This window comes from Corythoichthys intestinalis, chromosome 6 (genome assembly GCF_030265065.1).
Source record: "Corythoichthys intestinalis isolate RoL2023-P3 chromosome 6, ASM3026506v1, whole genome shotgun sequence".
Taxonomy (NCBI): Eukaryota; Metazoa; Chordata; class Actinopteri; order Syngnathiformes; family Syngnathidae; genus Corythoichthys; species Corythoichthys intestinalis.
In genome coordinates this window covers 60,253,461-60,325,549 of record NC_080400.1, presented here as the reverse complement: position 1 = coordinate 60,325,549, position 72,089 = coordinate 60,253,461, and the positions used below count along the sequence as shown (strand labels likewise).

At 39.4% G+C, this 72,089-nt stretch overlaps 1 protein-coding gene across 1 annotated transcript; it reads right to left on the bottom strand.

Annotated features, from left to right (window-relative positions):
• Positions 1-23,298: 23,298 nt before the first annotated feature.
• LOC130917457 (gastrula zinc finger protein XlCGF57.1-like) lies at positions 23,299-58,644 on the bottom strand. The gene is made up of 3 exons (XM_057838879.1): positions 58,249-58,644; positions 49,540-49,926; positions 23,299-29,452 (listed from the first exon to the last, which is right to left on the bottom strand). The coding sequence occupies exons 1-3, from the start codon at positions 58,253-58,255 to the stop codon at positions 28,191-28,193; spliced, it is 1,656 nt and encodes a 551-aa protein (XP_057694862.1). The 5' UTR covers positions 58,256-58,644; the 3' UTR covers positions 23,299-28,190.
• Positions 58,645-72,089: the final 13,445 nt, after the last annotated feature.

Below are 72,089 nucleotides of genomic sequence, written 5' to 3'. Positions count from 1 at the left end.
CTAGTAGTTACATTTGGAAATTTGGTTCTAGGACATTTGGTTTGAGCGCAATCCTCAAACTTAGTTAAAAAAAGTCATTTAAGCCTTTTCACAGTGAGATCTACGCGATATGGCCGAGAAATGTAATTTTGATGTTAACTCCCAAACCGCTAGGCAGAAGTCAACCAAACTTCACCCAATAGTGTATTGTATCACAATCTAGTAGTTACATTTGGAAATTTGGTTCTAGGACATTTGGTTTGAGCGCAATCATCAAACTTAGTTAAAAAAAGTCATTTAAGCCTTTTCACAGTGAGATCTACGCGATATGGCCGAGAAATGTCATTTTGATGTTAACTCCCAAACCGCTGCGCAGAAGTCAACCAAACTTCACCCAATAGTGTATTGTATCACAATCTAGTAGTTACATTTGGAAATTTGGTTCTAGGACATTTGGTTTGAGCGCAATCCTCAAACTTAGTTAAAAAAAAGTCATTTAAGCCTTTTCAGAGTGAGATCTACGCGATATGGCCGAGAAATGTAATTTTGATGTTAACTCCCAAACCACTGCGCAGAAGTCAACCAAACTTCACCCAATAGTGTATTGTATCATAATCTAGTAGTTACATGTGGAAATTTGGTTCTAGGACATTTGATTTGAGCGCAATCATCAAACTTAGTTTAAAAAAAGTCTTTTAAGCCTTTTCACAGTGAGATCTATGCGATATGGCCGAGAAATGTAATTTTGAGGTTAACTCCCAAACCGCTGCGCAGAAGTCAACCAAACTTCACCCAATAGTGTATTGTATCACAATCTAGTAGTTACATTTGGAAATTTGGTTCTAGGACATTTGGTTTGAGCGCAATCCTCAAACTTAGTTAAAAAAAAGTCATTTAAGCCTTTTCAGAGTGAGATCTACGCGATATGGGCGAGAAATGTAATTTTGATGTTAACTCCCAAACCGCTGCGCAGAAGTCAACCAAACATCACCCAATAGTGTATTGTATCACAATCTAGTAGTTACATTTGGAAATTTGGTTCTAGGACATTTGGTTTGAGCGCAATCCTCAAACTTAGTTAAAAAAAGTCATTTAAGCCTTTCCAAAGTGAGATCTAAGCGATATGGCCGAGAAATGTAATTTTTATGTTAACTCCCAAACCGCTGCGCAGAAGTCAACCAAACTTCACCCAATAGTGTATTGTATCACAATCTAGTAGTTACATGTGGAAATTTGGTTCTAGGACATTTGATTTGAGCGCAATCCTCAAACTTAGTTTAAAAAAAGTCATTTAAGCCTTTTCACAGTGAGATCTACGCGATATGGCCGACAAATGTAATTTTGATGTTAACTCCCAAACCGCTGCGCAGAAGTCAACCAAACTTCACCCAATAGTGTATTGTATCACAATCTAGTAGTTACATTTGGAAATTTGGTTCTAGGACATTTGGTTTGAGCGCAATCATCAAACTTAATTAAAAAAGTCATTTAAGCCTTTTCACAGTTAGATCTATGCGATATGGCCGAGAAATGTAATTTTGAGGTTAACTCCCAAACCGCTGCGCAGAAGTCAACCAAACTTCACCCAATAGTGTATTGTATCACAATCTAGTAGTTACATTTGGAAATTTGGTTCTAGGACATTTGGTTTGAGCGCAATCCTCAAATTTAGTTAAAAAAAGTCATTTAAGCCTTTTCACAGTGAGATCTACGCGATATGGCCGAGAAATGTCATTTTGATGTTAACTCCCAAACCGCTGCGCAGAAGTCAACCAAACTTCACCCAATAGCGTATTGTATCACAATCTAGTAGTTACATTTGGAAATTTGGTTCTAGGACATTTGGTTTGAGGGCAATCATCAAACTTAGTTAAAAAAAGTCATTTAAGCCTTTTCACAGTGAGATCTACGCGATATGGCCGAGAAATGTAATTTTGATGTTAACTCCCAAACCGCTGCGCAGAAGTGAACCAAACTTCACCCAATAGTGTATTGTATCACAATCTAGTAGTTACATTTGGAAATTTGGTTCTAGGACATTTGGTTTGAGCGCAATCCTCAAACTTAGTTAAAAAAAGTCATTTAAGCCTTTTCACAGTGAGATCTACGCGATATGGCCGAGAAATGTAATTTTGATGTTAACTCCCAAACCGCTGCGCAGAAGTCAACCAAACTTCACCCAATGGTGTATTGTATCACAATCTAGTAGTTACATTTGGAAATTTGGTTCTAGGACATTTGGTTTGAGCGCAATCATCAAACTTAATTAAAAAAGTCATTTAAGCCTTTTCACAGTGAGATCTATGCGATATGGCCGAGAAATGTAATTTTGAGGTTAACTCCCAAACCGCTGCGCAGAAGTCAACCAAACTTCACCCAATAGTGTATTGTATCACAATCTAGTAGTTACATTTGGAAATTTGGTTCTAGGACATTTGGTTTGAGCGCAATCCTCAAACTTAGTTAAAAAAAAGTCATTTAAGCCTTTTCAGAGTGAGATCTACGCGATATGGCCGAGAAATGTAATTTTGATGTTAACTCCCAAACCGCTGCGCAGAAGTCAACCAAACTTCACCCAATAGTGTATTGTATCACAATCTAATAGTTACATTTGGAAATTTGGTTCTAGGACATTTGGTTTGAACGCAATCCTCAAAGTTAAAAAAAGTCATTTAAGCCTTTTCACAGTGAGATCTACGCGATATGGCCGAGAAATGTAATTTTGATGTTAACTCCCAAACCGCTGCGCAGAAGTCAACCAAACTTCACCCAATAGTGTATTGTATCACAATCTAGTAGTTACATTTGGAAATTTGGTTCTAGGACATTTGGTTTGAGCGCAATCCTCAAACTTAGTTAAAAAAAAGTCATTTAAGCCTTTTCAGAGTGAGATCTACGCGATATGGCCGAGAAATGTAATTTTGATGTTAACTCCCAAACCGCTGCGCAGAAGTCAACCAAACTTCGCCCAATAGTGTATTGTATCACAATCTAATAGTTACATTTGGAAATTTGGTTCTAGGACATTTGGTTTGAACGCAATCCTCAAAGTTAAAAAAAGTCATTTAAGCCTTTTCACAGTGAGATCTACGCGATATGGCCGAGAAATGTAATTTTGATGTTAACTCCCAAACCGCTGCGCAGAAGTCAACCAAACTTCACCCAATAGTGTATTGTATCACAATCTAGTAGTTACATTTGGAAATTTGGTTCTAGGACATTTGGTTTGAGCGCAATCCTCAAACTTAGTTAAAAAAAGTCATTTAAGCCTTTTCACAGTGAGATCTACGCGATATGGCCGAGAAATGTAATTTTGATGTTAACTCCCAAACCGCTAGGCAGAAGTCAACCAAACTTCACCCAATAGTGTATTGTATCACAATCTAGTAGTTACATTTGGAAATTTGGTTCTAGGACATTTGGTTTGAGCGCAATCATCAAACTTAGTTAAAAAAAGTCATTTAAGCCTTTTCACAGTGAGATCTACGCGATATGGCCGAGAAATGTCATTTTGATGTTAACTCCCAAACCGCTGCGCAGAAGTCAACCAAACTTCACCCAATAGTGTATTGTATCACAATCTAGTAGTTACATTTGGAAATTTGGTTCTAGGACATTTGGTTTGAGCGCAATCCTCAAACTTAGTTAAAAAAAAGTCATTTAAGCCTTTTCAGAGTGAGATCTACGCGATATGGCCGAGAAATGTAATTTTGATGTTAACTCCCAAACCACTGCGCAGAAGTCAACCAAACTTCACCCAATAGTGTATTGTATCATAATCTAGTAGTTACATGTGGAAATTTGGTTCTAGGACATTTGATTTGAGCGCAATCATCAAACTTAGTTTAAAAAAAGTCTTTTAAGCCTTTTCACAGTGAGATCTATGCGATATGGCCGAGAAATGTAATTTTGAGGTTAACTCCCAAACCGCTGCGCAGAAGTCAACCAAACTTCACCCAATAGTGTATTGTATCACAATCTAGTAGTTACATTTGGAAATTTGGTTCTAGGACATTTGGTTTGAGCGCAATCCTCAAACTTAGTTAAAAAAAAGTCATTTAAGCCTTTTCAGAGTGAGATCTACGCGATATGGGCGAGAAATGTAATTTTGATGTTAACTCCCAAACCGCTGCGCAGAAGTCAACCAAACTTCACCCAATAGTGTATTGTATCACAATCTAGTAGTTACATTTGGAAATTTGGTTCTAGGACATTTGGTTTGAGCGCAATCCTCAAACTTAGTTAAAAAAAGTCATTTAAGCCTTTCCAAAGTGAGATCTAAGCGATATGGCCGAGAAATGTAATTTTTATGTTAACTCCCAAACCGCTGCGCAGAAGTCAACCAAACTTCACCCAATAGTGTATTGTATCACAATCTAGTAGTTACATGTGGAAATTTGGTTCTAGGACATTTGATTTGAGCGCAATCCTCAAACTTAGTTTAAAAAAAGTCATTTAAGCCTTTCACAGTGAGATCTACGCGATATGGCCGACAAATGTAATTTTGATGTTAACTCCCAAACCGCTGCGCAGAAGTCAACCAAACTTCACCCAATAGTGTATTGTATCACAATCTAGTAGTTACATTTGGAAATTTGGTTCTAGGACATTTGGTTTGAGCGCAATCATCAAACTTAATTAAAAAAGTCATTTAAGCCTTTTCACAGTTAGATCTATGCGATATGGCCGAGAAATGTAATTTTGAGGTTAACTCCCAAACCGCTGCGCAGAAGTCAACCAAACTTCACCCAATAGTGTATTGTATCACAATCTAGTAGTTACATTTGGAAATTTGGTTCTAGGACATTTGGTTTGAGCGCAATCCTCAAATTTAGTTAAAAAAAGTCATTTAAGCCTTTTCACAGTGAGATCTACGCGATATGGCCGAGAAATGTCATTTTGATGTTAACTCCCAAACCGCTGCGCAGAAGTCAACCAAACTTCACCCAATAGTGTATTGTATCACAATCTAGTAGTTACATTTGGAAATTTGGTTCTAGGACATTTGGTTTGAGGGCAATCATCAAACTTAGTTAAAAAAAGTCATTTAAGCCTTTTCACAGTGAGATCTACGCGATATGGCCGAGAAATGTAATTTTGATGTTAACTCCCAAACCGCTGCGCAGAAGTGAACCAAACTTCACCCAATAGTGTATTGTATCACAATCTAGTAGTTACATTTGGAAATTTGGTTCTAGGACATTTGGTTTGAGCGCAATCCTCAAACTTAGTTAAAAAAAGTCATTTAAGCCTTTTCACAGTGAGATCGACGCGATATGGCCGAGAAATGTAATTTTGATGTTAACTCCCAAACCGCTGCGCAGAAGTCAACCAAACTTCACCCAATGGTGTATTGTATCACAATCTAGTAGTTACATTTGGAAATTTGGTTCTAGGACATTTGGTTTGAGCGCAATCATCAAACTTAATTAAAAAAGTCATTTAAGCCTTTTCACAGTGAGATCTATGCGATATGGCCGAGAAATGTAATTTTGAGGTTAACTCCCAAACAGCTGCGCAGAAGTCAACCAAACTTCACCCAATAGTGTACTGTATCACAATCTAGTAGTTACATTTGGAAATTTGGTTCTAGGACATTTGGTTTGAGCGCAATCCTCAAACTTAGTTAAAAAAAAGTCATTTAAGCCTTTTCAGAGTGAGATCTACGCGATATGGCCGAGAAATGTAATTTTGATGTTAACTCCCAAACCGCTGCGCAGAAGTCAACCAAACTTCACCCAATAGTGTATTGTATCACAATCTAATAGTTACATTTGGAAATTTGGTTCTAGGACATTTGGTTTGAACGCAATCCTCAAAGTTAAAAAAAGTCATTTAAGCCTTTTCACAGTGAGATCTTCGCGATATGGCCGAGAAATGTAATTTTGATGTTAACTCCCAAACCGCTGCGCAGAAGTCAACCAAACTTCACCCAATAGTGTATTGTATCAATATCTAGTAGTTACATTTGGAAATTTGGTTCTAGGACATTTGGTTTGAGCGCAATCATCAAACTTAGTTAAAAAAAGTCATTTAAGCCTTTTCACAGTGAGATCTACGCGATATGGCCGAGAAATGTAATTTTGATGTTAACTCCCAAACCGCTGCGCAGAAGTCAACCAAACTTCACCCAATAGTGTATTGTATCACAATCTAGTAGTTACATTTGGAAATTTGGTTCTAGGACATTTGGTTTGAGCGCAATCCTCAAACTTAGTTAAAAAAAAAAAAAGTCATTTAAGCCTTTTCACAGTGAGATCTACGCGATATGGCCGAGAAATGTAATTTTGATGTTAACTCCCAAACCGCTGCGCAGAAGTCAACCAAACTTCACCCAATGGTGTATTGTATCACAATCTAGTAGTTACATTTGGAAATTTGGTTCTAGGACATTTGGTTTGAGCGCAATCATCAAACTTAATTTAAAAAGTCATTTAAGCCTTTTCACAGTGAGATCTATGCGATATGGCCGAGAAATGTAATTTTGAGGTTAACTCCCAAACCGCTGCGCAGAAGTCAACCAAACTTCACCCAATAGTGTATTGTATCACAATCTAGTAGTTACATTTGGAAATTTGGTTCTAGGACATTTGGTTTGGGCGCAATCCTCAAACTTAGTTAAAAAAAGTCATTTAAGCCTTTTCACAGTGAGATCTACGCGATATGGCCGAGAAATGTAATTTTGATGTTAACTCCCAAACCGCTAGGCAGAAGTCAACCAAACTTCACCCAATAGTGTATTGTATCACAATCTAGTAGTTACATTTGGAAATTTGGTTCTAGGACATTTGGTTTGAGCGCAATCATCAAACTTAGTTAAAAAAAGTCATTTAAGCCTTTTCACAGTGAGATCTACGCGATATGGCCGAGAAATGTAATTTTGATGTTAACTCCCAAACCGCTGCGCAGAAGTCAACCAAACTTCACCCAATAGTGTATTGTATCACAATCTAGTAGTTACATTTGGAAATTTGGTTCTAGGACATTTGGTTTGAGCGCAATCCTCAAACTTAGTTAAAAAAAAGTCATTTAAGCCTTTTCAGAGTGAGATCTACGCGATATGGCCGAGAAATGTAATTTTGATGTTAACTCCCAAACCACTGCGCAGAAGTCAACCAAACTTCACCCAATAGTGTATTGTATCATAATCTAGTAGTTACATGTGGAAATTTGGTTCTAGGACATTTGATTTGAGCGCAATCCTCAAACTTAGTTAAAAAAAAGTCATTTAAGCCTTTTCTCAGTGAGATCTAGGCGATATCCCCGAGAAATGTAATTTTGATGTTAACTCCCAAACCGCTAGGCAGAAGTCAACCAAACTTCACCCAATAGTGTATTGTATCACAATCTAGTAGTTACATTTGGAAATTTAGTTCTAGGACATTTGGTTTGAGCGCAATCATCAAACTTAGTTAAAAAAAAGTCATTTAAGCCTTTTCACAGTGAGATCTACGCGATATGGCCGAGAAATGTAATTTTGATGTTAACCCTTGAGAGTCGAAGGACGGGCCGGCGCGTCCTCAGCGCACGTCGTCTTTGAAGCACCCTCGCGTTTTAATTACGTCACCCACGTGCCGTTGGTTGGTCTCATTTTAAAGTGCGGAAGTTGCGGTTTACTCTCGTTGTTATTTGAAGTCAATCGACCAACTAAAACGTGAGATATTGTCATTTAAGTTTTATAGTTTTATTGTCCTCTCAAAAAAACATTAAAACGCTGCATGGATCATTTGTTTATGTCTATATTTCCATCATTTCTTGTCCTTTTTCAAAACGGAAGCTCCATTAAAAAAACACAAATCAAACGAACCCTTTCGAAGTCACAGTGGAAGCACAAAATGCGTTTTTTTTTTTTATAAATATAACTGCCGTGCGAGGTTCCACCGAACGAGAGGCAGGAGTGTTCTGACGCAGCGAGGGGGCGAGCGGCGGCCGTTTGAATCAAGCAAGCGGGCGAGCGACTTTGTGTGACTTTGAGGATGAACGGAAAACTAAATTTAGCGCAAGCAATTGTGCATTTTGATCAACTTGAGGAAGAGGGTGGTCCAAATTCGTCATCATCGTCTTCTTCGGAAGAGTCCTCGAGTGAAGATAGTGACGGATTTGAACACGTGGGTGACGCCATCGACGAGCAGAGGTAAGCCAACTCACTCTTTTTTTTTTTTTTTTTTTTTTTTTTTTTTAATGCTGTAAAAGTTTCTTTTGATATTGCAAGACAAAGTTAATTTTGATGCAATATAAGTGCGTGTTTGTGTATGTAATAATAAAATGTGCATATCAGATCAAAGTATAATTTGTGGTCTTCTTTCTATATGAAGATTAGGGATGTAGCACATATTCAGCTACGGTATTCTTTCTATTGTCATACATATAGATTTCCATTATTATTTATTGCTGTATATATTTTTATTTTATACTTTATTATTTTCATAAATACTGACTTTTGTTTCATGTACATTTATAGTGACAATGAAAGTAAAGTGAAATGAAAATGGAAGGGTGGAAAGAGGACCGACACCCCATGGAAGTGTGGGCTGTGATGTAGCCCTGTGTCTAATTCCAGGACGAAACTGCTTTTCGGAGTGGCATGCCTGAAAAAAATTTAACTTGTTTATTGTAAATATTTTTGAAAATACTTTTTTCCCCAATGTTATATATATTTTTTTTTTTCCCACAATCAGTCTTCTCAATTTGTGTATATAAATGTGTGTTCAAGAAGCTTGATTGTGTGTACAGTTTTCATCAGGTGATGGGCCGCAATACCTAAACTCATAAAGAGATGGCCTCTAAACACTTTTTGTGTTAGATGGTATATTTTTTCACTGTTCTTCACTGTTTGGTCTGCTGTATATAACCTGTTTTGACTAGAGCATGTATAAATGCAAAAAACGCCTATGGCTATACCTGTTGTTTATGTTGAATTGTCAAATAAAAGACTATTTATTCTAAATTTTTTTGGTTGAATGTTCATCCTAACATGTTGAATAAATATTACACAGTTTCAAAACGGTTCGTTACGCATGTTTGGTTGTCAATTGGACATCAATATTAAAAATTTTGACAAAACGATTTTGGAATTTTTGGTCTTTTTGGGCCCAAAATTATGATTTATAATTGGTCAGTGAAGGAAACAACAGTTTGGACATGAAGTTCAAGGTGTCACAAAAAAAGGGACCAAACCAGGCCATCGTAAACAATTCTGTCTTTGAAATATAAAGGCAACTTCAAAGGCATGCAAAATCAGACAAAATAGGCCCAGACCTTAAAGGGTTAACTCCCAAACCGCTACGCAGAAGTCAACCAAACTTCACCCAATAGTGTATTGTATCACAATCTAGTAGTTACATTTGGAAATTTGGTTCTAGGACATTTGTTTTGAGCGCAATCCTCAAACTTAGTTAAAAAAAGTCATTTAAGCCTTTTCACAGTGAGATCTAGGCGATATGCCCGAGAAATGTAATTTTGATGTTAACTCCCAAACCGCTGCGCAGAAGTCAACCAAACTTCACCCAATAGTGTATTGTATCACAATCTAGTAGTTACATTTGGAAATTTGGTTCTAGGACATTTGGTTTGAGCGCAATCATCAAACTTAGTTAAAAAAAGTCATTTAAGCCTTTTCACAGTGAGATCTACGCGATATGGCCGAGAAATGTAATTTTGATATTAACACCCAAACCGCTGCGCAGAAGTCAACCAAACTTCACCCAATAGTGTATTGTATCACAATCTAGTAGTTACATTTGGAAATTTGGTTCTAGGACATTTGGTTTGAGCGCAATCATCAAACTTAGTTAAAAAAAAGTCTTTTAAGCCTTTTCACAGTGAGATCTACGCGATATGGCCGAGAAATGTAATTTTGATGTTAACTCCCAAACCGCTGCGCAGAAGTCAACCAAACTTCACCCAATAGTGTATTGTATAACAATCTAGTAGTTACATTTGGAAATTTGGTTCTAGGACATTTGGTTTGAGGCGCAATCCTCAAACTTAGTTAAAAAAAAGTCATTTAAGCCTTTTCACAGTGAGATCTACGCGATATGGGCGAGAAATGTAATTTTGATGTTAACTCCCAAACCGCTGCGCAGAAGTCAACCAAACTTCACCCAATAGTGTATTGTATCACAATCTAGTAGTTACATTTGGAAATTTGGTTCTAGGACATTTGGTTTGAGCGCAATCCTCAAACTTAGTTAAAAAAAGTCATTTAAGCCTTTCCAAAGTGAGATCTAAGCGATATGGCCGAGAAATGTAATTTTTATGTTAACTCCCAAACCACTGCGCAGAAGTCAACCAAACTTCACCCAATAGTGTATTGTATCACAATCTAGTAGTTACATGTGGAAATTTGGTTCTAGGACATTTGATTTGAGCGCAATCCTCAAACTTAGTTTAAAAAAGTCATTTAAGCCTTTTCACAGTGAGATCTAGGAGATATGGCCGAGATATGTAATTTTGATGTTAATTCCCAAACCGCTAGGCAGAAGTCAACCAAACTTCACCGAATAGTGTATTGTATCACAATCTAGTAGTTACATTTGGAAATTTGGTTCTAGGACATTTGGTTTGAGCGCAATCATCAAACTTAGTTAAAAAAAGTCATTTAAGCCTTTTCACAGTGAGATCTACGCGATATGGCCGAGAAATGTAATTTTGATGTTAACTCCCAAACCGCTGCGCAGAAGTCAACCAAACTTCACCCAATAGTGTATTGTATCACAATCTAGTAGTTACATTTGGAAATTTGGTTCTAGGACATTTGGTTTGAACGCAATCCTCAAAGTTAAAAAAAGTCATTTAAGCCTTTTCACAGTGAGATCTACGCGATATGGCCGAGAAATGTAATTTTGATGTTAACTCCCAAACCGCTGCGCAGAAGTCAACCAAACTTCACCCAATAGTGTATTGTATCACAATCTAGTAGTTACATTTGGAAATTTGGTTCTAGGACATTTGGTTTGAGCGCAATCCTCAAACTTAGTTAAAAAAAGTCATTTAAGCCTTTTCACAGTGAGATCTACGCGATATGGCCGAGAAATGTAATTTTGATGTTAACTCCCAAACCGCTGCGCAGAAGTCAACCAAACTTCACCCAATAGTGTATTGTATCACAATCTAGTAGTTACATTTGGAAATTTGGTTCTAGGACATTTGGTTTGAGCGCAATCATCAAACTTAGTTTAAAAAAGTCATTTAAGCCTTTTCACAGTGAGATCTACGCGATATGGCCGAGAAATGTAATTTTGAGGTTAACTCCCAAACCTGCGCAGAAGTCAATCAAACTTCACCCAATAGTGTATTGTATCACAATCTAGTAGTTACATTTGGAAATTTGGTTCTAGGACATTTGGTTTGAGCGCAATCCTCAAACTTAGTTAAAAAAAGTCATTTCAGCCTTTTCACAGTGAGATCGACGCGATATGGCCGAGAAATGTAATTTTGATGTTAACTCCCAAAACGCTGCGCAGAAGTCAACCAAACTTCACCCAATAGTGTATTGTATCACAATCTAGTAGTTACATTTGGAAATTTGGTTCTAGGACATTTGGTTTGAGCGCAATCCTCAAACTTAGTTAAAAAAAGTCATTTAAGCCTTTTCACAGTGAGATCTACGCGATATGGCCGAGAAATGTAATTTTGATGTTAACTCCCAAACCACTGCGCAGAAGTCAACCAAACTTCACCCAATAGTGTATTGTATCACAATCTAGTAGTTACATTTGGAAATTTGGTTCTAGGACATTTGATTTGAGCGCAATCCTCAAACTTAGTTAAAAAAAAAGTCATTTAAGCCTTTTCACAGTGAGATCTACGCGATATGGCCGAGAAATGTAATTTTGATGTTAACTCCCTAACCGCTGTGCAGAAGTCAACCAAACTTCACCCAATAGTGTATTGTATCGCAATCTAGTAGTTACATTTGGAAATTTGGTTCTAGGACATTTGGTTTGAGCGCAATCCTCAAACTTAGTTAAAAAAAGTCATTTAAGCCTTTTCACAGTGAGATCTACGCGATATGGCCGAGAAATGTAATTTTGATGTTAACTCCCAAACCGCTGCGCAGAAGTCAACCAAACTTCACCCAATAGTGTATTGTATCACAATCTAGTAGTTACATTTGGAAATTTGGTTCTAGGACATTTGGTTTGAGCGCATTCATCAAACTTAGTTAAAAAAAAGTCATTTAAGCCTTTTCACAGTGAGATCTACGCGATAATGCCGAGAAATGTAATTTTGATGTTAACTCCCAAACCGCTGCGCAGAAGTCAACCAAACTTCACCCAATAGTGTATTGTATCACAATCTAGTAGTTACATTTGGAAATTTGGTTCTAGGACATTTGGTTTGAACGCAATCCTCAAAGTTAAAAAAAGTCATTTAAGCCTTTTCACAGTGAGATCTACGCGATATGGCCGAGAAATGTAATTTTGATGTTAACTCCCAAACCGCTGCGCAGAAGTCAACCAAACTTCACCCAATAGTGTATTGTATCACAATCTAGTAGTTACATTTGGAAATTTGGTTCTAGGACATTTGGTTTGAGCGCAATCATCAAACTTAGTTAAAAAAAGTCATTTAAGCCTTTTCACAGTGAGATCTACGCGATATGGCCGAGAAATGTAATTTTGATGTTAACTCCCAAACCGCTGCGCAGAAGTCAACCAAACTTCACCCAATAGTGTATTGTATCACAATCTAGTAGTTACATTTGGAAATTTGGTTCTAGGACATTTGGTTTGAGTGCAATCCTAAAACTTAGTTATAAAAAGTCATTTAAGCCTTTTCACAGTGAGATCTACGCGATATGGCCGACAAATGTAATTTTGATGTTAACTCCCAAACCGCTGCGCAGAAGTCAACCAAACTTCACCCAATAGTGTATTGTATCACAATCTAGTAGTTACATTTGGAAATTTGGTTCTAGGACATTTGGTTTGAGCGCAATCATCAAACTTAATTAAAAAAGTCATTTAAGCCTTTTCACAGTTAGATCTATGCGATATGGCCGAGAAATGTAATTTTGAGGTTAACTCCCAAACCGCTGCGCAGAAGTCAACCAAACTTCACCCAATAGTGTATTGTATCACAATCTAGTAGTTACATGTGGAAATTTGGTTCTAGGACATTTGGTTTTAGCGCAATCCTCAAACTTAGTTAAAAAAAGTCATTTAAGCCTTTTCACAGTGAGATCTACGCGATATGGCCGAGAAATGTAATTTTGATGTTAACTCCCAAACCGCTGCGCAGAAGTCAACCAAACTTCACCCAATAGTGTATTGTATCACAATCTAGTAGTTACATTTGGAAATTTGGTTCTAGGACATTTGGTTTGAGCGCAATCATCAAACTTAGTTAAAAAAAAGTCATTTAAGCCTTTTCACAGTGAGATCTACGCGATATGGCCGACAAATGTAATTTTGATGTTAACTCCCAAACCGCTGCGCAGAAGTCAACCAAACTTCACCCAATAGTGTATTGTATCACAATCTAGTAGTTACATTTGGAAATTTGGTTCTAGGACATTTGGTTTGAGCGCAATCATCAAACTTAATTAAAAAAGTCATTTAAGCCTTTTCACAGTTAGATCTATGCGATATGGCCGAGAAATGTAATTTTGATGTTAACTCCCAAACCGCTGCGCAGAAGTGAACCAAACTTCACCCAATAGTGTATTGTATCACAATCTAGTAGTTACATGTGGAAATTTGGTTCTAGGACATTTGGTTTTAGCGCAATCCTCAAACTTAGTTAAAAAAAGTCATTTAAGCCTTTTCACAGTGAGATCTACGCGATATGGCCGAGAAATGTAATTTTGATGTTAACTCCCAAACCGCTGCGCAGAAGTCAACCAAACTTCACCCAATAGTGTATTGTATCACAATCTAGTAGTTACATTTGGAAATTTGGTTCTAGGACATTTGGTTTGAGCGCAATCATCAAACTTAGTTAAAAAAAAGTCATTTAAGCCTTTTCACAGTGAGATCTACGCGATATGGCCGAGAAATGTAATTTTGATGTTAACTCCCAAACCGCTGCGCAGAAGTGAACCAAACTTCACCCAATAGTGTATTGTATCACAATCTAGTAGTTACATGTGGAAATTTGGTTCTAGGACATTTGGTTTTAGCGCAATCCTCAAACTTAGTTAAAAAAAGTCATTTAAGCCTTTTCACAGTGAGATCTACGCGATATGGCCGAGAAATGTAATTTTGATGTTAACTCCCAAACCGCTGCGCAGAAGTCAACCAAACTTCACCCAATGGTGTATTGTATCACAATCTAGTAGTTACATTTGGAAATTTGGTTCTAGGACATTTGGTTTGAGCGCAATCATCAAACTTAATTAAAAAAGTCATTTAAGCCTTTTCACAGTGAGATCTATGCGATATGGCCGAGAAATGTAATTTTGAGGTTAACTCCCAAACCGCTGCGCAGAAGTCAACCAAACTTCACCCAATAGTGTATTGTATCACAATCTAGTAGTTACATTTGGAAATTTGGTTCTAGGACATTTGGTTTGAGTGCAATCCTCAAACTTAGTTAAAAAAGTCATTTAAGCCTTTTCACAGTGAGATCTACGCGATATGGCCGAGAAATGTAATTTTGATGTTAACTCCCAAACCGCTGCGCAGAAGTCAACCAAACTTCACCCAATAGTGTATTGTATCACAATCTAGTAGTTACATTTGGAAATTTGGTTCTAGGACATTTGGTTTGAGCGCAATCAACAAACTTAGTTAAAAAAAAGTCATTTAAGCCTTTTCACAGTGAGATCTACGCGATATGGCCGAGAAATGTAATTTTGATGTTAACTCCCAAACCGCTGCGCAGAAGTCAACCAAACTTCACCCAATAGTGTATTGTATCACAATCTAGTAGTTACATTTGGAAATTTGGTTCTAGGACATTTGGTTTGAGCGCAATCATCAAACTTAGGTCAAAAAAGCCATTTAAGCCTTTTCACAGTGAGATCTAGGCGATATGGCCGAGATATGTAATTTTGATGTTAACTCCCAAACCGCTAGGCAGAAGTCAACCAAACTTCACCCAATAGTGTATTGTATCACAATCTAGTAGTTACATTTGGAAATTTGGTTCTAGGACATTTGGTTTGAACGCAATCCTCAAAGTTAAAAAAAGTCATTTAAGCCTTTTCACAGTGAGATCTACGCGATATGGCCGAGAAATGTAATTTTGATGTTAACTCCCAAACCGCTGCGCAGAAGTCAACCAAACTTCACCCAATAGTGTATTGTATCACAATCTAGTAGTTACATTTGGAAATTTGGTTCTAGGACATTTGGTTTGAGCGCAATCATCAAACTTAGTTAAAAAAAGTCATTTAAGCCTTTTCACAGTGAGATCTACGCGATATGGCCGAGAAATGTAATTTTGATGTTAACTCCCAAACCGCTGCGCAGAAGTCAACCAAACTTCACCCAATAATGTATTGTATCACATTCTAGTAGTTACATTTGAAAATTTGGTTCTAGGACATTTGGTTTGAGCGCAATCCTCAAACTTAGTTAAAAAAAGTCATTTAAGCCTTTCCACAGTGAGATCTAAGCGATATGGCCGAGAAATATAATTTTTATGTTAACTCCCAAACCGCTGCGCAGAAGTCAACCAAACTTCACCCAATAGTGTATTGTATCACAATCTAGTAGTTACATTTGGAAATTTGGTTCTAGGACATTTGGTTTGAGCGCAATCATCAAACTTAATTAAAAAAGTCATTTAAGCCTTTTCACAGTGAGATCTATGCGATATGGCCGAGAAATGTAATTTTGAGGTTAACTCCCAAACCGCTGCGCAGAAGTCAACCAAATTTCACCCAATAGTGTATTGTATCACAATCTAGTAGTTACATTTGGAAATTTGGTTCTAGGACATTTGGTTTGAGCGCAATCCTCAAACTTCGTTAAAAAAAGTCATTTAAGCCTTTTCACAGTGAGATCTACGCGATATGGCCGAGAAATGTAATTTTGATGTTAACTCCCAAACCGCTAGGCAGAAGTCAACCAAACTTCACCCAATAGTGTATTGTATCACAATCTAGTAGTTACATTTGGAAATTTGGTTCTAGGACATTTGGTTTGAGCGCAATCATCAAACTTAGTTAAAAAAAAGTCATTTAAGCCTTTTCACAGTGAGATCGACGCGATATGGCCGAGAAATGTAATTTTGATGTTAACTCCCAAAACGCTGCGCAGAAGTCAACCAAACTTCACCCAATAGTGTATTGTATCACAATCTAGTAGTTACATTTGGAAATTTGGTTCTAGGACATTTGGTTTGAGCGCAATCCTCAAACTTAGTTAAAAAAAGTCATTTAAGCCTTTTCACAGTGAGATCTACGCGATATGGCCGAGAAATGTAATTTTGATGTTAACTCCCAAACCACTGCGCAGAAGTCAACCAAACTTCACCCAATAGTGTATTGTATCACAATCTAGTAGTTACATTTGGAAATTTGGTTCTAGGACATTTGATTTGAGCGCAATCCTCAAACTTAGTTAAAAAAAAGTCATTTAAGCCTTTTCACAGTGAGATCTACGCGATATGGCCGAGAAATGTAATTTTGATGTTAACTCCCTAACCGCTGTGCAGAAGTCAACCAAACTTCACCCAATAGTGTATTGTATCGCAATCTAGTAGTTACATTTGGAAATTTGGTTCTAGGACATTTGGTTTGAGCGCAATCCTCAAACTTAGTTAAAAAAAGTCATTTAAGCCTTTTCACAGTGAGATCTACGCGATATGGCCGAGAAATGTAATTTTGATGTTAACTCCCAAACCGCTGCGCAGAAGTCAACCAAACTTCACCCAATAGTGTATTGTATCACAATCTAGTAGTTACATTTGGAAATTTGGTTCTAGGACATTTGGTTTGAGCGCATTCATCAAACTTAGTTAAAAAAAAGTCATTTAAGCCTTTTCACAGTGAGATCTACGCGATATGGCCGAGAAATGTAATTTTGATGTTAACTCCCAAACCGCTGCGCAGAAGTCAACCAAACTTCACCCAATAGTGTATTGTATCACAATCTAGTAGTTACATTTGGAAATTTGGTTCTAGGACATTTGGTTTGAACGCAATCCTCAAAGTTAAAAAAAGTCATTTAAGCCTTTTCACAGTGAGATCTACGCGATATGGCCGAGAAATGTAATATTGATGATAACTCCCAAACCGCTGCGCAGAAGTGAACCAAACTTCACCAATTGGTGTATTGTGTCACATTCTAGTCATTACATTTGGAAATTTGTTTCTAGGACATTTGGTTTGTGCGCAATCCTCAAAATGAGCTCAAACGGCCAACATCACCTTTTGAGCCTGAGATCTATGCACTTTGACCGAGAAATGTAAGATTGATGATAACTCCCAAACCGCTGCGCAGAAGTGAACCAAACTTCATCCAATGGTGTATTGTGTCACATTCTAGTCACTATATTTTGAAATTTGGTTCTAGGACATCTGGTTTATGCGCAATCCTCAAAATGAGTTCAAGCGGCCAACATCACCTTTTGAGCCTGAGATCTATAAACTTCGGCCAAGACATGTAATATTGATGATAACTCCCATAACACGGCGCAGAAGTGAACCAAATTTTCCCCAATGGTGTATTGTGTCACATTCTAGTCATTACATTTGGAAATTTGGTTCTAGGACATTTGGTTTGTGGGCAACCCTCAAAATGAGTTCAAATGGCCAACATCACCTTTTGATCTATGCACTTCGGCCGAGAAATGTAAGATTGATGATAACTTCCAAACTGCTGCGCAGAAGTGAACCAAACTTCACCCAATGGTGTATTGTGTCACATTCTAGTTATTACATTTGGAAATTTGGTTCTAGGACATTTGGTTTGTGCGCAATCCTCGAAATGAGTTCAAACGGCCAACATCACCTTTTGAGCCTGAGATCTATGCACTTCGGCCGAGAAATGTAATATTGATGATAACTCCCAAACCGCTGCGCAGAAGTGAACCAAACTTCACCCAATGGTGTATTGTGTCACATTCTAGTGATTACATTTGGAAATTTTGTTCTAGGAAATTTGGTTTGTGCGCAATCCTCAAAATGAGTTCAAACGGCCAACATCACATTTAGAGCCTGAGATCTATGCACTTCGGCCGAGAAATGTCAGATTGATGATAACTCCCTAACCGCTGTGCAGAAGTGAACCAAACTTCACCCAATGGTGTATTGTGTCACATTCTAGTCATTACATTTGGAAATTTGGTTCTAGGACATTTGGTTTGTGCGCAATCCTCGAAATGAGTTCAAACGGCCAACGTCACCTTTTGAGCCTGAGATCTATGCACTTCGGCCGAGAAATGTAAGTTTGATGATAACTCCCAAACCGCTGTGCAGAAGTTAACCAAACTTCACCCAATGGTGTATTGTGTCACATTCTAGGTATTACATTTGGAAATTTGGTTCTAGGACATTTGGTTTGTGCGCAATCCTCAAAATGAGTTCAAACGGCCAACTTTACCTTTTGAGACTGAGATCTATGCACTTCGGCCGAGAAATGTAAGATTGATGATAACTTCCAAACTGCTGCGCAGAAGTGAACCAAACTTCACCGAATGGTGTATTGTGTCACATTCTAGGTATTACATTTGGAAATTTGGTTCTAGGACATTTGGTTTGTGCGCAATCCTCAAAATGAGTTCAAACGGCCAACTTCACCTTTTGAGACTGAGATCAATGCATTTCGGCCGAGAAATGTAAGATTGATGATAACTTCCAAACTGCTGCGCAGAAGTGAACCAAACTTCACCCAATGGTGTATTGTGTCACATTCTAGTCATTACATTTAGATATTTGGTTCTTTAACATTTGGTTTGTGCGCAATCCTCAAAATGAGTTCAAACTGCCAACATCACCTTTTGAACCTGAGATCAATGCATTTCGGCCGAGAAATGTAATATTGATGATAACTCCCAAACCGCTGCGCAGAAGTGAACCAAACTTCACCAATTGGTGTATTGTGTCACATTCTAGTCATTACATTTGGAAATTTGTTTCTAGGACATTTGGTTTGTGCGCAATCCTCAAAATGAGCTCAAACGGCCAACATCACCTTTTGAGCCTGAGATCTATGCACTTTGACCGAGAAATGTAATATTAATGATAACTCCCATACCACGGCGCAGAAGTGAACCAAATTTTCCCCAATGGTGTATTGTGTCACATTCTAGTCATTACATTTGGAAATTTGGTTCTAGGACATTTGGTTTGTGGGCAACCCTCAAAATGAGTTCAAATGGCCAACATCACCTTTTGATCAATGCACTTCGGCCGAGAAATGTAAGATTGATGATAACTTCCAAACCGCTGCGCAGAAGTGAACCAAACTTCACCCAATGGTGTATTGTGTCACATTCTAGTTATTACATTTGGAAATTTGGTTCTAGGACATTTGGTTTGTGCGCAATCCTCGAAATGAGTTCAAACGGCCAACATCACCTTTTGAGCCTGAGATCTATGCACTTCGGCCGAGAAATGTAAGATTGATGATAACTCCCAAACCGCTGCGCAGAAGTGAACAAAACCTCACCCAATGGTGCATTGTGTCACATTCTAGTCATTCCATTTGGAAATTTTGTTCTAGGACATCTGGTTCATGCGCAATCCTCAAAATGAGTTCAAACGGCCAACATCACCTTTTGAGCCTGAGATCTATAAACTTCGGCCGAGAAATGTAAGATTGATGATAACTCCCAAACCACGGCGCAGACGTGAACCAAATTTTCCCCAGTGGTGTATTGTGTCACATTCTAGTCATTACATTTGGAAATTTGGTTCTATGACATTTAGTTTGTGCGCAATTCTCAAAATGAGTTCAAACGGCCAACATCACCTTTTGAGCCTGAGATCTATGCACTTCGGCCGAGAAATCTAAGATTGATGATAACTTCCAAACCGCTGCGCAGAAGTGGACCAAACTTCACCCAATGGTGTGTTGTGTCAAAGTGTAGTTATTACATTGGGAAATTTGGTTCTAGGACATTTGGTTTGTGCGCAATCCTCAAAATGAGTTCAAACGGCCAACATCACCTTTTGAGCCTGAGATCTATGCACTTCGGCCAAGACATGTAATATTGATGATAACTCCCATACCACGGCGCAGAAGTGAACTAAAAATCATCCAATGGTGTATTGTGTCACATTCTAGTCATTACATTTGGAAATTTGGTCCTAGGACATTTGGTTTGTGGGCAACCCTCAATATGAGTTCAAACGGCCAACATCACCTGTTTGTTTGTCAGTTTATTTCGGTTTTTGTTTGTGTGCAATCTAGAACATTGAATGAGAATATCAATTGAATGGGAATAACAATTTGTCAAGGACAATTGTCGTGATAGTAATTTATAAAAATGTTTACTTGGCACATAGCCTACTCTGTATATGTGTATTGACTGGACTACATTTCTATGGGTCTGCATTATATATATATATATATATATACATATACATATACACATATTAGGGCTGTCAAAATTATCGCGTTAACGGGCGTTAATTAATTTTTTAAATTAATCCCGTTAAAATATTTGACGCAATTAACGCACTATGCCCGCTCAGACAGATTTAAATGTCAGTACAGTGAAAGGCCAACTTGTTAATTGTGTTTTATGGAGTTTTTCCGCCCTCTGCTGGCGCTTGGGTGTGACTTGCATATGTTATGTGGCGTAATGTCGCCCTCTGCTGGCGATTCAGTGCAGCGGATTATTTGGGTTTCGGCGCGCTTTTCTGACGTGATTATATGTCGACGTGAACTCACACTAATAGACAGTGCTATTCAGACCAGCTAACGTCCGCATCCAGTATTCAGTGGCAGTTCTCATAGCCCCATCACACTGTTTGTGTCTAATACATGCATCGCTTGTGAGTTATATAGATAGTTATTGATGATGTGTATTTGAATTTGTTCACATATATGGTGAAATGCAGTTACATTGTTAGATGCTTGTGAGCTAATTGGCTAGTGCTACTGCTCAAATGGACACGTGTGTGTACATTTTATGTTATTTTGTGATTTATGCAAGTTATTGACACATTGCCCTGTTATTTTCAGTTTTACAAAAATACAAGAAACGTGCTCCTGTCAAAAAGAGATGACTTCAGTAAAGCCCATGCAACTTTGCCACACCGTCTGATTTCTTTTTGGAACTTATGATCGCTATCTGTCAATTTGTGTACTCACACACATTGAGGACAGAATAGGGCTACTAGTTTATTTTTTGATTGAAAATTTTACAAATTTTATTAAAACGAAAACAATAAGAGGCGTTTTAATATAACATTTTATCCATGGATCATTTGAACAGAATGTTAATACTGTTAATGACATCTTGTTGATTTATTGTTATAATAAACAAATACAGTCCTTATGTACCGTATGTTGAATGTATATATCCATCTTGTCTTATCTTTCCATTCCAACAATAATTTACAGAAAAATATGGCATATTTTATAGATGGTTTGAATTGCGATTAATTACAATTAATTCATTTTTAAGCTGTAATTAACTCGATTAAAAATTTTAATCGTTTGACAGCCCATATATATATATATATATATATATATATATATATATATATATATATAGTGTATCAAATACTTGTTCTCCCCACTGTATACATTTTAAAGTCATTATTTATTTATTTTTTTTCAAACTGCATTTTTCCATCCAGAGTGAGGGTGCACACTTTAAATATATTCAAGTGATATAGGCAGGGGTGCACATTTTTTTTTGCCCAGGTTCTCAGAGGAGGACCTGGTCCTCATTGAGCTTGAGAGCCGACCCGCCCGATGCGATAAAATTATGACAAGCTTTACTTAGAGCCAATTACCTTTAATTAATTATATAAACAATTAATGCTTGATTAACATCAACTGGCACAACAAAATTGCCATTACTTTGAAGTGAAATGTAAAGAAATAAACATAAAAGCACTGATTCAAAATAAAGGGCATTCATATGTGGCTCCTACATTAACTCCAAGCCTTTGTAAAAGTTGGATGTTCTCCTCATAAGAGCTCATTGAACGTGCATGTTTAGCTTTGTGAAATGCGAGCAAAAACACGTTTGTCAGTGCATGGTGCTGTTCAATAACTTTATTCCGCCACTTGTCCATAGGGCGAGTGGGGTCCTGTCTGACATCGATAGTTTGCCTAATTGCCAAATGCTGTTTTTTTTCCCCGTGCTTTTCAAAGTTTGGATGGCTAAAATTCTTTGACCCTACATAAAATGCGCTGCTCTTATTAACGACATTGGGATTCTCACGGCAAATGTTGCACTACATTTCCGTGCGAGCATCATTTGCTTCTAGCCATGGTACCTCCTGCAGCCACTTTTCAGCAAAAGGACTTTTTCCCGGTAGCTCCGGTGACGTCTCTGTCGTCTGTCTTTTGACGGGGTTGGGGGAACACGGAAATAATTACTCAGTGGGGCCTGCCTGTTTGACATTTTGAGAAGTGATTTTCTTGTGTCCGCCGCAAATACATTGGTAAGCCATCGGTACAAAAAAGCATATGGAAGCCGTTGAGGGCCAGCGCGTTTGTCTACATCCAGTACGCATGCGCGCATGCAGACCACTTATGTGCACCCCTGGATATAGGCATCTTCGAGTGAACTTCGAGTAAATTTCAAGTATCTTGAGGCCAGGCTGAGTGTCCTCTTTTTGGGAAATCAAAATATGGTCACCCTACACTAGATATCATCAAATAGCAACCTAGATACCAAAAATAGGATGCTTTGCTCATTTGGTAAACCTAGCTGCTAAGACAGTTGTAGCAATCAACAGTTTGCGCCACCTCACTTTACAAAGAGTTAGATTGTTTTTATAAAAGTGCTGGGAACAAATTCTTCAGCTCACTAAGAAGTAAGCACGTATATATTGTAGGAGCCTAAATAATGGTGTAGTTAATTATTCATGTTCATAGTGATTTACTTATTTTGGCTCATAAAAACAAGCTTGTGACTTCATGCTTGACGACATATGCTGAAGGAGCTGTGTGTGTGAACAGTTGCGCTAAGGCATAAGGTAGGGTGACCATATTTTGATTTCCAAAAAAGAGGACACTCAGCCCAGCCTCAAGATACTTGAATTTTACTCCAAGTTCACTCAAAGATGCCTATATCACTTTAATATATTTAAAGTGTGCCCCCTCACTCTGGATGGAAAAATGCAGTTTGAAAAAAATAAAATTAAATAATGACAAAAAAATAATATATATATATATATATATATATATATATATATATAGTATAGTATAATGCAGACCCCATGGAAAAGTAGTCCAGTCAATACACATACATACAGTAGGCTTATAAATTACAATCACGACAATTGCCCTTGACAAATTGTTATGCCCATTCAATGGATGTTCTTATTCAATGTTCTAGATTGCACACAAACAATAACCGAAATAAACTGACAAACTATTCAACCAGCATGTTTCCAAACGTAGCAGTTCAAAACTATGTTTCCCATAATGCCTAGCGCGGTTTAGCTTACTGATAGCTTGCTGAGGCAAAAAATAAAACTTTGCTATAAAGGTTTACAATCATCGGCAGCGCAACGATGCGACACAAAACGGGATTTTACAGTCAAAGCTTCGACAGAAGTCAACAGTTGCCATTATATACGTATTTATCGTAAAAAACTTAACAACTGGGCAGGCATTGTGGCCAAATTGTCAGCCCAGTAGATGGCGGTAATGCCTAATGATAGGGGTAAACTGCCAACAAAAACAAGAACCACTTCGTCCCTCTCTACTACTCGGAGCCATGTCATCGCATGCAGGCACTGCCACCCAGCGGCCGGAAGAATTCTCTTCAAATTGGTCCCGTGAAAAATCATAATAACCGGACATTTTTAGGAATTTATGAAACCTGCCCGGACAACGAGGATACTACATGAAAGTAGGACTTGTCCGGGCAAAAGAGGACGTTTGGTCACCCTAGCATAAGGAAGAGAGCCACAGTTTTTTGACCTCTCTCTACTCTCTATTGATTTCTTTATATTTCTTTATATGACGTTCAAAGTTGATAATTTTTCGTTTCCTCATTATTCTCTCAGTTTGCTCTTTTGTTTACCTTTTGGATATCGCTCTGGGGAGTCACTTTTTGTTGTATTAAAGGAACGAACTCAATGCGAGCAGCGAGAGTCTTTTTGCCGCAGTCCAGCATGCTTGTGAGGAAAACGAACGAAGAGAGCAGCAAGTTGGGGCTTTTTACATTTTGAAACCTACATATATTATGCACTAAAATACATGTTTATATAATGGCATTGTTATTTTTGCTTATTTGCAAAATAAAACATAGGAAAAAAACTGCCACTTGTATTTTTTGTTTCAGAGCATTAAATTTTATTGAATCGAACCAAAAATCGTGTCCCTCTTATCGAAAACCGTACCGAACCGTGACTTAACTTTATCATTGCATCCCTAATATACACCAAGAAGAAGACATTGTGCAAGCATTGTCACAAGAAAGCTTGTTTTCATTCATTGACATGATTGTCTTTTGGTGGGCCAGTCTTGGCTCAAAATGCCTTGGCCTATTTTTGGTTCCAGTCCAACCCTAATGTTTACCAATTAAGTCAGCATCGATCCATATATTCAGAGGTAAATCACTACGTTTTATTTGTATTTATTTTAGTTATTGGTCATTTGCATATACCGTTTCTATACTTTTGTCTATCTACCCTATGAGGGACCAATAAAGGATTAGAATCTTATTTACACCTGTTGTTGATGCACCCAAAAGGATTCCTGTGGCGCTCAGAAACAATCATTGAGATGCTGCAACACATGGCAAACATGGGAGTAGTTATGAGGCAGACAGAGCCAACTGAGTGGGTGAACAGCATTTGTTACTGTGGTCACACCCAAGAAAATCCAAATTTGTATGGACCCAAAAGACCTTAATAAAGCAATCAAACAGGAGCATTGCCAATTACCGTAATTTCTGGACTATTGGGCACCCTGATTACAAGCCTCACCTAGTACATTTTTAAAGGAAAAACATTATATATACATAATCTCCTGTTATAAGCCACAGAACAAACAGGAACTGCAGAGGTTCATAGAAATACTTGGCAAAGTTCATACCAAATATGTCAGACATCAATGCTCCATTGATAAAGCTGCTTGAAGGAGAAACACAATCGCACTAGGAAGAAAGACAAACAATGAGTTTCGAGTACTTTAAACAGTTTTTACTGTACTTAAACCTTTACACCAAGCACCCATGAGGATTCAGCAAAAGCTGCTTAGGCTGCAAAGACAGTTATGTATCGGCCCGGGAGACAACTCTACATTGCTGATACTTTGAGTCGCGCATTTCTCAATGAGCAGAAAGAGCTGCTTGTATCATACCGTAAGAAAAAAAGAGAAAAGGTGTGGTTTGCAAATGCTAAGTGTCATTCAAAAAAGAAAAAGTGGTTTGCTAATAAAAACAACTATTCAGAAAAAAAAGTTTTGACCAGCTTGCAGAATGAAGTGCATTCTCTTATAGATCAAATTGCTTTCTCTTGCATTTCAAAGTGCTCTTTTCACTTTCAGTAGCCCACGCGAAAAGGGGCTAACAAAAATCCTCTTTAACAGAAGATAGCGCTTTTCACTATTCCTAAAGACTACAGAATAGACATGTCAAAACCCGAACATGCACTCCAGTTTTATTGGTCTGTTCCATGCGAGACGAGGGTGTGGTTGAGGTTTCGTAAACCCACCTTACGTCTCGGTGCAAATTACGCCCCCGCCCCGTCTTGCAGGCTGCAGACACGCCATTCCAATGGAGTAGCAGCACTGACTTCAGGAATGGAAACCAGTGACTAGCCCCCACGTTCACTTGACCTGGACTCAACAGAACACCTCTGGGACATTGTGGGGCCGTTTACATGGTAACTTTGATTATTGCCTTCAAAGCGGAACAATTAAACTGCGGGGATTGCTCCGCAACCGTATGAATGGAACGCTCTCGCTCCGATGACATCAGCACTCGCACACGTCACTTTAGGGGTGTGCAGTTGCTACTACAAAACATTCAAAACAGCAAAAATGGTGGAATACCGGCTTGAAATTACTGTTTTATAATATTTTTTAATATATATTTTATCTTAGCACTTTTGTATATTTTAAAGCAAAAGCCCCAAAAAAAACAAAAAAACGTGTGGACGCCATTGCTTCGCGTGGGTATGTTGTCTTCTGGGCTGAGGGGGTTGTTGTCAAGGAAGTGCATCATTGGCTGCCACCTTGTAAAACTGCACTGCCCTTTAGGGCCTGGCATGAATCGTTTTCACATGGAATTGCGACATAGGTCGAATGGAGACAGAACCAAGACAGAAGCATATGAATGAAAACATGAAATGTGTCGCAGTCTCTGAGCGTCACCATGTAAACGACCGCCGAGTTTAGGTCCATCCCGTGCCGCCAGGTTGTCCTCACACTGTCCAGGAGCTCAGTGATGCCTTGGTCCAATCTCTGGAAGGAAATCCCCGAGGACACTATCCGTCGTCTTATTAGGAGAGTGCCCCGACATCAGGCATGTGTACGAGCACGTGGAGTCGACACAAACTACTGAGATTCATTTTGAGTTTCTACGTTTTTTTGTTTTTTTTTTAATAGCAAAATGTACCAATATGCTGCATCACTCATTTTGGGATGTCTTTGATTTCCCCCTCTACAAGGCTGATCATTTTCATTTCTATCAAATTGTGTGTCTTCATTTTGTTACTAATATATCACCTACTTATAATCAGAAAGAAAATCAAGATAATTTTAACGTTTTGAAGTGTTCCTCTCGAAGGGCATTATCTTCCATTTTACTTGGTCTATTGACTTCAGGTAAAAACAAGGGGGAAATTCCACTTCTGCACTTTTGAAAGAGGAGTACCACAAACGTGTGGGTGACGTAATCACCATTTTACAAGGCTTGTAATGGCGTACCGCATGCAGGCTATTTTTAGACCGTGACGTCGCATCGTAAAGCGGAAGTAAAGCCGAAGTGGGACATTATAGACCCGCCCTCGCATAGACCCAACGTAAAAAGTGCTACTTTTCGCCGGTAATCTTTCAAAAACGAACATGCCGATCACGCATTGCTTTTTTGGAAGTTGTAGAAACGACTCTAGACATTACGACCATGAAGGATGTTTTCTTCATACGTTCCCGGAAACCAAAAACTCGGGAGGAAAAAATGTGAAAACCGAATCAACTTGCGCGGACTTTTAACACCAGCTCGGCGAATCCATTCACGTTTCATATGCAGTAAACATTATGTTGGGTTGGCATGGTCTTTCAGAGGACAAAGAGGTAAGCTATTTTTATATTTTTACTTTATTTTTTTAGCGTAACGTTGTGCCGTACTGCTTCTGTCTGACAATGAATGACCTGAAAAAAATTACAATGGTATCTGACTGCCACTGTTACCGTTTCTGTTATATATATATAAAAAAAAAAACTTTAGTAAGGGGGACGTGTTCGTTGGCTGTCACTGAGTAGCATTTGCGATCGCTACACAAAGCTAACTAAATTACCCCCAAGAACGGTAAGAGACTTAGGACAACCAGAGGATATATAAGAAAGACAGGGCTGATGGTAAAGGATAGCTTGTTGAAACCGGAGAATGTCATTGTCAGTCGCGTCGATAAAAAAAAAAAGCTAAAGCTATGCTTAGGTCGGCTCGTTTTTTTCGTCTTTTTCAGCCTTCGACACTAAAGCCATCTCTTTAACTGACCATTTTTATGTTCTTCCACATCTATGCCAGTCAATTTGGCACCAGGCACATCATTTTCGGAGAGAATTGGTAGGTTTAGCGCTGTAAACATCTCCTTCGTACACGATTTCCATTCATTTCCTATTAGGGACAATCGGTGGCTTGTCCTAGCTTTGTCCCAGCTTAGCAACAGTAGCTAAAGCTATGAATATTAATAAGCGGAAGTGACGTGTTGCTTGCGGTACGCCATTAGAGAGAACCCTTGAACACAAACTGAGCAAGAAAAAGGTTTCTCACCACTGAGAGTTCTTGTATGCATTTTTAAATGGCTTTTAATAGGGATTTTTTTTTTTTTTTTTTTTTAACCACAAACGGAGCAGGAAAAAGGTTTTTCTTCAGTGTGAGTTCTTGTGTGAACTTTTCAGTGTTACTTTAGAGTGAATCCTTGACCACAAACTCAGCAGGAGACAGGTTAATCACCAGTGTGGGTTCTTGTGTGTTGTGTTAGATTTCCCTTCCGGTTTTTCTCCATTGTGGATTCTTGTGTGTACCTTTAAGTGTTGCTTTAGGGTAAAACCTTGACCACAAACTGAACAGGTAAAATGTTTTTCACCAGTGTGGGTTCTTGTGTGATGTGTTAGGTTTCCCTGTACAGAGAATCTTTTGCCACAAACTGAGCAGGAAAAGGGTTTTTCACTAGTGTGGGTTCTGGTGTGTTTTTTTAAGTTTTCCCTGCGAGTGAAGCCTTGACCACAAACTGAGCAGAAAAAAAGTTTTCCTCCAGTGTGGGTTTTTGTGTGATGCGTTACGTGTTCCTTCCGTGTGAATATTTGGCCGCAAACTGAACAGGAAAAAGGTTTTTCTCCAGTGTGGGTTCTTGTGTGTCTTTTTAAGTGTTCTCTTTGTGTGAACCCTTGACCACAAACAGAGCAGGAAAAAGGTTTTTCTCCAGTGTGGGTTCTTGCGTGTGTTTTTAAGTGATGTCTTAGAGTGAACCCTTGACCACAAACTGAGCAGGAAAAAGATTTCTCACCAGTGTGGGTTCTTGTGTGCTTATTTAAGTTGCTTTTTACAGAGAAGTTTTTACCACAAACTGAACAGGAAAAAGGCTTTTTTCCAGTGTGGGTTCTTGTGTGTTGTGTTAAGTTTCTCTTCTCAGCAAACCTTTGACCACAAACAGAGCAGGAAAAAGGTTTTTCCCCAGTGTGGGTTCTTGTGTGTCTTTTTAATGTTTGCTTTAGAGTGAATGTTTGGCCGCAAACTGAGCACGAAAAGGGGTTCTCGCCACTGTGGCTCCGCATATGCCTACGGCAAGTATACTTATTACTAAAGGTTTTCCCACACTGAGAGCAGAGTTTTTCATCAGTGTGAGCTTTCAGATGACAGTCTTCATCACTATAAGGCGAGTGTGACGTGGTCTCTTCGCTATCTGATAGTGGAGCGACGAAACCGTCCGCTTGAAATTCTGTTGAGCTGGTGCTGCTGCTTAGAGGCTCCGCCCCTCTGCTCATCTCACTCTGACCGTCTTCACTCATCAAGGGCTCACCAATCGACCTAGTGACATCTTCCTCCCCATTAACGTATGGCAGCTCTTCCGCCTCCTTTTTGATCGGAAGTTGCTCTTCTTTCTTTTGCTGTTGATGGTGGTATGGCTTTTCCCGTTTCATGTACGGGTGCTCAACTTCAACGCTAGGAGACTGAGACTGCTGCCGCTCAGGACCAAGATATTTTCTGAAACCTGCAAGGCACAAGAAGACAATTCATACACTCAAAAAATCACGCACTTGTTGGATGAACATAAAAAAAAAATAATCATGGAAATTATTTCCACCTGATGAATTTGCTACTTTCCAGGTTGAAGCAAAGGTTGAAGTTGGACCTAATTGACCTTTCGCAAAAGGTCCGTCCCCATTACAGTTGCTAGGCCGACAAGCTTCCTCACGTCAACGCATGGGTCTCCAAACTATTCCACATAGGGATACAGTGGGTGCAGGATTTCATTCCAACAAAAAACGACACCTGACGGCGCTGCTTGTTTTAGCAGAAACCTCAGTGGTTAAACTGTCCGTGTTCAGTCAGTTGGAACAAAAAACAGGACCCACACTGACCTTAGAGGACCAGTTTGGAGACCCCTGCTTCAATAGCACAGCTTTTGCAGGCAGATGTACAGGTATACCGAAGTGTTTTAAATGATTTATTTTGGAACATACCAGTGCAACATTCTCTAGATTGAGGCAAAAGGGTTTACAATATGCAATGTAGGGTGAAATATATATTTTAAAATTGTAGCAAGCCATTTGAGGCAAAAGCATACATTTTCAACATTTATAGCTAAGCAGTGGGACGAGTTACTCAGGTGTCCGTTTACGAAACGTTATATTAAAAAAAAAAAAAAAAAAAACATTTAAATTCAAGGCGCTTATTAGGATGCTATGTTTACTTAAAATGCGGAAACATAGCTTTAATATTAGAACACTCATTAAATGGGGACAAAGACATGACGTGAACTAAGTTTAATGAAATAGCTATACAAACAGCGCTATAGACCCTACCCACCGACGTCACAAAACCACGTGCTCGCTGTATGGTTCCGCCCACTTGTCCGTCATTTTGTCTCTGTATTAGCATTGGTTTCAATTGATCGAGGAATTTAAAATGCATTTCATGGAAGACCCGGTGCTTTCTGATGCCGTAAACTCACTGGATGTGTTGCATAAAAGGCGTTATGTGGAAAAGCTTCGTTCTATACAGTCGCCAGATCCATATTTGATGCCCAAATCGATGTTTTTCGACCCACTGTCTTCGCCCTGTCTGCCTGACATCTGCTACGCTGATATTTACAATTATCTTGTCCACACAAAATCAGCCTATTCTCACGAAAATTTGAAAAACTTCAAGAGCTTGGAGGCTTATAAATACTTCGTTGCTGGTTGGGTGAAACAGGTCCTCGTCCACGAAAATTCGGCAGGAATCTATCTTGTGCTTGGAAAGGTGAGTTACGAAATTTTCAATTCAAAATCTTTTGTTATTGCTAACATCCACTGTCAAGTCTAATGTATTTCATGTCGTTTGTCAATGGAGTTAAGGCTTTTAATGTTTATATGGTTTAGCGATAGCACTCTCACTACATACATACGTGTATGTTGTCGGCGATTAGCCTAGCAATGATCTTAATTGTGGTTATTTGTCAGCCCAAAACCCTCTAAGTATATCTTAAATGCATCTTACCGGATATAAAATGACTACTACATAGTCTGTGGTGATTTTTTTGGTGCCCAGTTTTCACGTCGAATTGCAGCCGTCCATTTCGCTCTCCTCTTTGGATCCCTCGGAATACGGTAAAACTTCAAGTCTCTCCTTCCATCTTCTCTGTTAGTGCAACCAACAGCCACACACGCCTTCACCATTTTGATTATTAATGTTAAGGAGCAGAAAAACACGCCGTAAATAGGAGGAATGTACGTAGCCGTAACAGGTTAACACTATGTTTTGACGGACAATTGGGCGGTACCATTCAGGAGAGCGGAGTTGTGACGTCACGTGGGTAGGGTCTATAGACGTTGTAGCGATGACTTCCTAATAAGATGTTATTTTCGGTAACATTAACTACAGCTTTGATATTCAGTTTCTTGCCTCTCCTAAAGCATTTTAGGCAAAACTGCTTGCCAGTTAGCCTCTGCCATTAGTCTAATGTTACCTTAAGATAGCATGTCCATATCCTTCTTTATTTTGGAGAAGTGTAGCTGTGAGTGCGTTAGCATTATTGTGCACACAGTTTACATTCATGTTTTCCTTATTATAGTTAGTCTCCAGATAGGATTAACCTCTGTAGGTAGGGATGGGAATTGATAGGATTTTTACGATTCCGATTCCATTATCGATGTTGCTTAACGATTCGATTCTTTATCGATTCTAATTTGGGGAAAAAGAACAAACGTTTTGATTGGCATCGAGTTTGTTTAATCAGAAGTCACAACCTTACAAACTCACAACAAGATCAAAAGAGGCCCAAAGCCTCAATGTTAACTGTGGCAATAAGTGGCAAATACACAAGAATGTGTAACATTTTACTGAAACATTTATCTAATAGAAATAAAAAATATTGGTATATATTGGCAGATAGGTTTTTGTTCTGCCTTTGGCAATATGTGTTAAAGCAGGGGTCCCCAAACTTTTTCCTGTGAGGGCCACATAACTTTTCCCTTCTCTGATGAGGGGCCGGGGTCAGTTTGTTACAGAAAAAGTGTGACGATTGCAGAAGTGCATAAATGTAAAAAATTATTGTTTTTCAGAGAGCCACAATCAAATAACCCTTTCTGGATTCTTTATAATAATAATAATTAATAATAAAAACACTATTAATTAAATAGATAATAACCAAATAACCCTCTCTGAATTCTTCAAGGAAAAGGCCAGAAAATAAATAACACGATTGAGAAAAAAAAAAAAAAATTCAAAATGGCCGGACCAAATGTGGAGGCGGGCCGTATTTGGGCCGCGAGCCGCAGTTTGAGGACTTCTGGAGCGCGCATACACCCAAAGAAGAAATGCCGCATCCAAGTGAGTGAGAGAGGGAAACACTTCTACGAGCCTACGTCCTTTGTTAATGTTAATATCTACAGAAGCAACGCCTGTATGTATCATCTTTTGTGTTGTTGTTGTTGTGTTTCCACTCGCGATCGGACACTTAAATCCAGTTGTGTAGTGGTTTGAACGATGTGCTAATGCTAGCGAACGAATGCTAACCATAATGGTATTAGCAGCTAATCATCGCTGATTTACGTTGATGCAAACCTGTTTGTTATTGGGGACGAAATTGATTTGTTTTTAAATCCAGTTGTGTAGTGGTTTGAACGATGTGCTAATGCTAGCGAACGAATGCTAACCATACTGGTATTAGCAGCTAATCATCGCTGATTTACGTTGATGTAAACCTGTTTGTTATTGGGGACGAAATTGATTTGTTTCATTTCTATTCTTAGTTTCACTCTTCAGGTGATGGTTGAATAAAGTCAGCAAATTATACCAACGTCTTCTGCATCGTCATTTGGGAGTTTAGATAGCTGTATAGCCGGGACTTTTTTTTTTTATAGCCAGGACTGAGCCTTAGCCTCTCTGTGAGGACAGCGCAATCGTATTCCCTCCCGATGCAGTTATCTCCACCTTGCAATGACTGCAAGTCGCTTTGTTGTAATTTTTCCTCATGAAGTGAAGACACACTTTCGAGCGTTTGAACCTACGTGCTGTCATTGTTATGTTTATGGCTGCAATGCTCGTGCTTACCCGTCGTAACCTTTCATTTTCACACTCTTTCCTGGTGAAGTGTAGTCAAACTTTGGAGCGAGTGGTTCTTGGCGCCATGCTAGTTTGATGCGTCTGGACAACAACACGTCATGACGCAATACGCGTCTTTAGGAATCGTTAAAGGGATCGTTAAGGCTTTTTCATTGTGATGTCGAGGCCTCGAAACACTCGGAACCGGTTCCGAATTGGAATCGGATTTCGATTCCCATCCCTATCTGTAGGGTTTCCCTGACATATAACAGGGTCCCCCCAGAATTGATAAATCTAAATTCAAGACTTCTAAGATCTTTTTTTTAATGCCATTTCAACTGAAAATTAATACTTTTCTTGCACCCATTATTTAGATCATATTGAATCATATTAAATAAATAAAGCACTGAACATCAAATTTAACCTCAATTACTATGTGTGTTTGACAAAAGAATGCACATATATTGAAGATCCAATTAAAACACATTTAAAGTAACATTATAAAGTCCGTCAGAATTTTTTTAAACACACACACGCACACAATAATTATGGACAAAAAGGGGAGGAGGACAGGACTCAGGCCATCCATCTTCTGTAACAGGCTAGCTGCTACTGCACCTGCCAAGACCCCAGTGAACATGGCTAACTCTTGAGTTAAAACGGCGAAATTCACATTCATTCGAAAGGCAAACTGAAATGTTAAAGCAGGTCCACTGCCTTCACATGACCCATAAACTGCAACCTAAAGTATCTGGATGTAACTTGAGCCCCTATCACATACCCCAAAACAACGGGACTATCGCGGGACTTAACCGTGCAGCAGTTGTGTGTGAAAACAATTTCCCGTGTCGACTGACATGGGAAGCAGTGTGCGTGAAAGCAGGCGTTAAATTCCTGGGTCACAACCGATGGCTGATGACTTAAATATTACAGCGGCGGCCGATGTAACCTCCTCCCTCTTCGCAGTTAGAGGAAAAGCGGTAAACAAACATCACAATTATAAACATAGCAAGCTGGAAACAGCTAAATTAAACTGAAAACATGACCAAAATTAAAATGTCAATTATTACGTCAGGGCGGGCCAGGGTTCTTTCTCGCTAACTTTTTGAAATAACTAAATATAAAATAAAGACAAAATTAAGAATCCAAGTAAAAATTAGTAAAACGGGGAAAACTCCCTCCCAATCACACCCCTTCAGGTCTCACTGTCATTGCCCACCTGAGCATTGAAGTCCAGGGATTCCCCTATATTCAACAGATTTTGGCGCACCGCCACACTAAAATGAAAGCCGCCACGCCTGGCAAATGAGATGTATTTTATTTATTTATTTAAATAAAAAAAAAATTTTTAAGGCCGCTTCAAACTAGCGGCAGCCGAGTGGGAGGAGTTCAGCGGACACCTATTCATTGTGTATTGTAGCCTAATGTTCGTAACTATGCAGGCCCCCCCTTAAGAGACGCAAGGGGAACGAGCAGGAAGAATGGGAGAACGAGCGAGATAGCGAGAGATAGCGGTCGCATGTCGTAGCAGCCCGCTGTTATTTTGTTATTGTTTTTCTTTATTATTGTTACCACAATAAAGTGGGTAAGCAAATACAGACTTCTCTCCTTCTTGCCCATATCCGGGGCATTAAAATAATTTGGATCGGACTTTTCGGCGAAAGTGAGCGGTGGACGGCCGTCTTGGACGGAAAGCAAACTTTGACTAACTTGCGCTGAGAGACTGCGGAGAGGCGGGGCCCAAAATAAAGCCTTGCTCTATTTTCAGAGCGTTGGTCACAGTAAACGATTTATCAGTTCAAGCAGAGTAAAATGATACATATTCACGGTACAAGAACGTCGTTTCTGTGTCCATCGATTGGTAAGAAAAGGCTGTTTGTACGAGTGACGTGTGGGCGCTCCCGTCAGGGGGGACATTTCACGTGGAGTGGCTATTTTTCGGCACAACACCGGCGCGCCAACTTCAGACAATTACGGTTGACGAAACTTTGATAAATGCGCCCCCCCCCACCCAAATTTCGCGAGCTCTGGGACACTCGAAAAATGACTCTCATACCTCTCCTTGCTAAGTTAATGGTACCTCGACGTGCCTTTGTGTGGAAATTTAGTTTACGAACAACGGGGAAAAAACTATTCACCTTCTCACCGAATCAAGTAAAACTCTTTACACGGCTATTAGAATTCCCCCAGTGCTCTAAATGGGTCAGTTGACAGAAGGACTGTTATTGTTGTGGTAATGTAGTACTTATGAGGGTCAAATAAAAGGAAAAAGGAGGACTACGACGGTGGTCTGCAACCCGCGGCTCTCGGGCCGCATGCGGCTCTTTAGCGATGCCTCGGAGCTTTTTTTTTTTTTTTTAAATGGAAAAAGATGGGGGAGGGAAATATATTTTTTTGTTTTAATAGGATTTCTAGGAGGACAAACATGACACAAACATTCTTTCAATTCATTAATATTGTAATGAAGTTAAACTTGTGGTGGCATAGTACAACAGAGTAGTCACGTGGTGCGTCATTCTCTATAGGATCCACTGCAGGGAAAACAAACATTTAATCATGAAGGCTAATTACATATTTCTATAGTAGGCTAATATAGCTAGTATCGATAATTATAAGGCTTGTAAAAGGCTTTTAATTTTTTGTGGCTCCAGACATACTGTATCAGTTTTTTTTTGTGTTTTTTTGGGGGTCAAATATGGCTCTTTCAACAGTTTGGGTTGCCAACCCTGAGTCACTACGAGATGTAAGTCGTACTATTGCCACGAGAAAAAAAGTCGCATTAGTACATCGGGTAACGTAGCTGTAATCAGCTACGCATTTTACATACATGTACTGTAGCTGAGAGGTACAACATTAGCCTGGCTAATGAAATATTTCAAATATATCTTTGTTATGGTTCTTCTTGGGGGAATAAATGAAGAAAAAAAAATTCGCTGTGGCACGACATGGTGAGGCTGTCCGACTCCGATGCAGCCCACCACCACAGCTTCAAAAAATCCTAGGGGAAACACTGAAGTCCCCCAGCAGAATGAGGAAGTCCCCTGAAGGAGCGCTCTCCAGCACCCTTTCAAAGGACTCCAAAAAGGGTGGGTACTCTGAGCTGCTGTTTGGTGAATAAGCACAAACAACAGTCAGGAACCATCCCCTGACCCAAAGGCAGAGGGAGGCTACCCACTTGCCCACTGGGGTAAACCCCAACGTAAAAGCGCCAGGCCGGGGGGCTACTCCAGAGTGTACAACCATAATTCATGTTTTTATTGAATAAACTACAAGTAAATGAAAACAGTCTCTAACAGGACTCAAACCGACGCTACCTGGTCAACCACTCATACCACTGGACTACACTTCCACACAACAACTCCGTGACGATTTATAGATGTATATGTATATACAGTATACATATATTAGGGCTGTCAAACAATTAAAATTTTTAATCGAGTTAATCACAGCTTAAAAATTATTTAATCGTAATTAATCGCAATTCAGACCATCTATAAAATATGCCATATTTTTCTGTAAATTATTGTTGGAATGGAAAGATAAGACACAAGGCGGATATATACATTCAACATACTGTACATAAGTACGGCATTTGTTCATTATAACAATAAATCAACAAGATGGCATTACCTTATTAACATTCTGTTAAAGCGATCCATGGATAGAAAGACTTGTAGTTCTTAAAAGATAAATGTTAGTACAAGTTATAGAAATTTTATATGAAAACCCCTCAATGTTTTCGTTTTAATAAAACTGGCTGGCTTGACCACTTATTTAGAAAAGGCGAAATCGATGTTCACCGAAGTTTCCAGGAGGGTTGAACGATATTGGAAAAAACTTACATTGCGACTTTTGGGGGGTTTGCAATATATTGCGATGTATATTGCAATATTAAAATGAGATGAATTTTCCCCAGATGACTTGAATAGCTTTGTTTGGGAAGACTTTGGTTGACTCTCCATGACCACATTGTATTTATATTATACAGTTTACTCCAGGCTAAGGGGATTCATCCGTGAATTATGAAGATTGATGTTTATAAAATGGATTCAGGAGGCTATGTTTCTACACACTTGCTGCTTTGATGAAGAAAAAAGTTTACGTGTTCAAAAAAAAAAAAATTGCTCATGTCGTGTTGGCGATGTTCAAACGATATCTTGTGCAGGCCTAGTTGCCAGCCAGACGAAGTTTCTCGTGCTGAACTCTAAGGCGCACAGTAGTGACGTAACAAAACAGTCCAGCCCGTGTGATTGGCTGTTTAAAAGGGGGACGTCTGATTGGCTGCAGACGGGCTCCAATTAGAAAAAATGCAAGTGTTTTTCGGCTGCACAAAATGAGTCTCAAAAAGATCAACACACTCGTGTGTGTGGGAATTTCAAGTTAAAATCACGTTATAAATGCGCGTACGACATTTCACACCCACATTAGATGAATGTGTGTGTTTCTAAAACGTACAATGCGTGTTTTGTGTGATAAGTGTTTATAAATCCCACAATGCGTCTGTGTCTCGCGTTAGATGTGTGTGTTTATGATGAGACTGATCTAGCCCCAAACAGGTTGAACCCTATGAAAACGACCTTAATATTGAAATTGACGTAACGTTTAAATTCTTTATGCCATGTCTTTGACCCGAATTGTCACGTTGTCAAAGTGGTTGATCGGCGTTGACGTCCTTAGTTGTAATTTCAGATGTACACTGCTGGCCAAAAGTATTGGCACCCCTGCAATTCTGTCAGATAGTGCTCAATTTCTCCCAGAAAATGATTTCAATTATAAATGCTTTGGTAGTAATATCTTCATTTATTTTGCTTGCAATGAAAAAACACAAAAGAGAAGGGGAAAAAAATTAAATCATTATCATTTTATACAAAACTCCAAAAATGGGCCGGACAAAAGTATTGGCACCCTTTGAAAAATCATCTGATGCTTCTCTAATTTGTGTATTTAACATCACCTGTTCTTTAGCACCAGTACCTGTGGCACATGACAGGTGGTGACAATCACGCTTGTAGCCAGTTAAAATGGATTCAGGTTGACTCAAACTCTGTCCTGTGTCCTTGTGTGTACCACATTAGGCATGGAGAAAAGGAAGAAGACCAAAGAACTTTCTGAGGACTTGAGAAGCAAAATTGTGAGCAAGCATGGGCAATCCCAAGGCTACAAGCCCATCAATGTTCCCGTGTCTACCGAGCGTAGTGTCATCAATAAGTGTAAAGCCCATGACACCATGGCTAACCTCCTTAGATGTGGACGGAAAAGAAAAATTGACGAGAGATTTCAACGGAAGATTGTGCGGATGGTGGATAAAGAACCTCCACGAACATCCAAACAAGTTCAAGCTGTCCTGCAGTTCGAGGAAACAACAGTGTCAACCCGTACTAGGCCTGAACGATATTGGAAAAAACTATTGTTGCGATTTTTGGGGGTTTGCGACATATTGCGCTATTATATTGCGATATTTTAAAAAATATATATATATATATATTTTTTTTTTGTTTGTTTGTTTGTTTGTTTTAAAGAAATTTTCACTATATGACTTGAATAGCTGTTTGGAAAGACTTTGGATCACTCCCCATCACCACAGTGTACAGTGAGCCCTCGTTTTTTTTGCGGTTAATGGGGACCAGAACCCGCCACGATAACGGAAAAACCGCGAAGTAGCGCACCTCCCCCCATTTTTTTTTTGTGTGTGTTTTTTGTGCTCAATGTATTTATTCAGATTTAGCATTGGAAAGAGATACATAAGACATGTTTTTTCTCACTTTTTCCCCCAAAGTGATTTAAAAAATGTATATAAATAAATGTTTTTCAAGCAAAATGTTTTACGAAATTTTCAAGGTTCGCAGTGAGTAAGCAACAGGCACACTATTGCTTAATAGACAATGTTTATTGATTAGAAATTGCAAATAAATGAATAAATGGAGTTTAATTGATTACAATCCCACAAAAGCAAGCAAAAACAAAATCAAGCATCACTCAGAATAACAAACATAGCTCAGAATAACTACAACGCTAGGTCTGAATTGTCAAAGACCCCTACGAAGCAGTTAAAAACACATCAACACACATAACAATGGCGCTAGATAATTAGTTGTCGAAGCTAAAATATCCCCGCACATATTGCAATGAGTTCCCCGATGATATTGAAATCAAGCTCTTACCTGTCGACAATGAACGGAGGGCCACACAACGTTCCTGGTTTGAGCAATCAAGGAACTCCGGCCGAGCGACTGACGCGTAAAATCCTCTGACCGACCCCAGGTGTAGCCCGGAAAAAGTCCGCTCTTATAGGCATATCCCACGTGATAACAGAGGGGGGGCCAACCCCTGCCCTCAGGGGACATATTGCCTGCCCAAACATGGTAAATTTGACATGTTTTGCCCAACCTCTTAAGGAGATTAGTCTCGTGTCCAAATATAATTGGTTCACTCGTTGCACTTTTGAGCAGCATCATATATCTTGGTTAATGTGTGCACCTAGAGCACACATTTAGTTACTCAAAAACATGTCCTGTCTCCTCTGAATGCAAAGTCAATTCACATACATAACGATTGTACGAAGAATTTGTTATTCCAACTATTATTCTCATTGATAGGCTAAAGTATACATTTTATTAGTTAACGACCGTTTTACCTTTCGGACATAGCAAAAAACACATAAATTCAAAGCAGTGAGTATACTTAATACAATGATTAATATAAACATCGGAGGTACAAAATATTGTCTTGCTGTCATAGACATCCCAGTAAATATATCCCACCAATGATGAGCAGACTCCTGCTCAATTTCTTTGGCTGCATGTACCACTTCATTTTGAGCTATCAATGTGGACACTTTAAGCTTGGAAACGTTAGACCTGTGTTCCTCAATCATCTTTTGAAGCAACGTGGAACGGTTTAGTGCGCTGCTAAAGCGCTCCAGCGTCACTTTCCAAGGAAGACGTAATGCCTCCCACTGTGCCGGCGTTAAGCGCTGGCTCCAGGTGAAATTAGTCAGCTTGAAGGTCTGATTATTCCAAATGAAAAACTCCACATTGTCAAGACAACCCGAAAACGGTGTTTTAGGCAACTGTGGGTGTGGTTTCACATAATGCCTGTGTCGTGTTAAAACATGCTTCTTGATACATTACTTGTTTCATACATGCAACACCTTTATCCGATGTGTCGCATCCGCTTAGGTCATAAGTAAGATTGGTTTGTGGGCTAAACCATTCCCCTTGAGGTCTCACAAAATAATAAGCATTAGTTGTAATTACAGGCAAAACATGATATCTGCAAACTAATAAGGGTTTAGTCACAGTCATTTGCAAACACATTCCTTGACACACAGTTTCATTACATATTGTTTTCTCAGGATATACCTTTACCCAAGACTCAGTGGAGATGTTCCACACCTTACGCCATTGATCTACTGAGGCTGATGTTACCACCCTTAGGAACCTTTCTTTCTGTAATTTCATGTTAAGTACCTGTAAATTACACACAGTCATATCCAATGCATTTTCACCCCACATCTCTTTATCCCATAACAATTGTGCTAAGAATAAAGATGCCGCTTCTTCATGAGGCACGATAGATGTGGGCATCCAAAGCCCTACGGTCGAGAGACCGTGCCAATGTCACTTCCGGTGTTGGACAACATAGTTCTGGTGACTTCTCCATCAATCGTGTTAGAGATGCCTAACACGGCTCCGGTTCCACCCAGCAGGGTGTCGTACCATGCACGCTGTTTCCGTGCGGTACATGTGGGAAAAGGTGAAACAAGACGATCCAGTGAATTTCCGTGTGCGTTTTCTCCAAAGCGGTGCAAGAGGGCAATATTGGGGCCTTGGGACATTTGAGTCCTAGTCCAGTTGAAACTACTTTAGGTAACGCAGGAATCAAAGTGCATGTTTCAAGAGCTCGCAAGTCAAGGCCAGCCGAACCTGGACTAGCTCGAACAGGTAATTCGGCGGTTTCCGCAATCTTACAGGTTGTCCTGTATGTCTTCCACTCACATTCCCTAGCTAAATGTACCATTTGATGGCACAAAAAGCACCTTCTTTCTAACATCGCAAAGTCAAAATCGTAGTCAAAATCGTTCTAATTATTTCCACTTGGCGAAGCGCCAATATTCGCTTCTCTCTCCAAATTGTTCAGTTCCGTCTGTTGTAATTTACTGTAATTACATACATAATAAATTTTGCCGTGGTCACTCATTACAAAATTGGCCACTATTCCACGTGACGACAAAATCTAGAATTGTCTATTAGCCACTGAGGTCACAGTCGACCAAAAACAGCCAAATTCCATCAGCATGTGATCCAAAAGCCATAAGCCTAGACAATATTTAGTATCTTCAATTCCTTAAGCAAATTAAAATTTTAAATTCAAATTACCAATAATGCAACTCATGTCAAATTCAAGTTATCAATAAAGCAACTCATGACAGTGAGTGTACATTATTAACCCTTAAGTTGCCAATACCACACCTCAACTGTTACAGCTGCACCAAGGTGAATAATCACTTTATCACTGTTCCCATTAACATAATTTGTCAACACTATCAATAATCCTTGTTGTTTTGAGCTTCTAGGCGGGAACTGGAATACCGTCATCTGTTGATCAAGCAGATGCTGGCATACACACTCCTCCCCTCAGGCATATTTAATTAATCAGTTAATCAAATGTCTAAACCAGTACTTCTCAAATAGTGGGGGGCGCAGAGCAATGCCGGGGGGGGCGCATGTGACCTCGGGGAACATGCTTTTTTTTTTTTTTTTTTTTGCCGTACTGAAAGCCGTTTTCCGACCGGACTCACTCACGCAGCGACCCACTGTCTTGTCCGGTTCTCACGCCGCCGCCCGATAAGTGCCATTTTCGGCTTGGGATCGTCACGACGACCGCCCTCACCTACGGTTCTACCTCGGCCGCCGAGAATGCGCTTTGTTCGTGCCGTTTGCCTTTTAGCTTTGACTTTTAATACTGTGGGTGATGAGGAAAGACGGTTTACTGTGTCTAAAAATAATTATAGCGGACCGCCAGAAGCCAAATCAATTAAGACGCCACTTAAAGACATTCGACCCCAATCTCATTGATAAGCCGCTTGATTGTAAATGGAGTTTAATTGATTACAATCCCACAAAAGCAAAAACAAAATCAAGCATCACTCAGAATAACAAACATAGCTCAGAATAACTACAACGCTAGGTCTGAATTGCCAAAAACCCCTACGAAGCAGTTAAAAACACATCAACACACATAACAATGGCACTAGATAATTAGTTGTCGAAGCTAAAATATCCCCGCACCAAAGTGCAATGAGTTCCCCGATGATATTGAAATCAAGCTCTTACCTGTCGACAATGAACGGAGGGCCACACAACGTTCCTGGTTTGAGCAATCAAGGAACTCCGGCCGAGCGACTGACGCGTAAAATCCTCTGACCGACCCCAGGTGTGGCCCGGAAAAAGTCCGCTCTTATAGGCATATGCCACGTGATAACAGAGGGGGCCAACCCCTACCCTCAGGAGACATATTGCCTGCCCAAACATGGTAAATTTGACATGTTTTGCCCAACCTCTTAAGGAAATTAGTCTCGTGTCCAAATATAATTGGTTCACTCATTGCACTTTTGAGGAGCATTATATATCTTGGTTACCATAGCAATGAGCTAAAACTCCCGTCAGAATGGCGAGCATAACCTGATAAGAAGTTGCATTATCAGTCCAAAAGAATGTGTGCACCTAGAGCACACATTTAGTTACTCTTCTCAAAGGCAGTATGGCGCAGTTAAAAAGCAGTTGTGACGCAGTTATGTTTATATGTGTATAGTTATACATATATGGATCAATTCGGGTCACAAAAAAGGTTACAAGATCATAAAAAGGTCATAAAAATGTTACAGGTGTTTTTTCCAATACAAAGCACTTAAAATGTCATAATTAGTTTTAAACATAACTATCCAACCAAATCATTTCTGAACAAGAATAAAGTACTGTAGTAGATAAATGCTTGGCTTTATTATATGTTTCTGTTTATCTACCTTAGCTGTGATTCTTGGAGTGACATGTAGAAATTTCAAACTCCTCATGATCACTTCTGGCATTTATGTCTCCAACATCTCCACACACGCGCGCACACACACACACACACACACACACACACACACACACACACACACACACACACACACACACATTCATCCAGCGCGGCTTCCTTGCAGAAACTGTTTAACAACTTAAAAGATGATTGACAGATGCCCGTGTGAAGTCTGCTTCTTTGGCCAGATCAAAGCCATCGTTAACTTTAATAAGCAAGTGCTGCAGTGACTGAGGGGAACAAAGGGCTGAGAGAAGGAGGCTGTGAGGCTGTGCGCAGAGCAGAAAGCGAGGCGTATGTGGATTAAAAAAAAAACTATCGCACGTGATTGAGATGGGACTATCGCGCACATCAATGGCGATGTTTAAACGATATATCATTCAGGCTTAACCCATACTATCCGTCGGTGTCTGAATCAGGGGTCGCGTTAACCGAATATTTTCCGTCGTTGACCGTTTTTTTAAAACGGTGACGGAAAAAACTGAAGTCCATCTGTCATTTTGACAGGTTGCAATTCACACCCCAGACCACAGGGTGGCGAGTATAATTAGCTATTATCTCTCTTGATGCATGATGTCATTGGCCTTACTCGGAAAAATGTCAAGGCAACTGAGTGTCCGAAGTTTCTTCAAAAAGCCCCAAAATGTCGATGGTGTTGATAAAAGAGGTGGAAAAAGAGGGACTGATGCAGTGGAGGATGAAGGACAGCCTCTGCAGCAATCCCACTTGAGACATTTGATTATGCACAAGCGGGCACGTAATTCAAGTCCATGCGCACCAGGAGGAAGGTGTGAGACTGCGTTCAGGCCACAGCAGGTGAACTGTTAATTTCATTGTTCCATACAAGTATTTGTATTTGATACACTGCCAATGGGAAAACCCATTGGCAGTGTTCTCCCCACTGTATGTAGCCTACCTACTGGGGCCACAGTCAGCTGTTTTTGTCACTGCAGAGAAAAAGTTACATATACATCTGCTTGATATGTGATGGCACGGTGTGTATTCTCTGTTAAGCTTGTTCGGACAGAATATTAATTAGAAATGAATACAAACTAAATACTAATGAATATGTCATTGTTATCATTTTAAAAATTTAAGTGACAGGTAAAAATAGATTATGACCGGATTTTTATGACGCTGTCAGTCAAAATGACAGACAACGAAAAAGTCTAGCGCAACCTCTGGTCTGAATGAAAAGGGACTTTATAGTAGGATACCCGGGAAGTCCCCACTTCTGACCCAGAGACATACAAAAGCCAGGTTGGAGTTTGCCAAAACTTACCTGAGAAAGCCAAAAACATTTTGGAAGAATGTTCTCTGGTCAGATGAGACAAAAGTAGAGCTTTTTGGGAAAATGCATCAACATAGAGTTTACAGGGGGGAAAAAACGAGGCCTTCAAAGAAAAGAACACTGTTCCCACAGTCAAACATGGCGGAGTTTCCCTGATGTTTTGGGGTTGCTTTGGTGCCTCTGGCACTAGACTGTTTGACCATGTGCATGGCATTATGAAGTCTGAAGACTACCAACAAATTTTGCAGCATAATGTAGGGCTCAGTGTGAGAAAGCTGGGTCTCCCTCAGAGGTCATGGGTCTTCTAGCAGGACAATGACCAAAAACAAACTTAAAAAAGGACTGGTTTTGCACTGGAAAATGGTTTGAGAGAAAGCACAGGAGACTTCTAAAGTGGCCAGCAATGAGTCCAGACCTGAATCCCATAAAACACCTGTGGAGGGATCTGAAAATGGCACCCTTCAAATCTCAGAGACCTGGAGCAGTTGGCAAAAGAAGAATGGTCTAAGATTCCAGCAAAGCAGTGTCAGAATCTCAATGATAGATACTGGAAGCAGTTGTTCGCAGTTATTCGCAGTTATTTTGTCGAAAGGTTGTGCTCGAATTGTTAGGTGCCCCAAGATTGCCACCTATAATATGGAAGCACATCGACTATGAACTTTTTGCTGATTTCTCTCATGAAAGAGCCCTCAAATTGTCTTAATTTTTTTTTTTTTTGTCCAAGAAAATCAAGTGTTCCCAGGCAGGATGCAAACTGTGCAAACAGATCTTTGTTGTGGATCTTCATGGAAAAAACAAATATTGTTTGGAAAATAAAAAATTACGTTTGTCATGATATGAAACAATTTCGCCGCGGCACAAAATGGTGGGGCTGTCTGACTCCAAAGCAGCCCACCACCACCACAGCTTGAAAAAAAATCCTTTTGGAAACCCTGGGCAGTATAGTGAAGTTGTTTTCATCCACCGATGTCACATCCGCCTTCTTCCTTTTTCAGACTTTCTCATCAGAAGTCAATCATTTTCATGGCACGGGATTCAAAAAGTTACACAAAATACATATACAGTGGTACCTCTACATACGAAGTTAATTAGTTCTAAGACCTTGTTTGTAGGTCGAAATGGTCGTATGTCGAGCAGGACTTTCCTAGCCTGGCACGGCCAGACTGGTCTCCCTGTATTTTTCAAACACTGAGAGAAAAGTCTGGGAACCAGCCCATTAACGGCCTCTCGAGCAGGTACAAAATCAATCGACAAATCAGATTCGTTTATTTGCGTGACGTGTTCTTAACGAGCAACGTCACTCTTGCGCGTCGGAAGTCGTCTCCACAACAACACAGATGGTGAACAGGAGAGCCGAGAATATGTTCCAATCCACGGTAAAATCAGTTTTAAATTACCAAAACCACATCGACACGAGTCATTGACAACAGTCTGTCTCGCGCTAGCCATGTTGATTAAACTCCGCTCTCCTCGTATGTTTACTTCCGCGCGCAAGTCCCTCGTCCTGCCCTCGTCGTTTTACTAACGTCACGTCTGCCCGTCGCTGATTGGTCCACTCCGCTGTCTGTCTGCTGTGGCATGCTCTGCCCTGGAAATTGTATCCGCTGAATGGTGGCCAGACTCAATAGCTGGAACAGTGGTGAGTCTGGTGTACCATGCAAGGACTTTCCCATAAGAATACATGATAATTCCATTAATTCGTTCCACAGCCCAAAAACCTACACTAAATCTGTTAAGAATGCCAGGTATTTTGCATGTTAGGTGTTTTAGATCCCCCAGTTGCAATTTGTTGTTTTTCTCATCAGGCATATTTTGGTGACCAAAGAGCTAAGACCTACGTTCTCATAGAACGAAAATAAAAAGGCAACGCGTTGATGAAGAGAAAGTTTTAGTCTGATTAATTCCGGACAGGCATCATTATTGTTCCAACCTGACTATTTGCAGTGGTATCCATTCTTCTAGTCACACCAGCCTAGCGCTTACAAAATCCTTAATAAATACTGCTGTTACTATTGCAAAAAGCAATTACAAAGAGCAAAACAAATACATTATGATTTAAAAAATGGGAATAATAATACATCATAATAATTATAATAATAATGATACCTGTAATAATGTAACAAATCGGGTTCTAATGTGGCGGGTTTTAATGTGGCGGGTGTATTTTGTGAGGTGTACCTGAACGCACCGCGAGGCTGACGGCAGAGTGAGAGAGTGCAGTTAACTCTTTTCACGTCCTGTTATTGCTAATGCTATCAGTTGGCGTGTTGTGTTGCACAAGAACTGGAAAAAATGACTAAAAACCATACGAAGCTGGCGATCTATTTGGCAGTGGTACCAGAATAATAATTGTCACTAGAGCTGTCCCGACTAGTCGACATTGTCGACGTCATCGATGACGTAAATCCGTCGACGAGCACAACATGCCGTCGATGGTTAATGAAGGGTTAAAAAAATATATGCGTGGAAAGTTCAGAATGTCGGACGCTTGGTATGCAAGCGGGGAAATCGGCACAAAGCCAAAAAAGCGCACCAGAGAGTCCAAAACATTGACTTATTTTTAAAGAAAGAAAGGAGGGTACACTATAGTGCCCTGTCTCTTCAATGCCAAGCTTGGCTGCACGTCGGCCGTGAATGATAACGACAGGAAATTGTAAGTCCATCTAACTAACTAATGTAGGGCTGTCCCAAACGACTAATTTTCTCCCGATTAGTCAGCCGACTATTTTTACGATTAGTCGACTAATCTAATAATTTTAAAAAATTATTTTTTTTGGTAATTTTTTTTTTTTTTTTTTACTAATTTAGCAATGAAATTTTTGTTGACGCTTATCAATTCACAAAAAACATATTGGAACACTCAAATTATTTATTAAAGTACAAATAAACACGTAAATAACAATAATAAATCACTTATAAACAATGAGTTCGAATGCTGATAGAATTAACTAGTGTAGCATCCCGATTGAAAAGATGGTCTCTTAAACTGATGGTTTACAACTTTTATTCCATTCTTGATGTAAACACACTGTAAGAGCTACGGTGCACACAAATAAAACAACACAATTAGAAATTAACGAAAACTTTTCACCTTTTTCCTTTTAAACCTTATTTATATATCAATGAATTGCCTTTACCTTAATTTATTACCTTATCATTGACAATCTCTCCCTTGAGTGCAATCACTGTATATACTGTATATATTTATGACTTTTTAACCTTATATAATTTTCTATACCATAAAATAAACCATAACATGGAATAAACCTTTCAATTAGCATTAAGAACAATACTAATAGCATTTATAGGCCCATTGTCAATGAAACATTATTATTTAGTAAGGCGACAGCACCCTCTGGTGTACAAAAAAATGAAAAAAAAAATTACAAACTGCGTGAAGGCGCTTGAGGTGTTTATTCACGGCCGACGTGCAGCGAAGCTTGGCATTGAAGAGACAGGACAGAAGAGTGTACTCTCCTTTGTTTCTTTGAAATAAGGCAATGTTTTGGACACTCTGGTGCGCTTTTTTTTGGCTTTGTGCCGCTTTCCCCGCTTGCAAACAGAGCATCCGACATTCTAACTTTCCACGCATATATTTTTTTAACCCTTCATTAACCGTCGACGGGATGTTGTGCTCGTCGACGGGTTTACGTCATCGATGACGTCGACTATGTCGACTAGTCGGGACAGCTCTAAACTAATGACATGTTTATTGAAGTTGCTAAGCCTGTCGCGACATGCAATGATTCCATTTATTGCATGGTAAATAAAAATGAGGGCGGTCATTTTCACGGCTGCGTTTTATCGCTGTGCGCGCATGCCTACATACATTTGTGCGTGCGTGCTCATGGCATATGAAACTCCAGTTCTTTTCTGTCATCAACACGCTGTAGAATTAAAGTTCAGACATACAAAATAAGAAAACACATCTATATTAATTCACTATATACGTTAGCATTGCTACATTGAAGTGAATGGGAAAAAAGACAACCTACTTTAGCCGGCTATAAAACAGGCAGCCTTGTCCAAAACTTGAAGTTAAAAGGTGACACTTCAAACATGAAAAATCGCTGGTTAACAGCATTTGCAAAAGGACAAAAAATCTATTACTGACACCACATGCAATGACAAAAAGTAATTTTTTGTGGACTATAAAGCATAAATTAGCGGTTTAGCGAGCGTACTTTCGGTGAACATTTCAAAATAAAAGCATGTCATGTTCGTCATATAAATAACGATTTCTGGAGTTAATCCCACATACTTCAGATTCTACACTAAGAATACTTTAAAATGACAGCCTTTATGAAAAATCTGGCAATGAATAATTATTATAATACTATTATATATAGTACTACAGTATACTATAATATTAATGCTAGGTATTTTTTTTAAGAATTGTTTTGAATCATGTTGGAAAAGTAAAGTCAGTGTTCTGAATCTGTTTACATTCCATTCTTTTGCACGTTAATTCTATCAGCATTTGAACTCATTGTTTGTGATTTATTATTGTTATTTATCTGTTTATTTGTACTTTAATAAAGAATTTAAGTGTTCCAAAATGTTTTTGTGAATTGATAAGCGTCAACAAAAATTTCATTGCTAAATTAGTAAAAAAAAAATGTTTTTGTGAATTGATAAGCGTCTCAAAAATTTCATTGCTAAATTAGTAAAAAAAAAAAAAAATTAATAAAAAAAAATTAAAAGATTAGTCGGCTAATCGTAAAAATAGTCGATGAGTTGATTTCCCTTACAAGAAAAGTCAGTCTTGCGGGAAAACAATGAAATTGCGACGCTGTCATGATTTGTCGTATTTGGAGAATTTCGTCTGAGGTAGAAACAAATGGCGTGTCAAATTTTACGTCGAATGTCGAAAAGATCGTGTGTAGAAGCGATGGTATGTCGAGGTACTACTGTATTGATCACAACCAAGCGGTCCTCGTCATTCAGAAGCATAAAATACCAAGGGCAGTATGAAACGAACATGCTTTTTCGTGTCATAAACAGTACTCATTAAACTTGCGCTGAAGTACCGATTTAAAAATTAGTCATATGGTCAAACAACAAGGATTGCACACACTATTGCATAAAGACTAAACGGATTGAACAAACGCAACCAAATGACAGTTCTTGGATACCCCGTGTCAGACAGAGCCCCCCACTCCCCTCAATTTGATACTCACAGAACAGCAAGTGTGATGTGGCCTCATTGCAATCGATGAGGTTATCTGCTTGGGATCCTTCTGTTAAAATGCTGCTGCCACTCGGAGGTTCTTCCCCTCTGCTGCCCTCACTCAGACTTCCATCTTCACCCTTCAAGGTGTCACCAGTCCACTTGGGGATGTCCACCACCTCTTCTTTAACATATGGACGGTCCTCCTTGTTTTTGAGGGGATGAGGTTTCTGCTCCTCTTCAATGTGGGGGTTATCAGCTGTAATGAAATACTCCCTCTGCTCCTCCTTAATGTGGACAAATTCCTCCTCCTTCTTGATGTATGGCAACTCTTCCTCCTCGTCTTCTTCCAGGCGAGCAGACTCCTGGAGTTCAGGACGATGCGCTACACTGGCATCTGCAAAACCGAGACCATACACACACGGGCCAAATATTATTTCTTTACTTGCCGTATATGGTCCCCAAAATATTTATCGCTTTAGAAATATTCCTATGTGACGATTTTGTATTTATTCGTGTCTTGTTGTCATCCACTAAGACACCATATAACTGAAGCTGCTTGACATCACATTTTAATAAGTAAGACATTAACATAAACAGCCTGTCCTGTTCAGCTCCTTTGGCATGGATGTGCCCCGGCCAGGCACATCCTCAAAGGCAACATGGGCTCACCACCTGTGGGATGGATCAAAGGGGTCGGGTGCGTAGGGAGATGGGCGGCAGCCAAAGGCGGGCGCCTTGGCGGTCCGACCCCCAGCTGCAGAAGCTCACTCTTTGGGACATGGAATGTCACCTCTTTGGCAGGGAAGGAGAACGAGCTGGTATGTGACGCAGAAAAGTCCTGACTAGATATAGTCGGACTCTCCTCCACACACAGTTTGGGTTCTGGTACCAATCCTCTTGAGAGGGGTTGGACTCTCTTCCACACTTGAGTTGCCCACGGTGAGAGGCGGCGAGCAGGTGTGGGCATACTGATAGCCTCCCGGCTTGGGGCATGTACGTAGGAGTTCACGCCAGTAGACAAGAGGGTAGCCTCCCTCCGCCTTCGGGTGGGGTGACGAGTTCTGACTGTTGTTTGCGCTTATGCACCAAACAGTAGCTCAGGGTATCCACCCTTTTTGAAGTCCTTGGAGGGTGTGCTGGAGAGCGCCCCCTCTGGGGACTCCTTCGTTCTCCTGTGGGACTTCAACGCTCACGTGGGCAATGACAGTGAGACCTGGAGGGGCTGGCCTGGGAAAGCCTTGGGATCCCCCCAGAGGAGCTGGTTGAAATGGCCAGGGAGAGGGAAGTCTGGGCTTCTCTGTTAAAGCTGCTGCCCTTGCGACCCTAACCCGGAGCATACGGAAGATGATGGATGGATCATGTACAACTCTACTTGTCTACCAATCGAAAAATGGAGTAACGACGTTTCGGTAACATTAGATAATAATTATAAAACAATTATAATAAATAAAAAAAAAATAGATTTACAATGACTAAGAATATGAACCTTCAACTTCTAGTTTAAAATACTGCACAGATGGCATATTATCTAATATGTACAAATCCAATAAATGTACAAACTGTAACAAAGGTACTTCGGATACATACTTCATGCTTTTTGGCAATGTAAACCACTACAAAAGCTCTGGTTGCAGGTACCGAAGAAACTCTCATCCCTTTTGAACTACGGATTCCATTGTTACCAAATCTTTGTCTGCTTGGCGATCTGAATACAGTGAATATCTCAAATAATCAAGCCCGTCCACTACTGGCAAGTTTAACGATAGCCAATAAAAAACAATACTGCTGAATTGGAAATACAAAATATTAACACAAACTAAAGATACACGATAATATCGGTCCCCGATAATTATCGGCCGATAATGGCAATTATGACGTCACACAGATAATCCAGATTATAAAAAAATTCAACAGATAATGCAATCCGATAATTATATACTTGATTTAGCCTCCAAATGTGCACAACCGAAGAATTCAGCACGCCGCCTCCTCAACGACTCCCCTCTCTGAAGCCACTGAGGGAGGAGGGGTTGAGGAGGCGGGAGTTACACGACAAGAAATAGTTGAATATTATGACGGCTATTACTGAAAAAACGACGCTCTCGCCATCTGCGAAACATGTACCGCAGAAGTTCCACGAGGCCGAAAGAAAGCGTCCTCATTCAAAACCACTAACCCAGTATCCATTTAAAACTGCATCACAAAGATTTTTGGAACTAATACGAGGCTGTTGCTAGCGGGAATGCTAAAGCTATTGTAAACACAAGCTAAACTACGGGGCTTGTGACATTACAGAGTCGGGTTGTTTGGGAAAGCAGCCCAAGGCGGATGGTAAACTCGCATCTAAGGCTAAACACCGGCACGACTGAAGACCGATAGTCTGCAAGTAGCCGTCTTCCGACGGAGCCCGCCGCTCTGGCCGGTCTGGCAGGCCGCCGCCGCCGCACCGTTGGCAGGGCGGGCAGAGCCCGTTTCTCCGGCTTCAGGACCTCCGGCGAACACCCCGGTTTCTCGAGTGTTCCCCACGGCGTGCGAGCAGAGCCAGGCCCCGAATACGCCGCGGCGAACCAGCCAGTGCGGGCAGCTTATCCGGTACGAACGTAGCCGCCACCGCCGAGACGAGACACGATTTTTTTGGGGGCGAAATGACTCGAGAGCCAAAGCCCTGGATAAAAAAATAATGCAGTTTATACGACCACCATTCTTCATGAAAAACATGCCAATCACATTTTCACCGCGGACATTTGGAAAAGTGATGCAAGCTTATCATGACGGCACAGTGGTTAGATGATAATTTAAACATGGAGAAAACGAAGTCAGCCAGTCAATAATGCATTCAGTATGTAAAATGACGAGCGGTCAGATGATTTTGTAACGCTGCCTTTATTTTCGGCTTAACAAACTTCAGGCACAAAACAACACGCACGGAGATGCGAGCTCCAACTCCATCCAAATCGTACTGCCGTGTATCAGTTCAGCTGCTGTAAAGCAAATGTCGTGAGTGCCGCAAAAGTAAACAAAGCACTGCAGAATGGGTACATGACATCTCGCTCTTTTGAGTTAATAATTTTCACAGTTTGCTACAAAGCATATAACATTAGCAATCACTTTTCAAATTAATTTAACTTATTTGTCTGCGCAATTACAGTCACAGTAGATAATCAAAACTTATTGGCACTTATTAACACTTATCAATTTAAATATGCACATTCCTGTTGTAATGAAATAACAATAATATTCTGTAGCCACAAATATTATTCAAAATTTTTTCTTCTTCCAAGTTTTTTTTTTTTAGGATTAAGTATAATAATGTATTGCTTAAAATAAGGCTGTTAAGATTATTTTCAGCTAGCTATTTTTCTTCTAAGAAATCTGAGAGAAATATACTTGAAGCGCTGGCAGATAATTTCACTTTTTTCCAATATATTTACACTTAAAACTGACTAGTTTTAAGGAGGTGTGTTTTGCAGTGTATTAATGTTATATATGTTAGGAATGGCTTACTTTTAAAGGCATTTTTGTGCAACTTAGGTATTTACTCTGTAAGTAATTGTTGCCAAAAGTTTACCATTACACAATGTCAGACAATCTGTCATTATTTAGATGTTGGAATTGAATACTTGTTTATATTTTATGTTGAAAAAAAAAAAGAGCAATAAATTATATTTTTGCACAGTAATATTTTCTTTTGTGTATACTTTAAAATTTTACATAAATCTTTTAATAGAATTATCGGCTTGACATTATCGGTTATCGCTTGGAACGAGGAGGAAATTATCGGTTATCGGTATCGGCTGAAAAATACATTATCGTGCATCACTAACACGAACCATTGGCTAAATCTACATCTAAATCTAAATATATAACATTACGGAAAATATCTGCAAAATAGACAAATAAAATGGACAGTTATGAACAACAATGGGAAACAGTTGCTAGAATGATGAATATAGAGTAAGGTTTCTCTCTCGCCTGTGAAGGAATCCCATAACAACAATAAAAATGTACTGTATACATATGATAGATATGTGCGGGGTGCCCCGGGAAGACGTATGCCCCGGAGATTAGGGGACGACAGGGGAGATGACTGAATTATTTATATTTCCAGTGCAAAAATGATGTTGCAATACGATCATCCTTATTAGGCTCGAGCGTTTACGTCACAGCAACACGGGATCATGCGAGATTTGCGACAACGCAGCCATATTGAAAGCACGTCCGCATCACGGGACATTTAAACTTAAAACGGCAGAAATACAATTCAACTACAAGTGCCAAAGATGAAAAAAAGTACGGAAAACTTGCCAGTTCGATACAGAGACAAACTTGTTACCACGGCGAATGACAGATATGTGAGCAAACTTAAGGATATGAACAATATTGACCCTTACGAGCAAGCAGAACCCAAATGGAATGAAGATGTCGACAAGCTTCCACCACTACACGAAATGGACATCATGCTGTATTTAGTGTTTGGTGTAAGTAGAGCAGGGCGGTAAACCGAAAATTTACCGTTACCGAAATTCTTCACGATGACCGACGTAATTTTGACCATGTCGGTAAATTCGGTAATTTAGTAAAAGAAGAAAATACTGTATAGTCTTTTCATCCCGCTTTGACTCTGTGTTGTTCGGCTATGTTCATTCCCCTTTAAGAAACCAGACAGTGTGCTTACATTGGGAGTCACATGGTTTTCAGGAAGCCAATCAAACAGAAGCCCGGTAGGCTAACGCTAGCTGCTAACGCTACAAGTAAACGGGATGAAGTCGGGCTTAAGTTAGCTTCGCCAAACTTTCACCCGACATTAAGTAAACTCTTGACAGGTTCCAGATAGGGATGGAAAAACCGAGGCTTTCTGAAACAATGAACCACTTTTAAGACAATTGCCCTAAATTGAATCACTGTTTGACACACTGCAAGAGCCCCATCTACTGGATAAACAGTGCACGTTTCTTTTTAAAAGTAAAGTTGACAAATTGCCTCAGCATTACATATCTTCAATAGAATTACCGGTAAGTGGATGTCGTCTATTTCAACCAGGAGATCGTGTCGTCATTAAGTGTGATTCACACAATTAAAGTTGACCTCTTTAAGCCTGTGTCATTGCTTTTGTCTGTGAAGATGTGTTCAAAGCAGTATTTGTAATACACGACAATGCTAGTCTTGTAAGTGGCTCGTCCTAGATGACAGGGAGTAACTATGTATTGTTTATTTTTTGTAAAAATTACAGTACAGTAAGCACAGTGATGGGAACAGGAATATTATTTATTGCATACTGTAAGGATTTCCAAAATCATAAGATGTAAATAATTGAGCTGAATAAAAGAAAGGAAAGGTTTGTGAAACATTTTATTTTTTAATTAAGTATAATTTCTGGGGGGCGGGTGGATGTGTCGTATTTGTATCTATTCTAAATATCTAAACGTATGCCACTATCTAGTGTATAACAATGCGGAATGAATTTAATGAAATTCAAGAGATGATATTTTTCAAGTCATACAAGCTGTTATAAATGTTCACACAAGAATTCTTATTGTTTACAAGATTTTTTTAATACTTAATGTTTAGACTGCATGTGCAATTGTTAAATTGAAAGCTGGTAAATAAATTTAACGAGAAACTGTTAATTTGTATTCCATGCATTGATTCAAATTTTCAAATTATATAACAGTTTGCTTGGGCGAATTTATCGTCATTTATCGTTATCGAGGTAAATCTGCTCAATTTATCGTGATACGTACTTAAGGCCATATCGCCCAGCCCTAGGTGTAAGTTACTACACTCATCAGCGATTCCGAAACTACAAATCGCTACAAAGCTACGAACAGTTTTGCTGCGGATGGGTGCAGGACCTGCACATTATGACCATAGCAAACGGCAACACCATCGTTCTTGCAAAGGTAGGCAATGTGTGTTTACATTTTCATTGTCATCAACATCTGAATTTGTGCTGTGCTAAGCTGTGATACCTAAGTGACAAATCAATGCTGTGTTTTAGAAAACAGATTTACCTTGCTCAATGTTCTATGGAGGTAGATTTGTGTCTTTATTATTCAATCAAAAAAAAAGTTGCTTCGATCAAATAAAAAGTTGCTTCAATCAAAATATATACTTTCAATCGAAGAAAACGTCACTTCAATCAAAAAAAATGTATTTGAATGCAAAAATAAATTTGAAACTCAAAAAAATATATTTGAAAACTTTTTCTTTGATTGAATTTTATTTTTTTGATCAAAGTCAAGTTTTTTTTAATTGAAACACCATTTTTGATTGAAGTCATGTAATTTTCCGTTTGGACCACATTTTGGCTAGGACATTTGTGTCTTTATTATTCAATCAAAAAATAAATTGCTTCAAACAAAAAAATATATATTTTCAAAAGAAAAATCACTTCAATCAAATTTTTTTTAAAAATCAATCGTAGAAAAAAAGGTTTGAATGTGAAAAAATATTTGAGACTCAGAAATTCGCATTTGAACACTTTATTTTTCATTCAAACTGTTTTCTTTGATTGAATCAATCCTTTTTGTGTTTGAGCCATATTAGGGGTAGGACATTTGTGTCAAAATCATTCAATCGCAATAAAAGTTGCTTTAATCAAAAAACTATTTTTAATCAAAGAAAAAAATCATTTGCAAAAACTTTTTTTTTTTAATATATATTTTTTATTTGAAATATATATATATTTTTTTATTGAAGTGTCACTTTTTTTGAAAAGCAAAAAGTTTTAAACTTATTTTTTTCAAAGTGGAAAAAGTTTTGAACACACTTTTTTTTTTGAAGTGGAAAAAGTTTTGAAGGCACTTTTTTTCGATTGAATCATTTTGACACAAAGATTCTCCTTCAACGCTAGTTCCGGTGTGTTTGATTGGCAGGTAGCTGAGCCAATGACATAAAAGTATGAAGCAAGCATAATGGCCACCAGGGCTCCATCCAGCCATCGGAGTCTGTTGGAGTCTAAGCCGAATATAGGGCACCGGTACGGGCGTGTGACATCGGCATTTCACCGGAGTACGGTGCCCTGTTGCTTAATGTGATTTAACACGGCGAACTTCACCCGCTGCCCTGACGTGACGGTTGGCAATTGGTTCCAACCGGAGTGTCCGCGACGCGCCGGTACGGGAGTGGTCGGCGAGTGGCCCGACACTAGCCTGCCCAGTAAGCAAGTGGACTACCGGCGAGTCGCCGGCGTCTACGCCGGCAGCCCCATCGCTTCAGCTTTGTATGAGTGCCGTGTCATTCGCGGGGCGTCCACTCGACAGCCGGCCTCCGCGCCTGGGGGGTGATATCGGGGTCCGACCAGTGTGCCACCACAGGGCACCGTACCGTTGCGGGTACTCCGGTGAAATGCCGATGTCACACGCCCGTACCGGTGCCCTATATTCGGCTTAGACTCCAACAGACTCCGATGGCTGGATGGAGCCCTGGTGGCCATTATGCTTGCTTCATACTTTTATGTCATTGGCTCAGCTACCTGCCAATCAAACACACCGGAACTGGCGTTGAAGGAGAATCTTTGTGTCAAAATGATTCAATCGAAAAAAAGTGCCTTCAAAACTTTTTCCACTTCAAAAAAAAAAAAGTGTGTTCAAAACTTTTTCCACTTTGAAAAAAATAAGTTTAAAACTTTTTGCTTTTCAAAAAAAGTGACACTTCAATAAAAAAATATATATATTTCAAATAAAAAATATATTAAAAAAAAAAAAGTTTTTGCAAATGATTTTTTTCTTTGATTAAAAATAGTTTTTTGATTAAAGCAACTTTTATTGCGATTGAATGATTTTGACACAAATGTCCTACCCCTAATATGGTTCAAACACAAAAAGGATTGCTTCAATCAAAGAAAACAGTTTGAATGAAAAATAAAGTGTTCAAATGCGAATTTCTGAGTCTCAAATATTTTTTCACATTCAAACCTTTTTTTCTACGATTGATTTAAAAAAAAAAAATTGATTGAAGTGATTTTTCTTTTGAAAATATATATTTTTTTGTTTGAAGCAATTTATTTTTTGATTGAATAATAAAGACACAAATGTCCTAGCCAAAATGTGGTCCAAACGGAAAATTACATGACTTCAATCAAAAATGGTGTTTCAATTAAAAAAAACTTGACTTTGATCAAAAAAATAAAATTCAATCAAAGAAAAATAGTTTTCAAATATATTTTTTTGAGTTTCAAATTTATTTTTGCATTCAAACACATTTTTTTTGATTGAAGTGACGTTTTCTTCGATTGAAAGTATATATTTTGATTGAAGCAACTTTTTATTTGATCGAAGCAACTTTTTTTTTGATTGAATAATAAAGACACAAATCTACCTCCATAATGTTCCCACTCGTAAAAACTTATCTTATAGGAACTACATGTCTTTCTATTCGTGGTTCCCTTTAAACAGATTAAGTTGCAGAATACTGTTCATAGTCATTGTAAATGTATATTTACAGATTTGTGTCCAGTAACTGTAGTTGGTCGTTACTGAAAGGTCATTTATGCATTTTTTGGTAAATATGTAGAAATGTTACATGAGAATGATGTAATCAAAGTGCTTTACATCACATTAAGATGAGTACAACACGATCAAAAACAAAAGCAGTAAATATAGAATAAAAAAACACAAATAAGAGCATAAACAGAAACAGTCATACATTTTGTATATGTAAAAATTTAAATTGTAAAATAGTGTTTGCGAGACAATTGAGTCAAACGTCATCTCACCTGACATTTTGAGACTTGACGTCTGCTTGCTCGGCGATGTGCTGATACCTGTTTCTTCTCTTTGTTAGCGGCTAGACAAGGGTAGGCTAACCTAAGCAGGCCTCGAAATTTCAACGTGCACCCAAATGACTCGATGCAGAAGCAAGATTGAACGGATTAGTGGCGTGTCCGAACATTTCTGCCACCTTTCAGTGGATTACATTACGTCATAGGGCCAAGAAAATGAAACGTGGATTGTCTTCCTATTGAGGAAAGCACTATTATTCCAAAGCAATCAAGAGAACCACTCGGACGCGACGGCGAGTATTGATGACGTCATAACAAAAGCAATGACTGTCTGCATCATGGTTCTGCATGATGTACTTGTGACGTTTTTGTTTTTGTTTTTTTTTTTTTGTTTTTTTAGTTAAACAGCATACAATACAGCAAACAACATACAATACTGCACATTAAAGACCAGGAATATACAGAAAAAATATAATAGAGAAAAATATAGGAAATCGGTTTTTGTCACCTACGTCATCACGACCACCTGAGCCGCCATCTTTCGTGTATCTCAGTGACCAGTGGCCTATAGACCCTACTCACGTGACGTCACAGCCACGCCCCCGCGCCATGATGTCCGCATACTCGCCATAGAAATGCATTAGCGCTTCGTAAATTCTTCCTATTATTGCACGTTTTACTGCTCGTCAACATTAATACTCAAAATGGTGAAGTCGTGTGTGGCGGTCGGTTGCAAAAACAGAGAAGATAGACGGAGAGACTTGATTTTACCGTATTCCGAGAGACACGAAGAGGAGGCCGCGATTGACTGCTGCAATTCGACGAGACAACTGGGCTCCAAACGACTACCACAGATTATGTAGTAGTCATTTTATATCTGGTAAGATGCATTTAATATATATTTAGAGGGTTTCGGGCTGACATCCACAATTAAGATCATTGCTAGGCTAATCGCCGACAACATACACGTATGTATGTAGTTAGTGCTATCGCTAAACCATATAAACATTAAAAGCCCTAGCTCCATTGACAAATGACATGAAATACATTAGACTTGACAGTGGATGTTAGCAAGAACAAAAGATTTTCAATTGAAAATTTCGTAACTCACCTTCCGAGCACAAGATTCCTGCCGAATTTTCGTGTACGAGGACGTGTTTCACCTAACCAGCAACGTAGCATTTATAAGCCTCCAAGCTCTTAAAGTTTTTCAAACTTTCGTGAGAATAGGCTGATTTTGTGTGGGTATCAGATGTCAGGCGAAGCCAGCGGGTCGAAAAACATCGATTTAGGCATCAAATACGGATCTGGCGAATGGATAAACTGAAGCTTTTCCACGTAACGCCTTTTATGCAACGGATCCAATGAGTTTACAGCGTCAGATAACACCGGGGCTTCCATGAATTGCTCTATAACTTGCTCGACTAATAGAAAACAATGAGAATAGGTCTGAAAAAGAGGTACAATATGGCGGCCGGAAACAGCGACACGCCCATTTTGTGACGTAGGTGAGTAGGGTCTATACTACGAAGCCGGTTTTCTGGCTTAGCAGGGTAACTTCGAGAGTAACTTTATCACGTGCGACGTAAGTTCGCGGCTATGCGAGACTACGAAAGGTGGATATGTTGGAACCGAGAAGTGTTGCCATGGCAACACACGCCACACGCCAAACCTGGTCGTGTCAGAGTTAGATCTTGCTTAACATCAGGATTCCAATTAACCACGCTCTATTTAAACAGCACCCCTCCGCGGACGTGTCCTCCTGACAATGACAGCGTACTTGGACGACCCATACGACATTGGCGCACGGATTGTGAGGGGCTCTCTCCGGAGGGCACGGGTATTTCGGGACCGCCAAAATTCGCTGGCGTACCCGGAAGATGTTCTCCATGAAAGACATATTTTCAAGTGAGGAAATTCTTTACCTGTGCCAACTGATCGAGGCGGACGTCACTAATGTAACCCGCCGAGTCAGGCCCTCACAACCGCGCAGCTTGTGTGCCTGTCCGTGCGCTCTTTTGCCAGGAACAATATATGTATTCCATGAGTCCATCGGTGATGCTGAATATGTGCGTAAGAACACTGTATGCCGTGCGATTCGGAGTGGGGTATGGAAACGCTTCAAATTGATTGTTGAAATCGCTGAATGTAAACGAATGCGGAGCTTTGCTCTCATACAAGAAATATATTTAACAGACTTTCCAGCGTTATTTCGTTGTGTAAATATTTATAATAATCATAGAAATATGTAGACTATTTAAACATTGAGAAAACTTGCGTTTTTTTCTGCCAACTCGAAGAGATTAAATTGTCAAATCCACTGATAGGACAGACGCACAAATATAAAAGATATAAATGTTTATTGAATATGCATCTTACAGTCTTGTTTGTCAGCGAAAATTCGTTACAAAAGACGGGCTTTAATTTACGCAACAACGCATGGCATCCCCGCATTTTCTTCTTCTCCTGAGTCCTCACAAATATAACATAAAATTTTGGGAGGGGGGGTTGGGCTTCGGCCTGCAAATCAAGTTGATTGATCGGACTCGGGTCGGGTCGAGCTGGATTTTTTAGGTCCAAACTAAAAAAAAGAACATACGTATTCATACAGTCAAGGAGACTAAACATACAATCATCCTGCTTCATGTGGTGATGCGCGATAAATTATTTCTTACTGTTAACGTACCAAATCTTCTTTTATTGTCCTGACAGCAGGCTTTATTTCTTTTCATGGACATAAGTAAACTGGCATATTGACGCATTCACAAATCACACGATCTGTAAATTCGCTGTCAACAGACCCGTCGCGCTCAACTCGCCGAATCGGTGTTGGATTTCGCGGTGAGGGTGGATTTTAATCATCGCGCATTCCTCCTCTGTGAAGTAAGGTGCCCGTGCCATCGTCACAAGTAGTGTTTGACTCTGCTCTCCGCCCCCTTTTATGTGAACGCGCAGTAACTCTGACTGGGTTGACACAGGTTTGACTAATCAACCTCATAATCAGCGTCGTAGCACCGATTGATCACAAACTAGACAACCAGGTTTTGTCAACTCCGGTTACCCGCTGGTAAACTGGATTACTTCTGGGGAGGTTGAACTCGGTTCGTAGTATAGGCCACTGGACTACATCCGCCGCAGTCACGTTTGTTTTGTTGACAATTTTGCGGGTAAGCAGCCACGCGAATGTCACATCAAAATGGGAAAAAGCCAGAAGAACGACAAGACTCCTTATGTGGAGAAGCTTGAAAAGGAAGCGAGAGATCGGTATTTGTCAGTTATGACGTCAGTTATGGTGCCTCTGCTGTGGTCTGGAGACCAAAGATGACATGGTTGCGTGTGATAATGAGATCTGCCCCATTATTATTTAACCTGTGTTGGTCTACACAGCACGACACAGATAAAGACATGTGTTGGTTCTGCTCTCTGTGCTCCACTTAAGTTAGTGGTGGTTGGTAGTTTGTGATTTGTTTTAACTGACAATTTGGCAACATTAAAAGTACCTGGCCAAAGTAGTAAACTGTCGTCCTTTGTATAAACATTATTATGCGTGTGTGTGTGTATATATATATGGCGGAAAACACAGACAAGACTGAAAAAGCAGTTTCTGCTCTTGCACTCCTCTTTAAAAGAAACTGCTGTATTTTAAGCCAAAACAACTGTTGTGTTTGATAAAACAATATGTCCATATGCTGCCACAGCAGATTCATGGCACATTAAGCTCCCGAACTATTTTTAATTTGCCCGTTTTACCCTTAAAACCCCCGTTTACAGACGTCGCACAACCGTTTTTGTTTCAACCCACCCATGAAAACAAGTTAGGTAATCATATTTATTATCCAAAATGTCTGTCATTTTTAGCTTAGAATCATTAATTGATGTCTAATATTTCGTTTAAAAAAAAAAAAAACACTTAAAAAAAATTATTCACTCGCATATTTTAAACTTACAAAAATTACGTCACATCGAAAAAATTGGTGTCTGTAAAAAAGTCACGGATATCTTCCTCATAACTATCGCTTAATTGTATTTTTATTGTTACTATCGCATTTTCTCCGATATGTTAGATGATAAATAATCGATCCAAAACAAGAAAAATTGAAAAACAACATTTAAAAGGGTAAATATATGAAAAAGAACATCTCAACTACTCCTTGATGTCTGCGATTTCTGCATCGCAACCCTTGTTGTATTACCATGTTTCACACATAAAATCCCCAAAAAATCCAGCTTTGGCCATTCACAGCTGTGTCTTGACACTCAGTGATACATGCTACGTGGAGTTTTCAGATCAAAACAAGATAAGTACGCGATAATATCTCGTTAAGGTCATGGCGTCTGTAATTCTGCTCTCGCGTGTTCTCACCACCAGATAAGGTTTTGCTGTTTAAAAAATGTTTTTTTCTTAAAAAATGCCCTCCTGTTCAAAATTTTTCTTCCCCAAGAAAATTGAGATTTTAAGCTTTCCAATGATGTATCACACGTGCATATTGGACAATTTTGAATTCTGGTCAAATTGGGGGTCTCAGAGCGGAACTTCAAGTCACCTGAGTGTTTTCCGCCATATATATGTATACACACACACATATATATATATATATATATATATATATATATATATATATATATATATATTAGAGCTGTCCCGACTAGTCGACATGGTCGACGTCATCGATGACGTAAATCCGTCGACGAGCACAACATCCCGTTGACGGCTAATGAAGGGTTAAAAAAATATATGCGTGGAAAGTTCAGAATGTCGCACGCTTGGTATGCAAGCGGGGAAAGCGGCACAAAGCCAAAAAAGCGCACCCGAGTCCAAAACATTGACTTATTTTTAAAGAAACAAAGGAGGGTACACTGTTGTGTCCTGTCTCTTCAATGCCAAGCTTGGCTGCACGTCGGCCGTGAATGATAACGACAGCACATTGTAAGTCCATCTAACTAATGACATGTTTTATTGAAGTTGCTAAGCCTGTCGCGATATGCAATAAGTCCATTTATCGCGTGGTAAATAAAAATGAGGGCGGTCATTTTCATGGTTGCGTTGTATCGCTGCGCGCGCGTGTGCGTGCGTACATTTGTGCATGCGTGCTGATGGTTTTCTCTCATCAACACGCTGTAGAATTAAAGTTCAGACATACAAAATAGGAAAACACATCTATATTAAACACTATTTATGTTAGCATTGCAACTTTGAGGTGAATGGGGAAAAAGACGACCTACTTTAGCCGGCTATAAAACAGGCAGCCTTCTCCAAAACTTGCAGTTAAAAGGTGACACTTCAAACATGAAAAATCGCTGGTTAACAGCATTTGCAAAAGGAACAAAAATCTATTCCTGACAACACATGCAATGACAAAAAGTGCTTTTTTGCGGAGTGTAAAGCTTAAATTAGCGGTTTAGCGAACTTACTTCCGGTGAACATTATAAAATAAAAATAAAAGCATGTAATGTTCGTCATATACGTAAATAACGATTTCTGGCGTTAATCTCACATACTTCAGATTCTACACTAAGAATACCTTTAAAATGACACCCTTTATGAAAATTCTGATTGGCAATGAATAATTATAATACTATTATATATAGTACTACAGTATACTATAATATTAATGCTAGGTATTTTTTTAAGAATTGTTTTGAATCATTTTGGAAAGGTGAAGTCAGTGTTCTGAATGTTTACATTCCATTCTTTTGCACAAGTTAATTCTATCAGCATTTGAACTCATTGTTTATTTGTGATTTATAATAGTTATTTATTTGTTTATTTGTACTTTAATCAAGAATTTAAGTGTTCCAAAATGTTGTTGTGAATTGACAAGCATAAAAAAATTTCATTGCTAAATTAGTAAAAAAAAAAAAAAAAAATTCAAAAAAATTATAAGATTAGTCGACTAATCGTAAAAATAGTCGGCTGACTAATCGGGAGAAAATTAGTCGTTTGGGACAGCCCTAATATATATATATATACATATATATATATATATATATATATATATATATACACATATATATATATATACAGTATTGACACAAATGCTGTACTTACAAAGAATAGGATTCAAGATGACTTAATATGTTTTATTAAATACAATCAAGTCATAACAAAATATCAATAACAGCTAAGTTTGAAAGGCTGAAACGGTTAGCATAGTAAATGGTATAACAGTACAAACTACACAACACTTGGGCAAAGGTTTGTAAGGGCACCGCATACATAAACAATCTTATCCAACAATGTGCAATATTTGCCGTCACATGGCAGAACCAAGTTGATAGGTATAGTTCCTGTTAGGATCTTATACTTCTGGCAAAGATTACCAATTACCCGTTCAACATGGATCCTCAAATGTGCTATCTTCCTAGTCCCCTCCACATCTCTACCAGCTAACTGACAGCAACCTTTTGTGAACGCAGGGAGTTTGACCTCTGCACATAACATACCCACATGTTCTTGAATATCAAAGCCTCTGTCAGTCAAGACAATGTCCCCAGGCAAAAGCTTATTAAAAAATGCACTGTTCAAGGTGATATGTTTGTCACTTGTGCGACCACCCCAACCTTTTGACATCAAACAAATTCCCCCCTTTGGTGTGATTCCAATTAGGTATTTCATGGTGTAGTTATGCTTGTAACTAGAAAACATTTGCGCACGCGCCTTAAGATTTGATGGTTTCTCTGTAAAAATGTCAAAAAACTCAATAATCACTGCAACTCTGCGTCTGAAGGACTCAACAAACTCATGAGGCATTGTTTTATAGAGTGTTTCTCTGTTGGGCCAAACAATTTCTCGTCTCAAGTTAGCATGTAAAAAGAGCACCATGTCATTGAACACTCAATACAGGGAAACATGGAATATGTGTCCAATGTGTAGTGTAGGCAGGTCCAAACGCAGGCGCATTAAGGTCAGAAGGAGCATCTAAAGGGCGCTGAAGGCTCCTCCTGTAGCTCACCAACGTCTTCCTCCATCCTCAATTTCTCACGCCTACTTCGTCTAGAAGAGCGGTCCACGTTGGTGGGCTGAACACATGTGTGTCCCAGGCGTAAGGATGGTGCCCAGTCAGGGTCTGCCTCATTTATTTCATATGCTGGTTTTCCTGAAATTATAAAAGTCGTATCAGTCGTACAGCAGGTTAACATTAGTTACTTAAAATGTATTTTAAAGCTTTGTAGTGTGTTAAACTGGTGGGATCTGCCCTCATATGGCACTGATTTGTATGCAACAGACTTTTTTTTTTTTTTTTTAAAGTTTAACAGATCATCAGGAGTAACAAACAAGCAGAAGATTCTTCTGGTGATTTAGTAGATCTGTAGTCTCCTCCACAGAGTGCTTGGTCAAGCATATCAGTAGCCTAAGCAGGAGGTAAATATCGCATTTTTTTCTAACACATTTCCCATACTTACAATCATTCATTGTGTGCTGTTACATCTTCATTACTACCCTTACTTTGTTACCTTTGAACTGTTTTTTGTGTACTAGTACCATACGGTGAACGCCTGTTGCTTATGCACAGTTAGCCAGTAGGGCTACAGTTAGCCTCTCTTAGACACTAGCGTGGTTACCCAAAGTAAACAACACAACCACACGCCATAAGCGTTTAAATGCAGTCAGTATCAGCATCCGAAGAACATTAACACTTCCAGTTACTTACCTTTATGGAAATGTAGGGAACAGACCGACATGTTTTCAGTTGATGAATAAAAAGTGATGGCCTTTCTTCTCACCGCTGCAACCATTCGAAGCCTCTTGGTCAACTCATCTGAGTTCCATAATTTCTCTTCCAGGCGGGAATGCTAAAAAAAAAAAAAAAAAAAAACTATCCCATCCTTTTTGCATCCGTTTCTATCATGGGACCTAGAATGGCAGTCTTTCACACAACACGAATGTACCATTTTCAACGATTACCACGCAGAATGGATGCCTCGCAAAGGATCACGTCGCGGGCTTGTTGTTGTTCTGCAATACACCGAAACCCACAATGCATTGCGCCAGAAACGTCACGAGACAAGAACCGATACTCTGACACAGAGCCATGTAGAAAGAGAGTTGCGACACTCCCATAGAGATCCATTATACGATTTTACTTCCGGGTACCGGGAGCCTCGGGTTGTTCCAAAATTGCTGACCCCATTCATATGAATGGCTGACTCTACGTTTTTTTAATCCTTTACAGGGCAAGTGACTATTTCTGGCCACTTAAAAACGCAGCTCCACAAACTATTTTTTAAAGATATTTAAATAAATGAAAAAAAAGACTTTTTTTTTTTTTTTTTTTTTTTTTTTTTTTTAAGTAGAAAATGAAAACGATATAAGATGTGTAACAAGGTGGAAAGTTGGGATGCCCAATTTTCCCACAGTCCAAACGCATCATGCTCAATGGCGTACCGCAAGTAAGACGTCACTTCCGCTCATTAATATTCATGATGCTGGCTACTGTTGCTAAGGGAGGACAAACGGAAGCTTGTCCTCAATAGAAAATGAATAGAAACGAGTGTATGAAGGAGATGTTTACAGGGCAAAACCTACCAATGGCGTACCGCACGCAGGCTATTTTTAGACCGTGACGTCGCATCGTAAAGCGGAAGTAAAGCCGACATTATAGACCCGCCCTCGCATAGACCCCACGTAAAAAGTGCTACTTTCCGCCGGTAATCTTTCAAAAACGAACATGGCGATCACGCATTGCTTTTTTGGAACTTGTAGAAACGACTCTAGACATTACGACCATGAAGGATGTTTTCTTCATACGTTCCCGGAAACCAAAAACTCGGGATGAAAAAATGTGAAAACCGAATCAACTTGCGTGGACTTTAACACCAGCTCGGCGAATCCATTCACGTTTCATATGCAGTAAACATTATGTTGGGTTGGCATGGTCTTTCAGAGGACAGAGAGGTAAGCCATTTTTATATTTTTACTTTATTTTTTTTAGCGTAACGTTGTGCCGTACTGCTTGTATCTGACAATGAATGACCTGAAAAAAACTACGACGGTATCTGACTGCCATTGTTACCGTTTCTGTTTTATATATATATATATATATATATATATATATATATATATATATATATATATATATATACATATATACATATAAAACAACTTTAGTAAGGGGGAAGTGTAAATAAATTATAGGATTAAGATGTGTTATCAATGAAAAAATTAAAAGTGTTCGTTTGCCGTCACTGAGTAGCATTTGCGACCGCTACACAAAGCTAACTAAGCTGATGGTAAAGGATAGCTTGTATGTGTATATAGTGTGTATATATATATATATATATATATATATATATATATATATATATATATATATATATATACATGTATATAGTATATATATATATATATATAAATACATATGTATATAGTATATATATATTTACATATATATATCAGGGGTCGCGTTAACCGAATATTTTCCGTCGTTGACCGATTTTTTAAAACGGTGACGGAAAAAACTGAAGTCCACCTGTCATTTTGACAGGTTGCAATTCACACCCCAGACCACAGGGTGGCGAGTGAGCATATTAATTAGCTATTGTCTCTCTTGATGCATGACGTCGTTGGCCTTACTCTGAAAAATGTCAAGGCAACTGAGTGTCTGAAGTTTCTTCAAAAAGCCCCAAAACGACAATGGTGTTGATAAAAGAGGTGAAAAAACAGGGACTGCACAAGCGGGCACGCAATTCAAGTCCATGCGCACCAGGAGGAAGGTGTAAGACTTCGTTCAGGCCACAGCAGGTGAACTGTTAATTTCATTGTTCCATAATGTAGCCTACCTACTGGGGCCACAGTCAGCTGTTTTTGTCACTGCGGAGAAAAAGTTACATATTCATCTGCTTGATGTGTGATGGCACGGTGTGGATTCTCTGTTAAGCTTGTTCGGACAGAATATTAATTTAAAATGAATGAAAACTAAATACTATTGAATATGTTGAAGCGGTATGCAATGTTAAGAGTCTTGTTAGCTTGAATTGCTGTGTCCAGCCGCTGTAGCTCTGCTGCTCTCTGTGAACTCTCTATTCAAGCCGGAACGTGCGCGGCTCTTAAGTGTCTCTGTCACGTGACTGTGTCGTAGCCGCTAACGCGCTCGGCCAAATGGACACACAAGTACGGAAGGTGAATTATGCATAACAAAGGGTGACCACAATGTCATTATCATCATTTTAAAAATTTAAGTGACGGGCAGAGGTTGCGCTAGACTTTTTCGTTGTCTGTCATTTTGACTGACAGGGTCATAAAAATCCGGTCATAATCTATTTTTACCTGTCACTTAAATTTTTAAAATGATGATAATGACATTGTGGTGACCCTTTGTTTGGCATAATTCACCTTCCGTACTTGTGTGTCCATTTGGCCGAGCGCGTTCACGGCTACGACAGTCACGTGACAGAGACACTTAAGGTTCAAACACACCAGCAACGTGAACATCGCGTCAACGATGTCGCCGCGATTACGCACCAGTGACGCTCGGCGTCAATTTCCATAGGACGCGTTTCACGAGCAGCGCGTCTGTGGAGCGGCTCGATCGGTTCACGCGAGGATTGCAAGATCGCGCGAGAATAGCGGGTATTTAAAGGTAATAAAACAACAACACTTTGCCTTTCAGACCCCGGGTATTGGCGAGCTTTCTTTTTGAAAGAAGAAAAAAGAAGTCATGTGCTAAAGCAAAAAGCAATCCCAATGACAAAGATTTTAACATTTTTTTTCTTATGAACATTTTTCTAAGCTTTATTCATGTTTTTTTCTCAAGTTAAAGCACCACGCAGGAATTAATTTTATTGTGAAGCAGGATTTGTGTATTATTCGTATTAATTGCAGGTGTTTTAGCTCATTTCAGTTTATTATATTTATATAGGAAGTTACGGTTGCATATTATTTTGAAAATCGACCGGATCCACCGTATTTTTACACGAGTGACTTCCGGCCTGCCCGATCCTACCTAGTAGTATTTACGCAGGGGGGCTGCGTCTCGCGTCAAAAAAACATACTCTGCTGTTCTTTTCGCGTGCGTCGCGTTTAGCGCTTCTGGGACGCGTCTAACACGCGGACGCACTGCGACTTTAACGGCCGCGTTTCGAAGCGTAATCACGGCGAGATCGTTGACGCGACGTTCACGTTGCTGGTGTGTTTGAGCCTTTAAGAGCCGCGCGCGGTCCCCTCACTATCCACTCGCTCTCGCTATATGATTGGCCGAAGAGTCGAAATGCTCTCCCGTGAACTGCCTGTTTAAAAATGTTCCCGTTGTTACTTCTTGCGTTCGCTTATAAGTGCCCATTTAAAAAGGAGAAGCGATGGATGATACTACACACAGAGCGTATTACTAACAAATGTTAAAGTTGTATAATCATCTAGCGAGAATAAGGAACGTCACTGACAAGCGCAGGCCCCCACGAGTGGATAGTGAGGGTCTAGGATAGTGCGCCTACAGCTAACAAGACTCTTAACATTGCATACCCCTTCAACATATTCAATAGTATTTAGTTTTCATTCATTTAAAATTAATATTCTGTCCGAACAAGCTTAACAGAGAATCCACACCGTGCCATCACACATCAAGCAGATGAATATGTAACTTTTTCTCCGCAGTGACAAAAACAGCTGACTGTGGCCCCAGTAGTTAGGTAGCCTACCATATGTAGCATATGGAACAATGAAATTAATAGTTCACCTGCTGTGGCCTGAACGTAGTCTCACACTTTCCTCCTTGTGCGCATGGACTTGAATTGCGTGCCCGCTTGTACAGTCCCTGTTTTTTCACCTCTTTTATCAACACCATCGTCGTTTTGGGGCTTTTTGAAGAAACTTCGGACACTCAGTTGCCTTGACATTTTTCAGAGTAAGGCCAACGACGTCATGCATCAAGAGAGACAATAGCTAATTAATATGCTCACTCGCCACCCTGTGGTCTGGGGTGTGAATTGCAACCGGTCAAAATGACGGATGGACTTCAGTTTTCTCCGTCACCGTTTTAAAAAATCGGTCAACGACGGAAAATATTCGGTTAACGCGACCCCTGGTGACGGGTAAAAATAGATTATGACCGGATTTTTATGACCCTGTCAGTCAAAATGACAGACAACGAAAAAGTCTACCGCAACCTCTGAAATATATATATATATATATACAGTGCCTTGCAAAAGTATTCGGCCCCCTTGAACCTTGCAACCTTTCGCCACATTTCAGGCTTCAAACATAAAGATATAAAATTTTAATTTTTTGTCAAGAATCAACAACAAGTGGGACACAATCGTGAAGTGGAACAAAATTTATTGGATAATTTAAACTTTTTTAACAAATAAAAAACTGAAAAGTGGGGCGTGCAATATTATTCGGCCCCCTTGCGTTAATACTTTGTAGCGCCACCTTTTGCTCCAATTACAGCTGCAAGTCGCTTGGGGTATGTTTCTATCAGTTTTGCACATCGAGAGACTGACATTCTTGCCCATTCTTCCTTGCAAAACAGCTCGAGCTCAGTGAGGTTAAAAAAGATAATTGGCCAGCACCTGTCAAATTTATGCAAATGACCTTTGATGGATGACGTAAGCAACGCCCCTTTTGCGCACCTGCCAAAATATGGTATGGTTAGGTGTTCCTTTTGACACCAGTAAAAGAACTATGGCTATTGGTTGTCTCTGAAGTCAGGTTAGCGTGTAGGTGTGAGAGGAAACCTGTGGAGCTGAGGCGCCAGGGTGTCTGGTAGTCTTTTGTTATTTGGGGTCTCCCAACGTGGCGAGGGGTTTAGGAGGAAGCGGGCTGTGTGTTCGTGGTGAGACACTGCGTCTGCGTTCGGCGGGGGGTCCGCCATGCAGGTGTTGTGGGGCGTCTTTGATGAGAAGAATAGTTGAGACATGTCCAGACAGCCCCACCTATGTAGGACCACGTGATCGGCGTGGGGTGGTCCCAGCGATTAGGTTAGTTTAGCCATGCAATGTTAAAAAGTCATTTCTGGTTAGCCTACCTTAAGAGCGCGCCGCGAAGCATCTTTCCTCCCCGGCTGTGGACCAATTTCCCAGGCTTTGACGGTTTTGTTGAGCTATACGTTTTAAAAGTCTTACATGAGTGCCTTTTCTAGATTTTTCTAACTCAACAGTGTTTTTGATCTTTTCCCAAACAGCGTCACCACATCTACTCTAAAGCACAACGTCTGTCAAGTTTGCTTGAACATTTCAACGCTGCTGATACTGTTTTTTTTTTGGTACAACATCACCTAGGTTTGATTTATTTTCACAAGAGCATTTGATAGTTAGCATGCTTTATGTATACTTTTTTTTTGTGGGTACAACTTCACCCTACTTTATTTATTTATCTTACAAGAGTTTTTGATAGTTAGCATGCTCTATTTAATGAAAAGCATCCAAATAAGAGTTAAATAGCGACCTACCAACAATGTTGCAGTTTTTGGAGAGTCTTCAGAAGATGCATCTTCCTTGCGTTGCCGCGGGAGACTGATTTGACACATGTTTCAATACACATTGCGAATCTCCGCCCCCCATTTTTGAGTCGGCCTATGTCGCATTGTGGTGGGCGTGAAAAGCTGATGACATAGACCAGAAACCCTGCCTCTGTAAACATGAACGCCATGCCCCTGAAACGTGATACAATTTCCAAACCTGAATGTTTGACCGTAAAGTAGATTTAATGTTTGAATAACTGCAGACATAGCCACTCTATTAACGTATGTGAGTTTTTTCTGCCACGGTAGATCTGTTTCTAAAAAGTCAATGTGTCTGTAAGGGCTATAAGTTAAGAAATGACGAACACATTCTTAATATCAAGATGACGGAAAAACAACAGGTTGTTGTATTGCGCAGTTTCATTACAAATGTGATAG

What these genes read in the sequence shown, in the direction of transcription:
- LOC130917457 (XM_057838879.1), bottom strand. An exon ending in CACATCACACTTGCTGTTCT is followed by an intron (nt 29,453 to 49,539) that starts GTGAGTATCAAA and finishes TGTGCCTTGCAG; the next exon opens with GTTTCAGAAAATATCTTGGT.